The sequence below is a fragment of the Passer montanus genome, unplaced genomic scaffold (assembly GCF_014805655.1).
Source record: "Passer montanus isolate IOZ18808 unplaced genomic scaffold, ASM1480565v1 scaffold39, whole genome shotgun sequence".
Taxonomy (NCBI): Eukaryota; Metazoa; Chordata; class Aves; order Passeriformes; family Passeridae; genus Passer; species Passer montanus.
This window is the reverse complement of record NW_024368707.1, coordinates 1736701-1808789: the sequence shown is the minus strand read 5'-3', so window position 1 is coordinate 1808789 and position 72089 is coordinate 1736701. Positions and strand designations below refer to the sequence as shown.

The 72089-nt window shown below is 39.7% G+C and overlaps 1 protein-coding gene across 2 annotated transcripts; it reads left to right on the top strand.

Annotated features, from left to right (window-relative positions):
* Window positions 1-21581: 21581 nt before the first annotated feature.
* On the top strand, window positions 21582-40980 carry CD200R1 (CD200 receptor 1). Of its 2 annotated transcripts, XM_039718190.1 has the most exons (6): window positions 21582-21851; window positions 34569-34883; window positions 35555-35809; window positions 36588-36693; window positions 37625-37676; window positions 38918-40980. In XM_039718190.1, exons 1-6 carry the CDS (start codon window positions 21764-21766, stop codon window positions 39038-39040), a joined length of 939 nt encoding a protein of 312 aa, XP_039574124.1. In that variant the 5' UTR covers window positions 21582-21763; the 3' UTR covers window positions 39041-40980. The 2 variants fall into 2 exon arrangements, with proteins under 2 accessions (XP_039574124.1, XP_039574125.1); XM_039718191.1 differs by lacking the exon at window positions 36588-36693.
* The last annotated feature ends 31109 nt before the right edge of the window (window positions 40981-72089 follow it).

Sequence of the window (72089 nt, the reverse complement as noted above, 5' to 3'; positions counted from 1 at the left end):
CTAGAAAACAAAACTGTATTCCCACAACAGCCTTGTCTTCATGGTGTTGGTGCCTTGTTTCCTAGGACAATGTCAAAGTGGTGCAAACCGAGGCAGCTTCCACCTGCAGAGGTGTCTGGACTTGAGCAAAGATGAAAGAAAGTCGTGTTATATGTCAGTGATGTGGCCTGCTGCAAGAACTCAGCAGTACCGCAACTCTCAGAAGAGGGAAGCAAACATCTACAGTGCAGCCAGTGTAATTGTGCAGAAGCACAGCATGCAAGCTGGATCCTCCCCAATCCTGTCAGCTCTGTCTTCCATCCTCTCTCTAGTACAACTACAGGTGCTGTTATCACACATGCAAGTATCAGTCTTTCTGTATAAGGTCAAATCTAATATATATGCAATTGGAAATTAACTCATGTTATATTAAATTAGATCATTCCATTTCAGGTACCTTGCTTCCTAGTATTTAAGTAGTGTGTCTTCCAGAAAAAAAAAAAAATCAAGAAAAAATGTTTGTGTGTAGTAATTGAGTAGCAGCTTTCCCAGGATGACCACAAAAGACTGAAGATAAATTTGGGCAACTCTCATTTTTGCAATAAAAATTTTGAAGTGTTTCTCCACGAGCTACAAAAACAAAAGGAGAGAATCTTTTTGAGCTTCAGCAGTTATTTCTGTGCTACATGAGGCACAGAAATTATTCCATTCCTGAAATCTAAGGCTCATTCTAATTTATCCCTTTGCGTAATCCAGAGAGCTGTAGTCCACAGAATACAGGTCTTGAATGTTAATTTATTTAAACACATTGTACTGGTCCTGTCACAAGGGAACCCTTGAGTTTAATTGTTCATCTGATTACATACTGCCATTGCTAAACCTCTAAACCATGAAAGAATACTTGTCTAAGGCTGAGTTAGTTTGCATGACAAGTGCAAGGAGAAGAAGGCAGAGACCAGAGAAGTCTAAGCTGAAACACAACCTAGATCTTTGTTGTTCCTTCACTGCTTCTACACAGGCTGGACCCCATCTCTCAAGCTTTGTGAGCCTCATTTCACATGTGAAGCAGCTACTGAAGGAGTCAGGGCCAAACCCCTGATCATTTTTTGGTGATCAAAAAATCCTGCTTTTAGCCTCAGTAACCTATGCAGCAGTTATTCAGCTTTATATCTCAGAGGAAATGCTGTGTCACTGCACTCCCTCTCCTGTGCAGCTTTTCTACCACTGCCCTGCTGCCTCTCACCCTTTCCTGGTGCAGCCAATACACTGCTGTAAATCCCTGCCTGAGGAGGTTTCTGCAGGACATCAGCAGGATGCAGACAATGATTCTGCTGGCTCAGCACCATGAAACTCCTGCTTTCACATTTAGAGATCCAGCTCCATTCTGTCCATCTGTTAACACATGGAGCTGTTTGGTCACAATAGAGTCTGCATTCTGCAGAGCTGACACACAATGTGAATGCACCCAGAGATAAGACTTAGAAGAATAAACAATTCAGAGGCTAAAAAAAAAACAAACAAAAAGTAGTGCTGATTCTGTATGGTAACCTAACTACCTGGAGGCCAGCAAGCAGAAAACCACAGGGACTTTAGCTGGTACTTGTAGCTGTCCTGGTGTCTGAGTTTCCACAGTTCTCGTCAGCTGCCTGCCTGCAATTCGTGCTCAGCTCCATCTCCTCTGCAGCAGCTGAGCAGCTCTGAGCACCTGCCTCTGCAAACCTTGGTGCTCAGAGCTTTCTGCTTACAGGCTTGTTCTGGTGTGGGACCGTCCACAAAGCCACAGCTCTGCTTGGCTCTCACGGGGTTACAAAGGGACCACACAGAGGATCATCTCCCTTCCCTCTCTTTACAGGCTCCAGGGCAGGTCACAGTTTCAGAGATACACGTCAACAAAGACGTGACCTAGGTCAGCCACAGCCACCAGTGTCCATGGTATTCAGGACACGTTCTTTGTGAGCTCCACTTACTGTGTTTCTTTAGCTTTCTCCAAATTGGCCAGGCCTCCAGCCTGAAGGAAAAATAGCTCACAGCTTTTGTTACAGTTTCCATTCAAGTAGTTCAGGATCTCTCTTTCCTCCATGACAGTATACGAGATCAGATTGATGTACCAGAATCCACAGGGTTCTGTAACCACCTTACCCCTACTCCTTGTTCTATTTACTCTCAAAGCCATCCCAAATCCTTCTGCAGGAGGAAGCATACAACAGTCTGAACATTCTGGAGTCAGAATTTCAGCACAGGCTCCTGGGCAACTCCCAGAGCAGACAAGAGGATCTCTCCTTCCTCTCACTGAACACTGCCCATCTTGCTAGTGTGTTCAGTACGTGATGATGACAAATTTGGTTGGAATGTGCTAGATTGAGTTTATAGCCATTACTGCTGTTCAGCTGTTAATCAGCATGCAGCACACCCTGGGAGGCATTTGGCATTATGGCATTTACCTTCCCAAGCCACTGTTATGTCTGATGGATCCCTGCGTTCCTGGAGATGGCTCAGCAGTTGCCTGTTGATAGAAGGTAGTGAATGAATTCCTTGTTTTGCTTTTCTACACATGCAATGTTGTTTTACTATTAAACTGTCTTCTTCTCAACCCATAGATTTTCTCATTTTTACCCTTCCAATTCTCTGCTCAATACCTGGGGAAGTAGTTAATAAGCAAGTAGCTGTCGGGGGACTTAGTTGCTGGCCAGGGTTAAATCACAACAGCAGAAAAAGAGAAAAAATCATGCATTTTTTGGTGGTACTCGTCTTTTTTTTGTTGGTGGTGGTTTTTTTTTCACAAAAACCAGTATTAAACTATTGTCTTCCCCAAAAAAAGCCAAAACAAAATAGCATAAAAACAAACCCAAACCAAAAAATTGTCCAAAACTCCCTAATACCAACTAAAGCTGCTCAGCTGCTGCAGAGAGCATTCAACTATTGTCTTCCTCAAAAAAAGCCAAAACAAAATAAAACATAATAACAAACCCAAACAAAAAAACTATCCAAAACCCCCTAATACCATCTAAAGGAAATAGGTTCTAACAAATTTAGTGTTGTTGGCGAGAGTGATGTCCCCATCAATTCAATGAAGAATTGCTATTTCATCCATGGCCTAGTGGATTGACCTGTTTGGGAGCAAGGAGCTGTCAGAGCTGGAGGTCAGGGCAGTGCCCACCAATTGTTTCTTTGCATTGCTGTTGGACACTTGCATCAGAACCAGGCTGCTAATCAGCAGCTCAATGGAAAAATAAAAGAAGAATATTCCCTGCAGGAGCTACAGTTTAATGATATTGGGTTGTGTTCTCCAAGAATTGGTAGTCTTCCAGAAGGACAGGGCCAGTCAGAGGGTTGACTTCAGATTTCCTTGTCACAAGATCACACTGCAAATTCACAGCAAAGAAAGTATCACAATGACCTTTCTTCATCCGCTCTTGGAAGAAATGGGGGAACAGGAATGAATCGCATAAGAGTTTGTTTTTGGGGTGACAAGTGGCAGGGAACAGCTTAGGAAAATGTTCATCTTTTGTTAGGAGAAGAAGAAGAAGCCCCAAATCTAGAGGTTTCCAGCTACATATCCATGCATGCCAGTTGCTCTTATGTGACTTTTTGGCCTGATGTAAACTGATGATTTATCTGTGTTTGGGCACTCATAATGGAATTTTCCTCAAAACAAAAAATGGTAGGCAAAAGATTAATATTAAGAAAATCTCATAACTGAAACTGCTTAGAGCAATGTGCATCAAACTGTACTTTTTACTGACATGTAAAGTTGAGGACAGGAGGTTGTTCTGGAGCAGACTGCAAGATCCAAGTGGCTGCTTGGTGGCCCTGCCCAGTGAGACACAGACCAAGTTACATGCCTTCAACAAAGCATAACAGATTTAGGTATCATCCAGAAAAACAAAAGCATTTTCTGGGGAAGACAAGGAGCACATTTTAAGTGAGAGAAATTGTGCACTCCAGAAAATTAACTGAGTTTACTTCTGTGAGGGTTTTTTGGTGTTTCATGCTGTCACTGCAGCACTCTCACTAGTGATAACATAGGCTTCAGCAGTGACCGTGTAACCAAGGTAGGGACTGGACCTGCTCTGTGCAGCAGGGAGAGCAGGCAATGTTGTGTGCCTTGACCGAAAGACTTGGCATGATCTCCTACAACCTTCCTATGGACAAGCTGGAAAAGTAGGGGCAAGATAAGTGCACAGTGACATTGATGTACAACTGCAGAGCTGGAAATACCCTTATGATGAATGTTGAATTTCTGAATGCCTCAATTTGCTTCAACCAAAAATACCATAGAATTAAATATTCAGATTTAACATTTAGAGGAAGACCTTTGAGTCTTCCCTGAAGTCTACCAACAATAAAGAATGCACCAAAAAAAATCCCCCACAATTGATCAAGTGCTGTTTTGGCTCAGTTTAAACTCCCTGACTGTCTTTAAAGATAAGTGTCGTTATTTGCCTAACACATAAGATAGAGATTAAAGAATAGATAGCATATTTTAGAACTGTTACCTTGGTTTTACATGTAACAAACACATGAGAAAGAACATTGGCAAGACTATCTAGTCTCATGCACCAAGCTGTGAATAATCAGATAAAAAAATGTTGGTGGGCATATCAATAAATATATTCCCATGAAAATGTAAGAGAAATAGCATTTTCAGTCCACTTTTGAAGCAGAGAAAAGTTTGGAGGTGAAAAGAAGATAATTTCTCCCCCACATTCACCCAGATGCTTAACTGTTCTGCATGTCAATTCATGATGTAGCAGCAAAATATTGTACTTATGTAGAGCTTGGCATTATGCTGGTGGATGTAGTCCTGTGAATTACTCTATGGTACAGTCATTCCTAATAATGCTCTGAAGAACTGTACAGCCTCAGACTTGAGACAAATGAAATTGCCATGTAAATCTAGAATCTTGGAGTTTATTTTAATTGGATCTTTACTTTCATTTCTTCAAACCTAGCCTTTATCTCACTCTTATTTGCAGAAAATAAACATATTGTAGTAGCTCTGGTGATTGAGTTTCCATAGGAAAACAGACCTAGCACAATGGAAGGCACTCAACTGATTTGAATCGGTTGAGCTTTGCACACACTCTCAGGACACACCTCATTAACAATTGTACTTGTACTGAACATTTGATTCAACTTTGAGTCCAAGCAACTTGGTACAGCCAGGAGCCATCACTAGTCTGGGTCAAAATTTCCCAAGTGCCACAGAGAAGTTGCTCTGATCCTTCCCTGCTACGGCCTGTCAGGCTGGGATTGCAGCAGTAACATCATCACTGCAGATGGAGGTATCCAGCCAGAGCACGAGAGAAAAGAAAGCAGCAGCATCTATTTTAGCAGCTCCTTTCCACAAACCCAGCCACAGGTTTTGCTTCTCTTGGGGACGGCAAGGCTCAGCATCGCACCCTGGACACCACAGGACCACAAACAGACTTTGGAGCTTTGCCCATTTGCAGATAATACATTCTTGAACTCTCTTGGGGAAGGAAAGAGAGTGCACCTCAGACCAGGAGAAGATGCTACTCCAAGTTCTAGCATGGTATCTGTGTCAAGCAAGTGAAAGGCTATCACCACATCTTCTAATAAAGCTGTTTCCCCTGCAGTTTCTTTTCTCCTACAGACACTATTTGCCTCAGCTGCAGGTCATTCCAATGAAGGCCTGGCCACAGATGGTCAAAAACCAAAGTCCCTCATTCTTTCTGCACAGTCTTTCTCTGTGGTTTGTGTACACTACCACATTCTGACTAATTACTGACTGTAAAATAATGCACATACGCAATGCAATGTTTGGGCCTTTTCTTACTGCTTCTAACTGCCTAATTTTCAAATCTTTAATAATGTGCATTTAGCATATAATTTTCTTTGCTATTTTTTTCCTATCATCTTCTTGATGTAGTATGTAGTATGTTCACACTAATGGTGCAAAGTGAACAAAGAGTAGGCAGAGCTTCTTATGAGAAAACAAGACATTGCTTCTAACTTTCCATTACCAAAACAGAAATCACTAAGTTTCAAGTCTTCCCTTGCCACACATGCTTATTTGCAAGGGAGAAAATATGTGACCACAGTTTTTTTTAAGTTTTACTTAGTGTATCTGTCCATCAGACGATTATGAAAAATCCACCCCCATATTTTCAGTGTGTGAGCTCTCCAGAGAGCTCTGTTTTATGTATCCTAAGTTAGCAATACCTTGCTGGGTAAGCACCTCTTAATCTTCAGCATGTTTACTCACACAGTAGCACATCTAATATGCATAGGAGTATAGTTAAAAAATGACATGCAATTACCCGCTCAATAGAAAACAGGAAGTCTGAAATCTGGAACAAGACTGAATTTAGGTTAGGCTACAGAGTGTGGCATCTCAATCCAGGGACCCTTTTCTTTCATGCAGTGGGCCTCATGGAAGTCATAGCACTGGCTTCAGGACCTTTAGCTTAGTGAAATGTGTCAGTTTGGAAAGGGATTAGATTAAAAAGGAGAGGCTAAAAAACTTTAATCCAGAAAAGAATGCCCTGAAACATGAGTAGGAGAAAAAGCCTTTTAGTCTGGTAAAATTATACTATATTTTTTTCACAAGTAGGCTTTAGGCAAGTCCTGTGCGGAATCATGAGTGCGTGCTTGTAGATAGGATGGGTACAATCAACTCTTTAAGAGTGTGCAACAGTTCCCATTATAAAAGTCGGTTTTCCTCAGTTTATAATATTATCAAATATTGTGAGTTTGGGCTGGAATTTTCTGTGGTAAATATGTGCCTCAGCCTGATTTTTTTTTCATTTACTTTTTCATTTAGATTAATAATTCAGTAACATTTTTCTTATACTAGAAAATGTGGATAACCTTTCATCTGAAAATCTGAAGCAGTGACATATCTGAGATTTGGTGGTAAATGTTTTGTAGTGTTTGCCTTTCTCTTAGTGCTGAATCCCCATAAAGGCCTGGCCAGAATTAGTCTGGGGACAAAGACTTCATAACTGTACAGTTCATATATGCAGTGCACTATTCACTGAATCTTTCTTCCCAAAGAAGACAGTCCTGTATGTTCCTTTCTTTCCAAAGGAACATCCAGAAAATGAAAGCACAGGTATAGTCCAGTGCTGCTATAAGATTTTATACCCAGATATGTGAGTGTAGACCCAGCTCCTAGGAGTCTTGGGAAAAGCAATTATATAATTTTGAAACAGAAAGATTACTAACAACAGGAAGATAACTGTATAAATTGAAATTCAAGCCAATTCTAAGCATTTAAGTAGGAGCAAAATAAAAACAAAAGGCTAGGCCTGCCATTTCCAAAAAGGGAAATGGAGCAAGAGTGACACAGCCCTAGGTGAGTAACAGCAGAGAATAAGACCCATTGCATTTCCTAAGTCAGGGGGATTTAGGATTGCTAGATTTGTCATGAGCTTCTAGGGTCAGAGGAAAAGTCCCATAGGAGTATCTCAAGAAGAAACCTATAACCATGACCATCAAACCAAATAGTCTTGAAGAGCAGCAAGGAAACTGAGGAAGAGTGACAAACAAGTGTCACTCTTGTCACACCATTTAGTCCATATGTCCCACGCAGAATGAGCTTGCTTTACTTGCTTATAAAGTTTTTTCCTTGTAGATCACATAAGCCTGAAAGAGAAGTCTGTGTGCCAGAAAGATGACAAGGGTGAAGAGCTGTGAAAAAACAAAGTCTAACTTTACCTGCCCTGTGTGGGTCAGTAAGTGTCCTGAGAGCCTGTGGCACTGAGATCCTTGGCTTCCACTTTAACAAGGTATTCCACATAGAGACGCTTTTCTCAAAAAATGGGTCAAAACCAGCACAGCCAGTGGTTGAAGCAGAAAGTCATGAGCCAGCCTTTCTTTCTGCATTTTGCCTCTAGCTGTGTCAACACCATGACCGGTGGCAACTACTTCTAGCTGGCCCCTTCTAGCCATTGATGAGAAGGAGCACTGCACAGTTTCATTACTGGAATTACATGTGTGCTGCATTCACACTCTCTGAGAAAATCCCTTCACCCAGGATTTTTCTCCTGGGAAGCTAAGAAGCCTCAGAGAAAAAGGAAAACAATCTTACCTCATTTGCTTCTCCTGTGTTTTGCTCCTTTGGAATGTGTTTGGGGATTGTTAACCCAAAGGTGATTGCCTTATTGGATACTGGTGTGAGTTGTTTTGTCTCATTGGCCAATCAGTGCCAAGCTGTGTTGGGACTCTGGAGAGAGTCACGAGTTTTCATTATTATCTTTTTAGCATTCTGTAAGTATCCTTTCTGTATTCTTTAGTACAGTATAGTTTAGTATTCTTTAATATATTATAGTATAATAAAATAATAAATTAGCCTTCTGTGAACATGGAGTCAGATTCATCATTCCTCCCTGCCACGAGGATCCCTGCAAATACAATAACGTGTCCAAAGTCCATATGAAAACTTTCATTTCATTAAGTATTTTGTATCTCACTCACTTTCTGGGAAGCCTCGAATCTCCCAGTGAGCGTGCACCTCTAGAAGCACACATTGCAAGGATGCTTTTTCTACAGAGAAATTCTGTGGTTCTTCTTGCTTCTGGAATATAAATAAATCAAATTGTTCTTTGGAAACAAGCAGATGCTGTGGATAGGTTTATTTCCTTATTATTTTGTCCTGTATCACTGAGCCATATGAAGTTGCAACCAGCGCTGGGAATTTTTACAGAGGCCATAATATGTCTGCATTGGATAAAAACCTCTTTGTTTTGTTTTTCTTTTTGCATGCCTTGACATACCAAGCTCTTTTCTTATGACCAGAAGAATGACCACATCAATGACTAGATACAGCAAGAGACAGAGACAAACCTGTTACGGTCTGATTATGGAGGTTTTGACATTCCCTGTGCCCTGGACATTTCTTATGCTTTTTCCCCTCACAGCCACTCTGTTGTCAAGAGTACATCTGAAGAACACAGGCAAAAGTAAGATTTCCGCCTAATACAACTGGTAGGTTGACTGTTAGCTAAAAGAAGCTTCTGCACAGATCCATCCTTGTTTTATTAAGTATTTGAGAAATTATAAACATACTAAGAGGCACTACCTAGTCATGCAGGCTTATATGTGTGCCTGTGTAGGCACTAGAGTTTATAAGCAATGTAAACTCTGTTTTTTAAAAAAGTGGTTTTTTGAAAGTTTCTTGAAAAAAAAAAGACAGTGTGGTGTGTAAATCAGCCATCAGAGCAAAGAGAACATTTTCCTTTTGCATTGAGAAGCAGCACAGTAAGCACTTCACAAAACTAAATTGGGGTTGCTATTGGTTCTTCATGGTAATGCAACTGTGTGAATGAAAGCCACAAAGAATCCTGTAGCAGAAAGCTACACTGCCCTGAATATATTTTTTAAATTAACATGAAGATCAAGTCTGCAGTGAATGTGGTCTTGCTGCAGCAAAAAGATGCTTGATTATTATAAATAGGAGTGCTGATCATGTATCTAAGCAAGTAAGTCTCTACCACTGAGATAAGTCAGGTGATTGTTTTAGTATTTTAGAGACAGGGAGCAAAGAACAAACCTAGGATATCCTGTCAGGCCTGCTAATAACTGCCAGAAGTGGCAGGAGCAAATTACAATAATAGAGGGTTCTTTCCAGCACAGCTTCTCATGTAGGCAAGTATTCAATGGACAAATAGGCCTGACAAGTACTCCAAGCTCCCCCAGGCTATGTGATTTTGCTTCTGATGATGCTGAATTTTCCAGAGATAGACAGTATACACTAGAACAGACATATGGAAGAGGATTGGTACCAGTTGCCAAGCTTGAGGAGAATGTGCTAAGTATCCATGGCCTCTGCTCCATTCCTTATATTCTCTTGAAGTATCTGGGAGGCCTTAAGTTTCAGGACATTGGCTCAGAACTCCACTCTTGCTAATGCCTAAGCACCACTTCACTGCAAAATCATCAATACCACAAACTTAAGAAACTGTATATTACCATTTTGTAGAAGAACTGGGGAGAAGCACATTTTCAGTGCTAAAGAAAGAATATGTTTTTTCCACTAGCTCAGAATAAGAAAACTCTTTCTGATATGAAACACAGACAAGAAGAAACTCCTACCCCATTTGAGCTTTGCTGTGGCATTTATCAGCCACAAATCAGCCCCATAACAGAGGCAAGGCAAAGAAGGTACAGGAAGCCCAGCTCTACAAAATGACACCCGGTGGAAGCTGCCCAGCTTCAAGGACCTAATAACACCAGAACAATGGGGTGTCATGGAACAGAAGTGAAGAGAGAGCCATGACTCTAGTTGTTGAAGATGTACTGCACATCAGGAATCTGGCACAAGCCAGGCTGTATGGAAGACCTGTGTGAGACAGAGACAAGATCAGAGCTGAATATGGAGTGCAAAAGCTGCTTGTGCCTTGCGTGAGAGGAGCACAAGTGCAATGGGCAAGTCAGACGATTCTTTGGAACTGCTCTTCTAGATATAAACATGCTCCAGGATAATTGGATGATATGACAGAAAGAGCTGATTAGAGATCTAAGTTCTCTGGAATTTAACTGTCTTCATCTGGCATTAAGACAACAGACTTAAGGGAGGAGTAAAAACCTATGAGAACTCAGTATCAAACTTTAAAAACTTACAACATACTTAGGAACTAAATATTAAACTTCTGAAAACTAAATACCAAATAAATATCACCAAGGGCATGGAGTATATACACAGTTTTTCTGTAAGTGCTTAAAATGTAGTTCTAAGGACTGCATCCCTTTGTAATGCCTTTTTGGTTCAGTGCTGAAAATATGACAAGATTTTCTGAATAAGATACTTAAAAGGAAATGGTGTCACCACTCCTCAATGAGTTCTGCTCACAGCTCCATTTCATGGAAGCCTTGAAATCTCTTTCAGACACATAATTCTAAGAGCCAATGGAAACTTTTGTCCTAATCTTATCAGTGATTTAGACACTTTTTTTTTCTTTAGATGTTAAAAGAACTGCTGAAGAATAACATAACTAATAACATAAGAATGCAGCCACCACCCTTTACTGCATTATCAGTGAAGATTTTAGCTACCATTAAAAGGGTTTTTGTAGTCCCCAGCTTGGCAAAACAGTCATAAGGCTATGAGGTATCTATCAAGGTCTGCAGACACCCATATGTCTGCCTTCATCTGGATTTCTATCAGTAATGAGATTGCAAACACAGTAACACTACTGGAATCAGATTTAGCTCCTGTTTATAACAGAGTAAAAGGTCAGAATTTCAATGGGGAAATATTACAGGAATATCTGCTGTAAAAGGGAGCTAATAACAAATTTGAGTTAGTTTTTTTTAAAGTACAAATTGCTATTTGTAGGATCATAAAATGGGCTATGTGTCACTCATAGCTACCACTGAGCAGGACATCCTTGGTCCAGAGGGCTGCATTTAAAGTGCACCACAATGCTAGGGCTTCATATAGACTTTGTCAGCATCCATACTTTTATTCACAATCAAATTTGGATTTTGCTTCAGTTGGATTATTCTTTGGATAATAGTCAGCCTGGAGAGAGCCCTACTTACCTCTGTGCAAAAGGATTTAAAAATCTACAAGCTCTGGCCTGACAAAGAGTGCAAAATATCTGGCTGGGATGGTCTCAGAGATTTTTAACTTTCTGGTGTTAAATCCTCAGGATCAGATTGCAAATGCTCACAATGCACCTGGTGTAACAATACAAGCTGACAGTGCCTGCCTAATCTTCTCTTACTGCTATCTGTCTTTCAACAGCAGGCTTGTTGGCCCTTGGTTATTTTTACTGTAGCTGGTATTTCAACTCATGCATATGAAATTTTTCCTATTAAGTGATTTGGTTAATATCTTTGCATCAGGAGTTTATCTTACATTGAATCAAATAAAGTTTCTTCATTTCATGTGTTGCCTGATAATGTCATCTAAACACAACATGTTAAGAGACAGGGCAAGCACAAACAACCCTCTAAACCAGTGAGTCTCAGCCCATTACACCAGGAAAAATAGTGAATTATCAAACTCCTTCCTATATGTACCTTATCACAATAAAAAATGTGCCTGTGTTCTGGCCCATTTATTGAGAGGCAACTACACATTCAATGTTTTATTTGAAAAGAACTATTTAAATTACAGCTATCAAGTACATCAGAGAATTCAATTCTGCTTGTTTCAGATCTTATGCCATGGGCTTGAAGCATGAACTCTTACAATGCTTAAATTGTTAAGTCTTTAGATTTAATATGAAAAGAATTCTCATTAAATTATATTTTGTCACTTTTCTTATTCTCAAATGTACAGAAGAATAAATGTACTTAAAAAAGATGAATCTTCACAGGAGTCTAAATGGAGGTGATTGTCAGTATGGATTTTAAAAAATCTAATTAAAATTTTCAATTTAAATACTTTAAAACAAACCTGCATATAATGATATTACCAATTATTATGCCATACCTATTCAAGCAATTACATAAGGTAAAAATCATACGATGGTACATTCTTTCTCCTAAAGTTTCACAAAAAGTAGACCTTCAAAAATATTTTATCACCACACCACCTTCTTTGAACAAATAAAATTGTACTTCTTTGAACAAATAAGATTTTGGACTCTGGGCTGAATAAAGTATTTAATTTCAATTTCATTTCAATGTATATTTGAAATAGGACAGCATCATCTGGAATGACCACAAGGTGGTGATGAAAGGGTAAATGGGGTGGGTTTTTTAATCTGCTAAAATCAACCACAAGACAAATGTGTGTTATCCCAACTGCTTGGTCTTATGTACTGAACAATAAGGAAAAAAAGGATTACTAGACAACATAATGAAACAGCTGTGAAAGAGACATTTTGGATCTCAGTGAATTCTGGCAAAACCCAGGGGCTAGAATAGAGGAAAACGGCTAGTTTTCTCCTCTAGAAGAAACAAAAGACCCATCTCTCAGATCCTGCTGCTACAATAGCTGAAAAGTAGGATGGGATGGAAACAGATACAATGGGAGAGCTCTGCAACGTAGATGATTACTTTTAAAGTAATTTCTAATCTTTCAGTATTTCTGGTGAAACAGGAGCTTGTATTTCTGAGCAGATATATCAAGCACGGAGAAAAGGCAGATTGTAAATATACAGATTCTTTCTCATGGATTGTATGGGTGGTCAACTTCATCAGGTTAGAAGTCCAACACAACAAATATTAGTTATTTCAGCTGCCTGGGCCAGGTATTTTTAAGACAGTTGCATGATGTGAGTTCTCAGATAATTTTTTTTACTCAAGACAGTATCTGTAAAAAGATTTGATGCATCTGTAGGGTACAGAGTCTGGGCTGAACTCCCTGTTGGAAATGTTCTCCAGTGACTTTTGTTCTGTTTGTTCTGATCCTTCTGGACTTAAGTTTAGATCTTTGATCCTCAAAGAAATTAAATACTTATATGTGCCAAAAAACCTCTATGGTTTCAAGGCATTAACTATCTATGCCATTTCATACATACCATTCTAGATGATATTACTGAACCAAGTTTTGTCAGGGAAAAGTTGGGAAGCTGGAGCTGGTCTAGGTAATGAAGTCAATGTATGTATCCCAACATACCCTGAAAGCAAGCAGAATATTTAATCACAAATGATTTAATTCTCTGTTCAGACATTATTTGGATCGCAATAATACAGTGAAAAGGTGATCTGGGGAGAAAACAAAGCTGCCATGCTCTTGCTGACTACTCACTGAAAGCCATGCAAAACTCATTAGTAAGCTACTGTTGGTATTTATAACTTATCAGGGTAAACAGTTCATTTTGCAGGGCTCAAGTTGTAAGTTCCCATTATAATCAAAGGGCACAGAGTTCATAAAGGCAGCCCAAACTGGGAAGCTTAAAATGCTCTGCTCAGTACCACACTTGTCTCATCAAAATTCATGTTGCAGCATTTCCTGGATTTTAGTGCTGTTTCATTCTACTTTCAGCATTTTTTTAAATCTCAAAGAGTAGCTACAGCAGTTTCTAAAGAAAGAACAGAGCAGCATGAGGAAGAACATCCCCAAATTACAATTTTTGAGCTTCTGACTCACTGGCGTTTTCTTCTTGCTATTCAGACAAGCTTGCCAAGTGCTAGGGTGTTGAAAATGTCAAATGTCATCACCCATATTCACCAGTACCTAGTTTAAAAATTTGGACCCTATTAAAACAAAAACCCCAAATTTATTATCACTACCAGCATTGTACCATCATGTTCTTTTCTTCACCTGAAGTGTTGTCAGTATTGCCAGGTTCCCAAATTAAGTGGTATTTGGAGTTTTGCCCCAGATAGAGCCATTTGGCTCTGAGAGCTCATGTTTTAGCCATTGTTGTTACAGAGCAAAACCCAAGCCAATGCATTTCATTGGCAATTATATCAATAATGGACAGCAAGCTGAGAAATTATTTTCAGGGATATCCAGGCTCTATTTTCCAGATCATAGAAATTACATATACCACCAGTCTGTGCCAGATAGGCTTGTTTGTTCTGCTGGAGAAAGCAGGGCTGATTTCTTGTTATACGTTAGTATCAGAAAAATATAACTGCTGGGTTATGAAGTCTTCTTACATGGGAGAAGCCCATGGGTTCTCAATTTCCAGTTTATGCATCCCCATCATAGCACAGGCATTGTAGGTATGGAATACATGTAGCCTAGGGAGTGGAGCTTCTCTGAGACAGAAGCAATGTTTGCAATTCACAGTAAAAAGGAGAGGTGACAGAATGAGCCAGTAGAGAAACTGGAAGAGAGATCTTTATCTCTGGACTATCCTGAATCCCCCAAATCAAGTCTACTTTCCTTAGAAAGTATCAAGAACAGCACCATGAAATCAGGAAGTTCCATTCTGCACATTAAAATAATTGAGACTATCAAGAAAAATCAAGACTTGATAAACTGACCTTTTTGGATTTATACTAGAGATTTTTTTAGATTTGCACATCTTAATTAAAACAACATTTAATTAACTATTGAACACTGAACTATTTATGCCTAACACAGCTGTGATGGACTAGTCTCAACCCATCTCATACAAATTTAAAGCGGGAAAAGAAAGTAATTTTACATTAGCACATAAATGAGCTGTGTACATCCTTATCACCAGATACTGTTGAAATAAGAAAGAAATCAAGCTTGCATAAAACATAAATAATTAATTATGGTGAATATGAGAAATTAGAACGATGCTGAAAGAACAGTACTGAAAGAGATACTAAGCTTTATGTACTGTCATTTAAACCAATGCCTAACTCCTGAAGATTGGAAAGTGTCTTGCACCTTTGAATGGTCTGATGCTGGACTTGAATTTCTTCGATAGAAATAGAAATATCCATTCTACTAGAATCATCACCCTTACTTCAAAATCAGGCAGAAGAATGAATCTCCTGCTTCTGTTTACATGTGTAGCATCTGTTGCAGAAAATTAAATTAATACATCTAGACCCTGCAAACATCGCCATCCACCAGTTTCTTTCCACTAACTTCCATTGATTTATGTCAGAAAAAAAATCCCCACAGATTTCTCATGTTTTCTTAGTCTGGGTAGTTGAAATAATGGAGGATAGATCACATACAGCCTTAGTATTCTGTGCAGCCACAGTGGGGATAATAGACACAGCACAACACTGAGAGCAGTGCCAAGGTTGGTCCCAAACTTCCTGAGCTGGCAGACTTCTAGGCCACATCACTGGAGTGCTGCAAAGGGTTTTCAAATGCAAAACTTCCTGCTTCATATCCTTAGCTTGCCTGTCATGGGAGATTTCTAGGGAGCTTTTCCACTGGAAAAAAAATAGCCCCACTCTTTGTTGTCAAGTGAAGATATCCTGTCCATCTCTCAAGTCAAGTATCTAAGGAATCAGAAAAGTGAAACATCTTCTTGTTGTTCATGCAGAGGCTTAAAAATTCCTCATTTCTTTGCAGCCTCCTAACCAAAGAAAAGAGGGGCAGACTCCAGTGCTTTGGGCATTCAGAAGTGAGAGGAGTTAGGCTTCATCTGGACATTCCTGCCCCTCCCTTTCATGAAACGTGTCAGTTCATCCGGTCCTCTGAGCCACTTCCTCCTCACTTTTCAGTCATTTCCTCTCAGAGCACTTTTGCAAGCAAACCCAGTCTTCCTTGCACAGTCTGGAGCTGTGCTCAAGGGGAGCCTTGCTGGGATGTAGACTAGAACATAACCACAGTGTGTTACAAAAGAAAGCTCCTAGGCATTGTGACCTGCTCTGGAGCCTAGGTGGGTGAACATCTTAATGCTGATTTCAAAAGAGCTACAACATTTCACCCCAGCAGCAGCTGTGAGCTTTTGCTGTATGTCAGTGACCCAGAATTGGCTCCAAGAAAGCTGACAGGCCATTGCATTGCACTGGGTGGACTCTTTCCGTCCCACCAGGTAGCACAGGGTTGCACACACAGGTTTCTGTGCCCTGGCTGTGTGCAGTGCTGTGCTGACTTCACTGCACAGCTTCTGTGTCTGAAGCCAGCTCAAAGGCAGTCCAGGGAGCTCTGTTCTCTCAGCATCTGCACAGCACAGATGTGGCCTGCAGAAGCTGTTAGGACAGGACTCCCAGAAGTGATGGGAAGTGGAATTTCAGACTAGGCAGCAGGGAGGCCTTTAGTACTTTTATTACCTACACTCAACCCCAGCAGTACTTTGAAACATGACTAATATTTTATTTACCTACACATGTGTATAAAGGGTTCCCGACAGCTCTGAATTCAAAGTCAGGTCCCCTGGTTTCAGTCTTGTTATTTAATGTAAGATTCCCTGAAGGAAGTCCTTCCTGAGAAGGACTCTGGGAATGTGGGTTTCACTTCAGCCTTACCTACTCTCCAGTAGGAGTTGTGTAAAAGGAAATTTATTCTCATCAGGACTTTCAGGTGCGTGGGTGTTTCCAGGAATAAGCAACACCCAACCACAGAACAACCAGGAAGAAGCTTTATAAGCATATTGTGCCACTTTTGCTGCCACAAAGGTTATAAATTATATCTTCATAGTTAGCCTGCTGCATTATGCCATTCTGGTAGGGGACTTGCCATATGGTGGGATCCATGAGCCAGGAAATGACCACTGCACGCTGGCCTTCAAGGCATGGTGAACACAAAAGCTCAGATTACAGAATCTGCAATTGCAAACATCCAGGCAATCAAATCTGAGGCAGACCTGTCAATCATGTTCCAGGCAGACTGCATGAACTCTGTTAGAGTCAAGAAATGGAATAGCTGGAGGAACACCTTGATGTTCCTAAGCAGATAGAGAAGTTTTGCATCTGCCTGCACAAAAAAAATTGCTTTGGATACTTTCATTTTCTCTTTCACATACATCCATATGCAAAATTTAAGTATTTGTTAAAGAATATGCAAATAAAACTTCTGAAATTCTTTTTCCACAATTGTAACAAGATCTAGGTTCTAAGACAGGTCATCAAAAGGCAGGAAATTCACTGACAAGTGTGACAGACACTCCAGTCTCTGCAATAATTAAATTGGTTTTAATGCCCTATAGCTTGAACAAGGCTTTTGTATACGATAATCCAGGCTTAATTTTACCTTCTTGCCAAATTGCCAGTCAAAACCATTGCTGGGGTGAGCATTTTGTGTCTGAAACAGATCTGTCAGTACACAGATAATCATGATCCTTTCCCAGAACCATTTCCAGCTTCAGAGATTTACTAATTTATTTGCAGACTATCAAGCTATCTGAATATTTAGGATTCTCAGCTGACATAGAAAGAGACAACAGGGAGAATTCTCACATGGAGAAAGTTATGGAACCTTCATGAGAAGTCAACAAAACTGGGCCAGCTTAAGTTTGTACCAGATGGGGTTCCAGCACTCTGATATTCACATCATCATTGGAAACTCAGTTCCTGGAGCACATTTTATTTCTGTTTGCATTTGGTTAAAAGTTAAAAACCAGCTTTACAGTTCTTGCCCTTCTTGTTGAATTAGTTATTAACATGAAATCTGCTGTCAGCAAGGACTTTAAGCTGAGTAAAACCACTTCAAATACAGCAGATCACAGAGACTGCCAAATAATATCTGATGACATTTATGATAATTAACATAAAATGGCACTGCAATAACCCACACCGAAAACCACAGGCAGAGCCTAGATCTGTGCTTTAGAACTCAGAAGACAGGGAAAGTTTGGTTTCCAGCTAGGCTGTGAAGATTCTTCATAGCACCTTAAACAAATGATGCTTGAGTTTCTCTTCTGCTGTGTGGAAATGGGCACTTACTCGAAGCATATCTTTAGCTGTGCTTGTTGGCAATGGTAGTGACATGATAAGGGGGAATGGATTTAAACTGAAAGAGGGTAGGTTTAGGTCAATATGAGGAAGAGATTCTGTTCTATCAGGGTAGTGAGACACTGGAACAGGTTGCCCAGAGAAGCTGTGGATGCCCCATCCCCTGAAGTGTTCATGGTGTGGCTGGATGGGACTTTGAGCAACTTGATCTAGGAAAAGATGTCCCTGCCTATGACATGAGGGTTGGAAATAGAGGATCTTTAAGGTCCCTTCTAACCCAAATAAATCTAGGTTCCTATTAATTCTATGTCATGGGATGCTGGCTCTCAATATTTAACTGGAAGAAAAGTCTGCTATGATTACTCATCACTCCTTGTGGTAAACTTCTGTTTTCTGTCATGACCTGCTACAGACTTCTCATATCTCACTTCCCATATTTTGCTGCCCTCAACCAGAAAGTTGCTTCCAAAGTATCTTAATGACAATTTATTCTTCCCTACCTAAAGTATATAGCTGTCTAATTTCTGGTTGTGAATGAATTTCTATAGTAAAGATCTTCCATGATGATGACTTAAAGTTGGACTTTTCTTATTTAGAAGAGAGTTTGCTCTCTTCCAAAATCTCCTCTATCTCATTGCATCTCTTATTTTTTTGGTTTATACAGCAATCTTGTGTCCAGTACACTACAATCTGCACATTTTATACATCTTCATATCCTCTTGTCTTTGCATCAGATTTGAGCACCACTTATTTTATATTTGAGGCCTGACACTGCTTACATTTTGCCTATTTCTCTCTCCAGTCTTCTTATCTTTACTTATATAAACATATCTTCTTCCTCTCCATGCTCTTGTCTAAAACACAGCGATGCTATCTGTTCACATGCATTACTAATTCCACGGTCAATGGTAAATATTCAGAAAATAAACCAGTGTTACTGTGAATAGCACATTGAAAACTTCAGAACAGTCAAGAGGAGTGTCAAAATCCTATACTGAATGTTAAAAATCAAGTGGATAAAAATAGACAGAACACCCTCCCACAAAAAGCAGTAGTCAATGAGATGTTCCTGGGACCAAGATAATCCATCTGAATTTGTGTTTTGCATAATTTTCTTTATATGATCATTATTTACACTCCTCTGTTCCAGTGAACATCAATGCAGACCATTTTTGAACACCAGTCTGATCAAACAAAACCAGAACACCACACTGCAGTCATCAGAACAGTTTAAACACAGTGCACAGTTAAAGTGCCTGAGTTGTTCATTTCCTGCCAACTTTAATCTGTTTTCTGTCTTTTCCTCTTATGTCTCTGTCCTCACTGCTAATTATTCTGACTTGTAGCTTTAATAGCTGAGGCTTTTTCTCCACCACTGACCACAGAATTGTGCTGGGGAAATGCTGTAGCTTAAGAAAGGAAAGGGACACTGGAGTTTAAAATTATTGTATCAGTGAGGAAGTGGAGAAACTGATACAATATTATTTTAAAACAACCCACACAAGAGTATTCTGAAAAAAACAACCCCCAAACATATTTTTCAGTGAAAGATGTGGGTGACATTCAATTTCTGGTGACAAGTATTTAACACAGACTTGTCATTCTGAAACAGCTTCAGCCTTCCCCTCTGAACAAGAGCAAGTCTCTTCTTCATTCTGATTGTGAGACTAAGTATTACTTGTCCTTATCCACAATAGTTGTTTTTTCCATTTTTTTATTAATAAAAAAGGAAAAGAGAAAAGCAGTTTCAGACAAAGCTAAATGAAAATCATCACTTCTCTTTAAAATTCTGATTTAACCTCATATATTTTAGGTATCTTTTCCTCAAAAGGCACCCCAGTTTCTTGTTCAAGGACAATATTTTCCTGTGGAAATTTTCAGTAAAATTACTGTTGTCAGTAGCAGAGTGAACCACAGGATTTTGCACCTCTTAATTCAACCCATTCAGGACTAACATAATACATACACGTGCTTTACCTAAATCCTTCTCATCTACACAAAACTCCTGTCTGTCTTATTTGTGTTCCTACACTGCTCAGCATCTTCCCCACGGTACCAATATTTATGCTGCTTTATGCATCCCATCTTTTTACTCTCACCACACCCACGGGCTGGCTCCTCTCCTCCATGAAGCATCTCCATTTTTGCTGGTACAATAGTTATGGCACTTGGTGAAAAAGATGTAAAAGGAAGGAACCTTATTAAACTTTGAAAACAAGTCTCTGTGCCCAAAGAGTGCTTCATTTCTTTACAGCTTCTAGTACCCATAAAATTTCATCAGATATCAGCTGGTGAAATTTCAGCACACTAACTTCTCCACCCCTGCTCAATGGATAGCCCATCCTCTGGGATAACACATTTAAGCAGTGGGAGGCAATGGCCAAGCAACTTCACCTGGCAAAACGAGTGAGAATGTGTGAAAGGAACAGCCCTGCAGATACCAAGGTCAGAGAAGGAGGGGCAGGAGGTGTACCAGGTGCTGGAGCAGTGATTCCCCTGCAGTCCCGGGTGCAGAGATCCATCTGCAGCCCATGGAGCAGCCCCACGCTGGAGCAGTGGATATCTGAGAGGAGGCTGTGACCCTGCACTAGATTAAGGGCACATAATAGTGAATTGCTTTTGTCTTTGTTGTCCAGAGTAAAACGTAATTTCAGCTGTGCCGAAAAAAAAATAAAATTGCTCAATATTTCAGCTTCTGTACAGATTTCTGCTACCTTCAAATTAGATTAGTTTCTAAACAAAGGCATAATTTAGATGTGAAGTATCAGTGTTTCATTTTGGAAATATTTACTGTTTCCTTGTTTCAACCCTCCAGAATGAGGCATTCTGCAGTTTTCCTGAAAACTGTCCCATATTCACAATTTTTTTCAGATTCTGCAAAAAATGAGTTTTGGATGTGTAATATTTTAGCTGGCAGGGGTAGAGATGGAGTAAGGGTACACCTACAACTTATTTAAGAGTTCACAAGGTCTGAACTTAAAAGTTCACATGAGGCTGTGTATATATATATGGGAAGTGTAGAATTCCATGTGCTAAGAAGGTAGTTAAGAGAGAAATAATTGAAAGTGTCACTTACAGAGAATATTTAAGACTGCCTTTTTTTTTTTTTTTTTTTTTTTTTGAGGAAGACGTGCAGAAGAATTTTCTTGTAGATTGTGCCAAAGAAGTGAGAAACACTTCTAGTTTCCCAAGATTAAGATTTCTTTTTGGATATTAAACTCAGCATTGAATGATCTCCTCTGGTTTTACTCTCTCTGAACTCAGTTGCAGGGTTTATCTTCACTCATCAGCCTCCTGAGGAGAGCCAATGAACACAAGGCAGAATTGCTCAGCCTGTTTCCTCAGTGTTTGCCTGGGTTCTCAGCACAGGAAGCTCTGAAAAGTGCTCTGAAAAGTCAGAAGGAGGAACCTCTCCAGCTTTGAGGAGCCAGTCAGTCAGGAGCATGCCCAGCTAAAGGAGGGGCATGGAAAAGGGGGAGAGGAAACTGACACTGGCTGCTGAGGATGTACTGGCAGGCAAGAAATGCTCCCCATGACCACATTAAGCTGGTGGAGGGATGGATGGAATGACAGAGCTGCCTGAGCCATGAAAGCAGGAAACAACATGAAGATTGCTGGGAAGACCATGTATGTTTTTGTGCTGCTCACCATCACCATGGTCATGAGATTAGCAGGTGAGTCTAACTGGGACCAACTGGCCATTGGAACGTCAGAATGGGAAATATGCACAGCTCCTTTCTTTCTATAAAAGCTATAAATAGTTCTGTGGCTTTAATTAAATGCTAAAAATTATGAAGCACAATTAAGATGTGCTTTCCCAATACCCACTCCTGCTCACCTTTTCTTAGTTGTCACAAGGCTGCCAGGTATTTTCCCTATTTGTGACTTCCATGTAGGCAACTATGTAGTGACCCTTAGCTGGGAACATACAATTTGTCACAAATAGCCTTTTTACTCAGACCTCCAAATGCACATCATCTGAGAAAATTAGCTTTTTGACACCCTAAAAATATGCCTGGGAAAGTGTTTGGGAACTTGAAGCTTTTGGGCATGTAGTTTCTGCTGAAGAGAAGCTGCAGGCACTTTGAAATAGGGCAGGGATCTCTTGGACCTTTCAGAGTAGAAGTGGAAGGTCTCTGATGTGCTGATAGAGGGGAGCAGCTTCTGGAATTTCATTCTAAAGGGCATGACCAGGATCAAGATAGGAAAGGCTTTTGTACCAAGGACAATGGCAGTCCAAATTTTCTGTCTTTTAGTGTAGTTGACTTAATTTTAATACAGCTTAATTACAGCAGTTAATGTTTCCCACATACTGCTCATTTGTATTTTCAGAGCTTGTGCTCTTCCAGACACCATACAGCAATCCAGGGATTTGATAATGGAAATAAGGATTTGAGGAGCAGTTCCAGAAACTTAAACTGTTTCTGTATAGGAGGAGGAAGGCAGATAGGTCCATGAGATCCAAATTAAACTTCGGACATCTCTGAATAATATGTAACATGCATGTGTCCATTCCTATTATGGACATATAGAACTAAACTACATAGACATGAGTTACTTCATTCCTATTGGTCAGAAAATAAAAAGATCTCCTTTATGATATTTTAAAGCAAAACAGATGCAGTCATTGTTGGCAGTGATGGAAAACCCATCTAAGAATGTCTTTGGTGTGACAATGAGGGGTTCTAAATAGTTACTCCAGTGCTACCCACTGGGAAAAAACTTAAATACTTCATGAACATTATTAAACTTTGGATCATTAACCTCATAACAGGCACACTGGTGGTAAAAGATCTGTCCCTATTCTCTAGGTAAGAACTATCTCAAAAGAATATTGAGGAACCTGCTCAAGTTCATGCAGATTGATTATGGTAGCATCAAAGACAGTCTACATTTTTGAAGACAGTTGCTCAAAAAGTAAAGGAGTGTGAATACACCACAGAATATTGAAGAAAAAGTGGGGAGACAAAGGGGAATCCTACTTTAATTAAAAAATTATTTTTAAAAATTCACTTTGCTGAAAATATTTTTAAAATGTCCAGTGCCAAAAAGTGGGAGGTTTTCATCCTACGGTATATGAATTTTAACTTCTTGGTATCTTGGTTAACCAATTATATTGCCCTTCAAAGAATATAGAAAAAGATGTTCCATTGAAATCTAATTTCACACCTGAAATCTCTTTCCTCAGCCTGCTCCCAATAAAAAGCAGCCTGCATTTGATAGAAAGTTTTGAGCTAGGGCTGCTCCTAAACTTGTTTCCTTCAGTATGAAGGTGGCTCTTCTGAGCAAGACCTAGCAGCAAGGGGTTTTTTCCTTCAGAGATCACAGGCTAAATGTGTCAAGCTGATCTAATGTGCATATTCTGTCCAAATAATTTTAGTCTTCAGTGTTGCATGAAGCTCAGAAGGAACTATGTCCCCGTCCCTGTCACCCCCCCCACTTTTGAAGACTAGAGCAAGCTACTTTGAAAGAAATAAAGTCATGGAAAATTTGTTGTATGTAACCAGACTTTATCTCCATTCACATTTTCCTTAACATTTCCTCAGCGTGTTTTTTTTTTTGTGTGACTGGGTTAGTTTTTACCACAGCAGATGGGGCAGCTCAGAGAAAAGGCTGAGGTTGCTTCCTAATTGTCATACCTAGATCTGCCCTCAGGTAGAATTGGATAATAAGCTACTGAAGCTGCTGGGGCATGATCTCTACTAAAAATCCTTTTGTGACAATCCTCAGTAGCAGCAGTGAAAAAGACTCAACATTAAAATATTTTTGGTAATGCTCTGAAGATTTCGCTAGTTTAGTTAAGCACACGCAACATCTCAAGTGGTTGTGTATACTCCAAGGGAGAGTGGTAAGGACAGGCAAGATCTTCCATGAGAAGTCCATGCAGAGAAGTCCATGCAATAAATCTCTTTTTATTGAAATAACATTTGCAGCATTTGACTGTACTGCCTCTGTAGTTTACTCTGTGACAATGGATGTGTCTAAGTGCTTCACAGGAAGCTGCACGAAATCCATTATCAGTAATGAGATGTGATTCCCTATGGTTGTTCAGTTTTATCAATAGTGAAAAACTGAAGTCAGTGACATTGTGTTGGTATAATAGACTATGAGATGAATGAAAGTAAAGTTGATTTACACAGCAAACCAGCTACAGTTCAAGCTTGCCTGCATATATAACTTCCTTGAATGCTACTGCTTTCATTTATTGCATTAATTTCATTTAACAAAACCAGTATTTTCTTTTTCACTAGTGTACCAGTGTTTTCTTGCCTTTTGACTCTCTCTGCCCTAGTATGTTTCACTGGATCTGTCTCTGTTGACTTCTGTTCTAGTTTATGGTGAAATCTTGCTCCAGATGAAAAAAATCATAGCCTAAAAAAATCTATTATGGGAAACTTACATTTGTCTCCATTTCACTATTTCTTTGCTGCTCCTTTGGGACTGTGTGCAGGAATTATTCTGACTTCTTTTAGCCTAAAAGCATCTGAACCCAAACAGCCTGTTTTTCTCGTCCAAATTCTTTTAAAAGAATTCTGTACCATTAAATAAAGCAAAAATTTTCTTAGAAAACATCTAAACTGCCATAGTACAATCTTCCAAACACATCCTTATGATACCAACATTTCACTTTGCTGTGGTCCAAACACAGAGTGCGTTTGTGCCTGAACATGTTGGCTTTCAAAACCATGGAAAGAAGGAAGTTCAGTCTTCCAAACTGACCACATACTTCATGACTTACAAAGCAAGCAGGTTTTCTTTCACTGTGAGTGCACTTCTAGAGGCACATGCTACTTAAAACTCACAGTTGATATATTTTGTAGTTAGAGGTGTAATCATTCTTAAGAAAAAAGCATAGAGGATTTTCTTATGCTGCCTTATTTTTGTGTTGAATAAGACAATGCTGGAATGAAAACTGCAATGCTAAAGGTAAGCACTAAACAAGGTATGACTGTCATTTTAACCATATAAAAGTGAGGTCAGAAATATGTTTTTACAGCAGTTTGTTATCTGCTCTCTGCAAAGTATGAAAAAGAAGGCACACAACCTACAGTTTGCAGACAATGATCTATTTTTGTTTAGAATTGTAGGAAAATGCTGCTTTAAGCATTAAGTGAAGAGTACTTGATTTATTTTTCTTCTCACGTGGCCGAGAGTAAAAGGCCAAGTTCAGCACATAGAGCAAAATATAGAACAATCTGAGAACTGGAAGCATATTCAGACACGTGGTGTCACAGTGCTACTCTGAAAGCAATACTACCAAAGGCACTTTGACATCCAGTGCAAATGCCTTTTGCCCTCATCCATTCCATCTCACATTCTGCAAGGAGGAAGATTTACTTACTTTGCACAGTTCAGAAGTAGCAAAGTTCAAAGTTTACAGCCAGACTGGTATACCGTATGACAGGTTATTAAGTTCAGTGATGATTTATTATCAGCTGAGGATTTGGCCAACAGTGTTTGTTCTCTAAACTGCATGACTCTGACACATCATTTAAACACCAATTAATTTCTTCATTTAAGAAGTGTACCCATCCTTTTTTTTTTCTCTACAGTCATATTATATTGAGACATAACCTATTTACATGGGGATAAATCACTGAATCACCAGATCGAATTGCAGGCATTGTATTAGAAAACAGTTTTCATAAACAATTTGAGCACCAAAACAAGCACCCATTTTATTGAAGAGCTGGTTTTAATATTGATTAAGGCATGGTTCTGTATTCTACTTTCCAGTAAACATTTGTTGTACTACCCTTTTTTTTATTATTATGACATTTTTAGGTGATAAATTTCAGCACACATTTGACATTCTACTCATCAAGGTCAACTGGTTCTTCTTGTGTAACAGATCAATTCTTTACAATAATAACACTGTGTTCTTCCTGCTTTCAACAAATTTCCTCACACACTGGTGATACAGCCAATGCCATTAGTAAAAAACTTAAATGGAATTATGGCAAAATCAGCTGCTGAGAAACATTAGCAGCAAGCTACCTTAAAACTGGCACTGCCATTTAACTGTCTTTTCTTTCTCTCCTTAACCCAGTTCTTTATCCATCCCTTGGACAGTTGTAGTCCCTGTAGTTGTCCCTTTATTCTTTCAGCTTAATTTTTTTTCATGGGGACACTGTATCGAACACATCTTTACCTAATTGAGCTTTGGCATCTTTTCATTGCCTTTAAAATTAGCTGTCTTGAACAACTGCTTGAAAAGATACTGGAGAAAGCCCTTAAGAGAATTGAAAGATCATAGGAAAATTACACACTAGGAACTGTCAACTGCAAAGGTATATTCCACCTTTAGAGGGAAGACTGAAACCTTGAGATCACTATTGACTGCTTATCAGTGTCCTCAGCGCTCTGCAAAATAGTTGAAGTTTCCAATCTTAAAAAATCCAGCCATTCTATGAGCACTTCATGTTGTAAAACCAATGACAAAGAGTGTGAGATTACTGTCTCAGCCTGCATGAAACAGCAAAAAAGAGTGATAATACTTAATACTTTTCTTAGTGGCAAGAAAGGTACTGCAAGTGGCATGATAGTGGTGACAGAAAAGAAATGTGTTAAAAGAAGAACAAAATAACAATTTGAGTATGAGGAAAAAAATAATTTTGAAGATAAAGGAAAAGCCTAACTAGAATGAAATGAGACTAAGACATCTTTTAAAGGAATAATGGTAAGTATGGGTAAAAGAGTGTGAGTGTGATACTAGCAATAAAGTTATAAGTCTTTTAATATATCCTTTTAAAGATAATCTGTGCTGAAAAGGCTGTGATCTAGGTTTCAAGAGTCATATGAACTTAGGTCAGCTATTTGATGTGTTTCTATAATGAAATTTAAAGTACTCTAACTACTTGCTTCTCACCCGAAACACAAGGGTGGTTTTTAGCCTACACTCCATCCTGTGCTGTTGTGACTGTGTTTTCAAAGTCACAAAGCTACGCTATATAAGAATCTGTCAGTACATCAGCAATTTCTACCCTAGTACATAGCACTTTTATTTATCTTTCATTTCATTCCAGACAAACCGTGCTGGGTGTCATAGGAACTCTGTGGCAGTAGAAGGGGAAAACAGATGCAGAACACAGACTTGTATCTGAGCTATTACAAGTGTCCAGTGCTGCCTTTTTGATTATGACTTGCTGTGACTTATATACTACATTCATTCCAAGATACAGTTAGTCATTGGCTGTGGTATGATCATTGTTTCAGTTAATTATATCCCTAACTTTAATACCTACAGGGGGTGTAGGGGAAAGATGCATCAAAATTCTCTGCTATTGTTACTGTAAGAAATAAAGAATCAATAGGATGTCTGAGAAATATGTCTGAGAAAGTCTCTTTATAGTGCAAAAACTCTTTAACAGTTAAATTTTGCAAGAGGCTGTCATGGAAATTGAGGCAATAAAATTTATACTGTGGTTTAAAACCTGCTATGAAGAATAACAGAAGCTGGAAATCTTTCATGTTTGAAAGCAGCCAAAAGCACTTTCAGCCTGCTTAGCTGTCTCCGATTTTGCAGTGATTCCCCTCAAAAGCTTAGTGGCTTTACAATCAAATGTTCCTGTTTTTAAAACATTTCTTCTTTTACTGTGAGAAAGTCTCTGACAAATAGGAGAAATGACAAAATAAGTGATACTGAAAAGAAGCTGGTGCAACTAGTGATTCGTGAGAGCTGTCAAACACACTGCATAAACCACACTGAAAAAAAACAAAGTTTTTTCCCCAGTATTTTCAAATTACAGTAACCTTACAATGACAACAATAACCAGCACATTTTTGACACAAACCTGTGAACTCCTCAACCAAGTTTGTTTTTTCCATAAAAGTGGAGTCTGTCAGTGCACTGGAATGTGCACTCAGGGCACTGCAGAAGAGCTTGAGAACTGTCTCAGACATGGCTTGAAGTCTTCTACAACAGCCAAGGAGAGGCAATGAGAGAGGCATAATTAGATAATTAGATAGATTTCAGAGGCTGCAGTCAAACTGGAGAACCTCAGGCCTGCTACTATCAGATAAGCCTCCAAGGTGAAACCTGATCACAATGGATTTGCATTCACAACCAAAATAAAATGGTTCTGCCTGATGCTGTACAGAACTCCCAGAACCTGACTCCTCTGTTTTCCACATCAGTGTGACAGACAGCACATACTCCTGGTTTCCTGAGCTCTGCTCTTTCTGGCTAACAGAAAAAATGATTGCTGTTTTCCAGAATTGACTCAATTGTGAAGAACATTGGGTTCAGATGTTATTTACAATAAATCAGATGTTATTTACAATAAATATGTGACCCTTTATTTAATTTCTCTTGTGTGCAATGAAATAGTTAACAGTGCTGACATTTAATTACCAGCCCATAGTTAGCACTGCACCAAGATGAGCTTGATAGCTCACACCTCTTCAAATCTCTTGTTCTCTGCAGGCCTCTCTCAGAGGATGAGGCCTTGCTGCACTGATTATCTCCTTTTTCAGCCACAGCAAGCTGTCCGTTCAGTTCAGTTGTAAGATGAGATTTCACCTCAAGAGCTGTAGCTGTGCAATGTGCTGGTTTGTTTCTGAGCCTTTGAGCAGATAAATGCTGATGTGGGCGCCATATATCTGCCTTAATGCACTGGTCACAAACCAATTGGTTATCACAGAGGAAACAGCAGCAAATGACTTTTAGCCACTTTGCAGCATAAAAAGACCATTCCAGAAGATAGTGGTGTGGTGAGAGGTCTGAAGTAAAGCACTTTCAGCACTGAACTTTTTCTCTTTAACAGAAATTGAATACTGTGCTGGTTTTTGGCAGGAAGAGAACTAATTTTCTTCATAGTGGTTTCTATGGAGCTCAATTTGTGCTGGAAACTGTGTTGACCTTGCAGAGATATTTTGAGCAGTGCTTGCACAGAGCCTTTTCTGATACTCACACCACCACTAAGTGGACTGTGGTCCAAAAGAGCTGGGAGGGAACACAGCCACGACAGCTGACCCCAGCTGGCCACAGGGATATTCCAGACCATGCGGCATCATGCTCAGCACATAAGACTGGGGCAAGAACAAAGAAGGCATGCTTGGAGCTATGATGTTTGTCTTCCCAAGTCACTATGCATGATACAGTCCTGCTTTCCTGGAAATGGCTGAACACCTACCTGGCCTTGAGATGTTTTGTTTTTCTTGTGTGCATAGCTTTTGCTTTACCTATTAACCTCTGTGTTTTCTCACCTTTCTGATTCTCTCTCCCCCACTGTAGGGGGAGTCTGCAAAAGTGAGCTTGTGACTGTGTGGGGCTTTGTTGCCAGCTGGGATTAAACCACAAGAAACACTTCTGCTTGTTTAGTTCTCCTGCAGAGTAGACATACACTCTCTAGGTTTAGTGAAATTCCCAGAGGAAAGGGGAGACTGCACCTTCCCTCAGAGCTGCTGAGTTCATATCCAATAGCACAGGCTGGGGCAGGCAGCATAAGGAGGACAAAGAAAACAGATCAGGAGACCTTGGCAAAGGGCTTGATTGTAGCAGAACCACAAGAAGTCATGGAAGTGAGGGAAAAGGAGCTCAGTTGTGATCATGTTAAAAAAATGTGCAACCTGAAAGTCAGCAAAAGCATGTGGAATGGAAAAGAGGACTCAGGGAAAGAACCTGTTCTTTAGGGCCAGAGGGAGCAGAGGAGATTTATTTTCATGTCTTTTACTTTCATGAGTAAAGCCAGCAATTCTATGTCCCCTGCAGACCTGTCACTTTATGATGTCTTGATTTATGTTCTAATAAAATATACTTTTAGATACTTAGATGGCTTTTGGTACACTCATTGGAAGGAGAAAGCAGAATATGTCCAACTTTAGTCCAACGAGAGGTCTTACCAACATCTTCAAAGTGGAGGAAATGCTAAGGCTGAGCAGGAAGGATAGGATAGGGATGAGGATAATTTCTGTTTAAAGAACTGCCTTTGTGCTTTGGGATCCCATAGCTATTTACATATTAACTTCTGGGAATATACATTTTTGATTGCTTCTGAGTAAAGCTAACTCTGTAATAAGAACTAGCGAGTTTTAACATTTCCTGAGAATATATTTTAGTTTAAAATATAAACTTCATCAGAAACTTCCATGAAAATAGATGACATTATTCTTCTTGGTTTGGAAACTCCCCATCGAGTATTACCCTGACCCAGTCCTATTTTGCTTGTGAGTCACTTCAAAGTCACTTCAGAAACACAAATTAACCAAACTTTTAAGGATCTTTGGCAGACACATTCTTTAGTAAAATAAATCAAAAGATCATGTTTCTAGCAGCACGTACCAAAAAAAAGCAAATCAAGGAAGAAAATTCACAATTAATATTTACACTAATGCTGCTTACCTGCACTCTAACGATATAGGAGGGCAGTAAAGTGAAAACAGTTTAACCTTTTATATTAATAAGACCTCTTTGCAAAAGTATGAAGCTGTGTGGATAGGATAAGCAAGAAGATTTTTTTACTAATTAATGTGTCATCTGGGGAAAATTCTTGCCATACTTAAAGTCTTAAGAATCAATAACAAGATACAGGGAATTTCATAAGCCTTCTACATAATTTCTGTAAACCTAAAATTGTATGTAAGCTTGATTCAGCAGCTTTTAAGCTTTCTGATGTGTTTTTTTATTTGAAGTGAATGGTACCTGATTCATTCAAAGGAGAATATGGCAGAAAGGCCTAGCAAAAAGCACCACTTTCACTGCCTCCTTCTTTACAGCCTTGAAGCTTGAAAATCCATTGTGTTGGGGAACTTCTACATTGCAATGAGCTGCTTAGGAGATGCTGAGTTGAAAGACAAGTAAATTTCTGCTGCTTTAATATGTAAATGAAAGTGTACCTGGTTCAATATGTGCAACACTGTCACTCTTGCTCAACATTTGCAAACATTATCAAAAAAAAACCCCAGCTCCAACACACAGGGTGGTTTGAGTGCTTAAGTTTGCTTAGTCATTTTCAGATGGAGTCAACCATACTCTGCATGACTTGGAGCTCTGAGGATCTCAGCAACATTAAAGTGGGAGAGGAAACACTTTGTTGTCCAGTTCTCAGAGGCACTCCTTGAACTCATCCAGAAACTATCACAACACAAAAGACTTCTTTCAGTTCTGCTCCTGGTAAAATCATCTGAGTTTAAAACACACACCTCACATTTTCTTGGAATGCCATTAAGGAGAAAAATATTTGTCATTTAAAAATACCTCTGGAGTAATAATGCAGCACAAAACACTCTTAACAGCTGAAGTGTCTTCACCCAAAGGATACTTAATGCTCAAAATGAAAAGGCAAAAACCTTTGAAGGAATATATAAGAAGTTAAAATGCAGTGAAGTGTGTCCATTTTGCAGTCAGAAATAATTTCCCCAGAAAACAGTCAAATAAAACCAAAAGTACTTGAGCTGGAATGGTTCATTCACCTAGATTCACGAAGATAATGAGATTTCAGACAATATTAGTAAGGTAAAACCAACTGTAGTTTTCTCAAAGAGGCTAATAGTAATGATTTGACTAATTACTAAAGTTGATGCTCATTAAGACTGCTTCTTATAACATTGTGAATGTTTAAGAACTGGGCTTCACAATGTGCTGGACAGCAGAAGTTAATAGAATTCCAGATCTAGGTAGGGAGTAGCAAAACCAAACAAAGCTAGATCTTGTAACACAGAGGAAGACTGACAAGAGTTTCACTAATTCATGCAAAAATTTAAACTTCTAATTCTTTGCATAAACCAGATGAACTTTCAATTGCTGCTTTAGTGTATTTGCTTGTAAACTTTGGGGAGGGGGGTTAGTATTTTTGGAATAACTTCTGAAAAACTTATTTGTCAGTACCAATCAGATTGGTTAACTTGATCTGTCTGTCCAGATTCATGCAGGTTTTGAAAGTAGTACTCTGATTTTCTCCTCACAGACAGCTTTCATACTAAAACCATTATTCAGCCAAAGGAAAAAGCAACTTGTGTCTCACCAGTGACACAGAGAGCTGAGACATCAGTGGTTTACTGTCCCAAAGTTTAATGACCACCTACTAAAAGAGGAAATGAGTGAAGTGGTAAAGAGAGGTTTGTTTGGACTACAGCTATGGGTATTATTCTTATAAACCCATTAATTGCAAAGTTTCACTCACATGTGTTGTGAAATCTAGGGATTGCTTGCTTTTAACTTCAGCAGAAGCCTGAGGACACAAAAGCCCCATTCCCTCAGCTGCTCTTCACACTGGATTACACCCTGCGCCTCAGACTCTTTTCTTCTCTCAGTCTCACAAGTGCCTCATAAAAGAGGAGGCCTTTGTACATGTAGGCAATGCACATGTAAGAAAACCCTGAGACGTGAGACAAAATCCTTCCCTCCTACACATACCTGGTTCAATATGTGCAACACTGTCACTCTTGCTCAACATTTGCAAACATTATCAAAAAAAAACCCCAGCTCCAACACACAGGGTGGTTTGAGTGCTTAAGTTTGCTTAGTCATTTTCAGATGAAGTCAACCATACTCTGCATGACTTGGAGCTCTGAGGATCTCAGCAACATTAAAGTGGGAGAGGAAACACTTTGTTGTCCAGTTCTCAGAGGCACTCCTTGAACTCATCCAGAAACTATCACAACACAAAAGACTTCTTTCAGTTCTGCTCCTGGTAAAATCATCTGAGTTTAAAACACACACCTCACATTTTCTTGGAATGCCATTAAGGAGAACAATATTTGTCATTTAAAAATACCTCTGGAGTAATAATGCAGCACAAAACACTCTTAACAGCTGAAGTGTCTTCACCCAAAGGATACTTAATGCTCAAAATGAAAAGGCAAAAACCTTTGAAGGAATATATAAGAAGTTAAAATGCAGTGAAGTGTGTCCATTTTGCAGTCAGAAATAATTTCCCCAGAAAACAGTCAAATAAAACCAAAAGTACTTGAGCTGGAATGGTTCATTCACCTCGATTCACGAAGATAATGAGATTTCAGACAATATTAGTAAGGTAAAACCAACTGTAGTTTTCTCAAAGAGGCTAATAGTAATGATTTGACTAATTACTAAAGTTGATGCTCATTAAGACTGCTTCTTATAACATTGTGAATGTTTAAGAACTGGGCTTCACAATGTGCTGGACAGCAGAAGTTAATAGAATTCCAGATCTAGGTAGGGAGTAGCAAAACCAAACAAAGCTAGATCTTGTAACACAGAGGAAGACTGACAAGAGTTTCACTAATTCATGCAAAAATTTAAACTTCTAATTCTTTGCATAAACCAGATGAACTTTCAATTGCTGCTTTAGTGTATTTGCTTGTAAACTTTGGGGAGGGGGGTTAGTATTTTTGGAATAACTTCTGAAAAACTTATTTGTCAGTACCAATCAGATTGGTTAACTTGATCTGTCTGTCCAGATTCATGCAGGTTTTGAAAGTAGTACTCTGATTTTCTCCTCACAGACAGCTTTCATACTAAAACCATTATTCAGCCAAAGGAAAAAGCAACTTGTGTCTCACCAGTGACACAGAGAGCTGAGACATCAGTGGTTTACTGTCCCAAAGTTTAATGACCACCTACTAAAAGAGGAATTGAGTGAAGTGGTAAAGAGAGGTTTGTTTGGACTACAGCTTTGGGTATTATTCTTATAAACCCATTAATTGCAAAGTTTCACTCACATGTGTTGTGAAATCTAGGGATTGCTTACTTTTAACTTCAGCAGAAGCCTGAGGACACAAAAGCCCCATTCCCTCAGCTGCTCTTCACACTGGATTACACCCTGCGCCTCAGACTCTTTTCTTCTCTCAGTCTCACAAGTGCCTCATAAAAGAGGAGGCCTTTGTACATGTAGGCAACGCTAATGCACATGTAGGAAAACCCTGAGACGTGAGACAAAATCCTTCCCTCCTACACAAACTCCACCAGTGTTATGTGCACCTGTGTAATGCCTGAAAGATGTAGACAAGGCCTTTGCCCACAGTGTTGGATTTCAGATGAATGCAGAAGTAAAAGTTCTTTACTTTGTGGGCAGCAAACAGTTACAGAGACAAGCCACTGTCCTGTGGCCAGATGCAACAGTCATATTCCTGTAGTTTAGGTTCCGTGAGCAACCCACGGAATTTGCTCACACAAGCACAGTCTTTGGATGCGGAACTGCTGAAGACAATGGGCAGGAGTAGGGTCCTCCTCCAGTATCCAGTCTTATCCACTAAGATGATCCTGAGTGGGAAATTTGTATTGCAATGATTGGCTGTGATAATCCATAGCTGGCTCCATAATCCACAGCTGTAGTAAGAGACGACAGACAACGTGCAGATGAGCGCAGCCATGGCATCATGCTTGTTTGTAGCACTGCAGACATTTCCCTGTGAAGTCCAGACCACAACTCCTGGGCTCCCTCTCACACATTCTCCTTTTTTCTCCTCAGGGAACACCTCCTCAGGGTTAGTGATGACTGTAGGTGACAGCTCAGTTCTCACCTGCCCTCTCAAAGGAAATATGACTATGCTAACATGGAAAATAATGCCCAAGGCTGGAGGCCCGTGCACCTTGGTATACAGGGTTGATACGAACGTGACACACAGAACAACCTGCAGTGACAACATAAACTGGACATTCAGAGCAGGTCTGCCTCCTGCCCTTGAGATACGGCAAGTGGGAACAGCCCAGGAGGGAAATTACAGCTGTGAAGCGGCAACAACAGAAGGGAATTTCGTCACAAGGTACCACCTGACCGTGCTGGGTAAGGAACGTGCAAAAGTGGAGCTGTTTTTTTATTTTATTAGACTAATGAGGGTAGGGTTAGATTAGGTATTAGAAGGTATTCGGTATTGTGAGGATAGTGAGCCACTGGAACACTGGTTGTCCAGAGAAGCTGTAGACATCCCAGTGTTAGAGGCCAGGTTGGGTGAGACTTGAAGCAACCCAGTCTTGTGGAAGGTATCCCTTTGCATGGCAGGGTGGTTGGAACTAGAGGATCTTCAAGGTCCCTTCCAACCTAAGCCATTCTGTGATTCTGTGACTCTTGCTGAGACAAACTCATGCATTTCATTGCGAGTATCTCTGTGTCTCCTTTCTCCTTATTTCCCATAACTCTTCTCCCTTCTGCTGCTCCCTGTTTCCACTGTCTAGTTAGAAATGACAGGCATAAAGCAATTTCCCATGTACACACAGAAGATGTGAATGGCTGTGAAAAGGCTCATCTGGATGGGGGGGAGTTGGGCAAAAGGGAAAAAGAGAGCTGCTCTTTGTCTGGGATGGGATGGGATGGGATGGGATGGGATGATAGCCCCAACCTTGTTCTTCTCTTTTCACTGGGTTCAGTTCAGGTTCATTTTGGGTGGAGAACAAGAGCAGCCCAGCCCAGCTGTGCCAAACTAACTCCATACATGTCCCCTTGCTGGTGCTTTGCAGCCCCGCCGAGGCTGAGCCTGTCCTGTGATGAGCAGGGCAGCCCCGTGTGCGAGGCAGCGGCGGGGAAGCCGCCGGCTCAGCTCTCGTGGGTCCCAGAGGGCAGCTCCACTGCAGAGGAGAAGTGCCACGACAACGGGACAGTGACTGTTCTCAGCAAGTTCACAGCGTGTAGCACCAGTGTCACCAATGTGACCACCTGCATGGTGTCCCACCCAGCTGGGAACTGGAGCCAGACCATAGCCTGCTGTCCCTCTGGTGAGTTTCCCTTTGTATGCTCCGTGTTCAAAACCCTGTTCAGTTTTCTCAGCTCTTGTTCCTTCTAGGAAGGAAAGTCTCAAAAAGATACAGAAATCTTCAGTGAAGTCCTATAGAAACAAGAGTATCATCCCTGACTGCCTTTGCCCAGAAACATCACTGGCTTGTTTTGTGTTCTGAACACTATTTCCTAATGCTTTCTTCCCTAAGAGGGATATATATAAGGGTGGTAGTATTCTTTTGGTAGTGGAGATGCTTTTGGAAACAGAGAGAAGCAGTCAGTATCTTTGTATTGAAATAATCACTTGGAATGAGAATATTAGGATTTTTAAAATGCAAATTTTAATATCATTATAAATGAGACAGACAGCCAAGTATCAAGTGGCTAGCAGAAAAAAAATACATTCCTTCATTCAAATTGTGACTGTCTGATACCATATGACCCTTGGTTTCTGGTCTTTGGTTTTCTTGTTGCTTTTGAGAATATTTGCACCTACTGAGAAATGATGAGTCATTGAGAGGAACTCAGGTGGGCTTAATGAAAATATATTATGAGTGGCCACTGTGACATTAGTGGAATCTACTTTTGCCTCTGGCAGAGACTCTATTTGTGTTTCTCAGCAAAGTTTCGTTACTAAGTTTCCCTTCTGCTGAAGGACATTCTATTTGTTTTACAAGCATGCTGAAAATGCATGTATGTGCTAAAGCAGCTTTAATCTTCTACTGAAACAATACAGAAATTGAGAAGATATAACTGAGACTGTCTCTTTATGTTTAGAGAAAACCAACACCAACATTTTCCTGTATGCCTGCATCATTACTTGTGTTCTGATCATTATCACCTTGTTGGCTGTCATTTACTATTTCAGTCTCCACAGTGATAGGTATGTACGTACCCTAAGGTGCTAAGAAAAAATTGTCTAGTGCTAGAAGAAATTTTAAAGTTCTCTTTGTGTTATGAAATCATATGATTCTGTCAGTCTGTGCTGCTGTGATTAACCAAATTAACTACATCAAATATTTCTGTACTGCAGACACTGTGCACTGTGCATTGCACACATCTTCCCAGAAGAATCCCCTGAGTAAAATATAAATGGGAAGAAGTTGGCCAAGGCCCCCCGATTGCATTGCCTCCTAAAGGGGAACACTTTATGAACGCTTTATAAGAATCTGTGAGAGTAAATCTTCTTCAGATACTATCATTGTCTGCCAGTATCTCTCTTGGTTAGATGAGGGCATTGATTCTGCTGCCTAATAAGTTCCACTAAATGCCAGAGGACTGAGCAATGCCAGCCTGCCATATGAACAGAAGGGACAGCAGATTCTATCTGTATTTATTAAAAAAATTCCTTGAGCGAATCTGGGCTCTAGTCCCTTTAGGCTTTCCTATGAAGAAAAAAAGTAGTTCTGAGGAATACCTACAGAAATAATTTGTGGAGTGGAAGGCTGAATTAGCACCTGTACTGAAAATCTCAGCTAAGTTCCTCATTTGCCTGTTACAAACTGTTTTACTCTCCGTCCTCTTCCCTCAGAGGTGAAGAATTAGTTCCATACCATTTCACTAACTGCAAAATGTATATCCTTATAGAGGACTTTGATTCTAATTTGCTTCCATTTTATGTATAAGCACCCACAAACAAAAGACCTCTTAAGAAAGGTAGGGTGCTATAATTTCAGAATCAAAATTCAAGGAGAGAGAGAGAGATGAGAAGGTTTTACTCTTGAAGACAAGAAAAAGAAATGTTTCATAACTTTTTCATCAAAGAAACCAAGCTGTGATCCAGCAAACTTGTTTTAATACTTTTCTTTTCACAGACCATGCCACAAAACCAAACCTCCTGAAATTGCTCCTGTACATTCCCAACAGGTAAGGAGAATTATGCAACTTAGACAATCACCAAATTATGGTGATTCTGGTAGCCCTGGAAACATGATCAGTGAAAGGAAAACATTAGACTTTTACTCTCAGATTTCAGCAAGTACTACTGTGTCTGATATATTTACTCTTAACACTTTATAGAACAAAACAAAGCTTATCTTCACCGTAACTTTGACTTGGAGCAAACAGTAGAGGTGTGTTCCAACAGCAAACACTCAGCTACTGCCATCCTTTAATTTTAACGAGGAGTCAGTCCGACCACATTTCCCTTGTCATATCAGATACTCTGACCACAACTGCTCTCCAAATAATAGTCAGGAAGGGAGAAAATAGCATGGGTTGGGGGATATTAAGAAAACTATTAGTGAACAAGAAGATTAAGCAATAATATTAACAGACACCAAGAGTAAAACAATATCCCTTTTGGTGTCCAGAATGGTAATGTATGAGTTTTGAAGGCCACTCTTTATCTTGCATGGTCAATCCACAATCAAACTGGGAGACATTTTTGGATATCCTATGTTGTTAGAAGCTTCCTGTGTAACTGAGCAATTCACTTGTGAGCTCTGTCTCTGTTCTCTGCTGCCAAATCCAAACAGCATCTCTATGCAGACAAGATGTGTTGCAATTATATTTTATCTGTGCAACTACAGTATATGCTAGACTCAAATTCTATCAACTTAAAAATATGCTTCAGTTTCTAAAGAGACTTAGTCAATTCTAGTTACTAGTATTCCTGCTGTTCTGCTGCCCTCCATCCCAGTTGCTGCTGACAGACACAGCTGCATTAATGTAAATTAATGGTTTAAGTACTAATGTTCTTGCTGTCATGTCACGGGACTTTCATTAGCATGTCTGTAGACTGAAATGCAGACTAATTAGGAATGAATCAAGGTCAAGATTCCAACATATTATTTACTCTTTCTAGAAAATCAGACCCTAATAAATTTTTTTTCAGGCCAACAAAAGGGGAGTAGAAGGGAAGATAAAGGAGGCAAGTGAAACAACACCTCAACTTCACCCTCCAAATCTTCGATAAAAACAGCAATCCATGTTCCTTGGTAGAAAAAGAAATACAGGGTTGTTTGGGTTTTTTTTTTTAGTTGAAGAGGAGTAAATATGAGAGCACTATTTCCCAATTATTTTCTTCAGTCCAGATGAAAGATTTGTAGCATTTTGCCAAGCTAAACTCGTCCTTGTATTCACAGTTTTTGGTTTTGTTTTGCTAGGATGACACAATGGAGGTGGAACCTTATACTACTTATGTGCAGAAGGAAAATGTAATTTACAACTCAGTGTCTGATCTGACAGTCGGGCAGAATCTTCCACAAGACCAGTGTCCAGGAACATGAATGATTCAACAACACCAGAAAAGGAAAGAGATTCTTTATAGGAGAATGGTTATAGAAAGAAACTTAGAGGATTTATTCAGATTTTGGGGCAGCATAGATCACTAGGTCTGTTCAAGCATCTCTGCTTGCTGATGAGTCCATAGTTCTTTTTTTCTCCCTGTTTTGCTTTCTTCCTTGGGAAAATGTGTTATTCCTTGGAAAGATGTGACTGACCACACACCATAGTTTTTCCTGGAAAAGAAGTTGTGACCAGTCTTGCCTTTGCTGTTGTGCTGTGGGATCCTAGTTCTGTCAGTCACTTGTAGTTGTTAATTTGATGCACTTGACACTATGATGTACACATTTGGGAGACCAGAGAAAGGTTCCGTCTGAACTGAAACAAAACACTCTTCCACCAACAGCCACTTTTTTCTAATACATATGTTAGTAACACATGACCTGATGACCTACTGATAATCACTGAATACCTCAAATAGCAGAAAATAATGGTAGGGAAGGCTTAGTTCTGAAAATGGAAATAAGGGATACATTTAGAAGGTCATCCACTAAGGAGACTGCACTAGCATGACTAATTCACTTCTTAGGTTCATATCCAGTATTTCAAGATGCCATTATGGGGTGTCATCCAGAAGAATCTGGACAAGGTTGATATGTAGGCCAGTGGGAATCTCATGAGATTTAACAAGACCAAATGCAAGGTGCTGCACCTGGGTTGGGACAATTCCTGGTATCAACACTGACTGGGGCATGAACAGATTGAGAGCAGCCCTGCTGAGAAGGACTTGGGGTGAATGAGAGGCTGGCCATGACCCAGCAAAGTGCACTTGCATCCCAGAAAACCTAACGTGTCCTGGGCTGCATCCAGAGCAGCATGGCCAGCAGGGGAAGGAAGGGATTCTGCTTCTCTACTCTGCTCTGGGGTCCCCTGCACAAGAAGGACATGGACCTGCTGGAGCAGATCCAAAGGAGACCATCAAGATGATTAGAGGGATAGAACACCTCTCCTGTGAGGAAAGGCTGAGAGAGTTGGGATTGTTCAGCCTGGAAAAGAGAAGGCTTTGGGGTTACCGAATTGTGGCTTTCCTGTACCTGAAGAGAACCTGCAAGAAAGACAGAAATGGACTTTTACAAGAACATGGAGAGACAGGGCAGTGGGGAACAGATTCACACTGAAAGAGAGTAGGTTTAGATAAGATATTAGGAGGAAATTATTTTCGTTGAGGGTGGTGAGACACTGGAGTAGTTTGCCAGAGAACCTGTGGATGCCCCACCCCTTAAGGTGTTCAAGAATAGGTTGGATGGAGCTCTGAGCAACCTAGTCTAGTGAAAGGTGACCCTGCCAGTGCCAGGGGGGGTGCACCTTGATGATCTTTAAGGTCCTTTCCAACCCAAATCACTCTGTGATTTTGTGATTTCCACTAAAGATGTTCATTCTGTGCTTCAGATCACTGGTATGATTATTTTTCTATAAGATTCCATGAAGATATGGCATTCCTCTCTTTCTTAAGAGTATAAGCATTAATATACTGTAAAATACTTATGTTACTCAAAACCCATAGGCTACTTTAACCAAAAACAAACATAAAATATTTCACAAAACAAGTACAAATATATCTTCTATAAATGTGCAATAATGTACAAAAAAGATAAAATGCTTGCTAATTGTAGTAATATTTATTTTTACTGCCAAAACTGAAGATTTGTTTCATTTACATATCTAGATGTTTTACTGATATTCTTTTCAATATACTTGCAAGTTCACTTTTTTGTATGCAAATTAGCTTATGTATCTTATTGTCTCATTTTGAGGTGACTTATTCTCACCTTCACAAAATATCCCTTGGAAATAGGTAAAATAAATTGTCCTGTATATAGTAGCAACTCTCAAATTTTTTTGATTGATGCCTTTCTAGCAAAAGTATGAACTGACTTAAGTAAGAATAAAGAAACATGTTTACAAACCTCTGTTCACTACTTCTTATTTCAGTATTTTAGAAGACTGACTGGGTACTTGGTCTGATTGCAGCATCAGAAGAACTGGATTTTTCCTTTAGATTTAGAAATATTTTTTGACACACATCATTAGAGCTTTCTTTTGAGCTAAGCTCCCAAGGACTGTGACACAGTGCTTGGAAAACAGACTTCTAAACGGATTGCAGTTCCTAAATGTAATACTCATGTAAACTGATATATTTGGTTATTTACTCTCACTCTAGCAGCTATCAAACAGCCACTCTTTTCCAGGTGCTTTTTGCAAGCAAGTATTGCTTTTCTCCATTTTTGTATGTCATTTTAGAGTGGAAGGGATCAAAGCTGAATATCAAGCAGCTACAAACAGCTTTTAAAGGAACTTCAGTTTCCAGTGAATGACCAAGGAAGAGAGCCAGTCAACACAGGCATAATCATCTGAAAATCCTCACTTAAAATAGGTGTTATACTGACCAGTGATATTTTTTCCCACTCAAAAATAGAGTGCCATCACTTCTTAAGAATATTTTTCTGTGGACTGGAAAGTGTTTTACATTGTTCAGTGTTCATAAATGGGGTTCATCAGCTCTTGAAGGTAGAATGTTGCCAGTTTATAAACAATATGTATTATATTTACAGAAGAGTATTACCTGCTAACCAACTATCCAGCAGTAGGGTTTTATCATCCTTCACAGGCCTATCACACTGGACTAAATCACATAAGTTCCAGATATGCACATTGTTAAGTTGCTAATTGGTTGATTATTTTCGTTGTCCTTTACTTTGTTCCACATTCAGACTGCTATGAGCAGAAAACCAAAATTTTAGTTTGTGACTGTGATAAATAATATTGAGTTAAGAGTCTTATGTATACACAAATGCACAGGTATGCTCTTGGTCCCCAGCAGCATGGAATTCAAAAGCAGAGTTCCTTTGTGCACTCCTCTCTCTCCCTCAGGGTGCTTGCTGCTCCTCTGTGCACCGTGCTGCTGTTGTGGTGCAGACATCCTCCACACGAAAGTGCTGTGTTGGCTGACTCTTTGCAGTCAGGCCAGCCTTTCCTCTGAACTCCCCAGGATTTTGCAAAGTCACAGGAAGAAAGTCAGCAGCTTTTCAGCTCATCACGTACAGAATGATTTTGGCTTTCACCACATTTGCCAATGCTCTATCTCGTGCCACAACATTTAATTTTGGTAAATTTGCATCTCTTACTGCTGTATTTTGTCTTCACACGCATCTTTCAGTCTCCTGACAGGTTATAACTGCCTTTCCTGCTCTAAACAAGCAGTTATTGCTCTCAGTTATCTTATGACTGTGGAGAGTCTTGAGCACCCAGCTCACACGCACAGCATAGCAACTGATTCTCTGCTGCTGTGCATCCACAGAGCAGCTGCTCACCTATTCTTTAGGATGGCAGTGAAATACTAAAAAAATGGATGCTCCACAAATCCTGAGGCTGAACATAGCTTCTGTACATGCATCTGTACATGCATCAATTTCTGTGTGTCCCCAACAGGAAATTGTTTCATGGGAACGAGGTCAAGCCCTTCATCACTGTAACAAAAACACATAAGGTTTGGTAACATTGCAAATATCAGCAGAAAGGTAATTATATGCGCATTTACCTGTGTCAAACAGCTTTCCTAATAACAGAGTCCAGTAAAAGGGGTGTTTCAGACATTATCCACTCCCTCAATCCCAACGACTGGCAGGATTTACAGCTATATTCTCCTGCCAGTATCACCTACTCATATTTGATGTTTTACTACTTACAGCCTAGTTTGTAACCCTGCTGTCCATTGTAACCCTTCGGTTCAGTGTGTGACTGCTGAAGTACTGTTCAGCTTACTTTCCGTTATGAATTAAAATAACCTGAGAATCTTCTCTGTTTATCATCTTGGCTACAGAAATGTAAGTTTTCCTGTTAGAGCTGGGTGACTCACATGAGCATTCTCCCTCTAGATGTAGCAGGGGTTTCTTCATACAAATCTAAAGAATAAGTGTACTTACACAAATCTTGAGAATGAGTGGATTGGTAAGGAATTCTAAATAATTTTTTTCAAAATCCCCAATTTATTAAAATGAAATTTTAAAAAATCTAATATCTCTAGCAGAATAAAAACGGATTCAAATTTAATTGGTAAGGAAATAAAACTACAGTGCATTTAGTCATAACTAGAAAGAAAGATAAAAAAATACATTTGCACAGAAGTTATGCAGTCAGATGAAAACCTATTCACACAAAATATTAAGCAAAGAATATTCACTACTACATATATTTCATAATGAATATATAAGAAAGGCTTCCACATCCTAACTTTTTCTCCCTTGCATTCATCATTCAGAAATCTTTTCTCTCTGATGGACTAAGGACAGCTATTTTTGACCATGTGTTAAGTTTGAAAATAATCCACCTCATGCTGTTTGTCATTTACCTCAGATTGCACTGTCCTTAGTCAGGAAACTGTGTAAACATCCAGAAGGTACCTCATTGTTTTTATTCAATATTTTTGCTAAACCTCTTCAATGACATCTGCTTAATAGCAATTACATTCTTAAGCATGTGGACACACTGAAATTATTTTTAACTACATAAAGACTGTCTTGTAATTTCCTTGTGGTCCCCATCATCTGCCTCTGTCAGCATTGCCCTTCAATATGTGTTTAAAACTTTAAGCATTATCAGGCAGATGACATCTTGAAGTTCTGAGTTTGCAAAGCACCTTGAATAAAGGGGAAAAAAACAAACCTAGGGATTCACAACCTTTTGAAAATACAAATTATAAACAGAATCTGGAAACCAAACTGGACAGGTAGCTTGTTTGCTAAGTATTATGATTTATACTAGCCAATTCACTCCAGGAGATACTGTTTGCATAAAAGCTTCCTCACTCATGACTACAGATGAATTTCTCCATTAAAAAAAATCGAAGAATTTTTTTAAAACAGAACACCTGCTTCTGTCCACAGTATCACTACATGCAACTCTAATGCTATTGAGTAATATTCCAGCCTAAGTCATCAAACTCATAACACTGCATTTTGCTCTGCCAATTTTCCTCTTTTGTAAGAGCATATTCTTATTACAGCATGTCCAATTCCTGCTGTTCTTCACATTTATTCACTGAACTCCAGTAGTTATTATGTAGGTGTCAGCATTACCTTTACCAATCAGCAGCTGCAAAACACTGGTACACAAAGAAGCTCAAAGAGAGGAGATGCACAGTCAGCTTTATTCTGTTAGCATCAACATGCTTGTTGCAGAGTAATTGAGACTGACCTGTAAAATGACTGTAGCAGGATAACTATTGAGAGGTTATTTTGATGGCCTATTTTAGCTTCAGTTATCTTGATCTTTAGCCTTTCCGCAGCTGTTCAGTAAAGCAGAAAGTGATATGTCACTGTGGTAAATTGTAGGAGAAAGAGGAAAAAGGGCCTTCACAGCTTTGATGCACCAAGTTATAAATTTGGTTATGAAAGATTCTAAGGTTTTTCACTTTACCTCAAAGTCTTTCTGACACTTTTTATTCCCCCTAGCTCAATATTTTCTGGTATACTTCAGTTTATTTCATCCTGGGTATAAGAAATATTCTGGCTATATCCAAACAAAAACAGTAACTCAGGAACAGATTATGACCACTAGATGACAGTTTTACCTCACGCTATGAAAAACTGCCACAGAGAAGCATTAGTTCTCTTCATACTTTCTTATTACATTTGGCATAGTAACTAATTTTCATACATTTCCTACATTTTCCTACATAGAGCTTAATTTGTAGCAGAACGTTCTCACAAAAAAGAAAAAAAAAGTAATTTTCTTGTGTATAACAACATTGAGAAATAAGGCATTTCAAAGGAAAAACAACAGAAATAACATACTGTACACCAAGAAACTAATTCAGAAATCATTGGAGATTTCTCCATGATAAACACAACACTCAAATCCTCAATGGTAAGTAGGTTCTGAGGGTACAGAGAAAAGAGTAGGGAAAATTCAGTGGGATCACTAGGGCTGGCATTGTAAAAGTCAAATGAGGGAGTGATTAGTGAGACCTCAAAGGACTGCAGATATCAGAAGGAAGGATTTCCCTTCCTTTTTCAGCACTCCAGCTTTGCAGTGCAAAGGCTCATTCTCCTCTTTATTCTATTTTGACTCTTCCCCTGCACCCTTACGGTTCTTTCACAGTGAGAACCAGGGGCCAAATACTATTAAAAGTTTGCATCCCATCACAGTCACACACCTTAATTCCCTTCACATTTCTAGTGAGTGACCACTTCATATCCTCTGTTCAACCCACCCATCTCAGCACTCAGACCTCTCAGTACGGAAATGCTGATAAAAATGTTGAATGCTGCCAACAAGAGGCTCCTGTATCACCACATTCCAGACACAGTGTGGGTGTCTGATGACATGCACACTGGGCTATATAATGTGAGAAGCTTTTTTTCCAAATAGAAAGCAAACAGATGTCTGGGTATGGACTTGTGTGATCCATCATGCTCCTTGGCATGCTGTTTCGGGAAAGGGAAGTGGGTGGGTCCCAGTGTGAGGTCCCAGCAAAGAACAGGGGCATCTGGGTCAGCTAGTCCTGTTGAAAGGTGGGACCAGCATAGATCTGCAGGAGAAACTTAGGGGAGGTTATATGGAGGTGGTTTATAGAGGAATGACTTAGTACCATGCTTTTTAGAAGTATTTACTACTGGCTGGGTGCAGTGCAGCTGCCTTTTTAGAGCTCCAGAACCTCTATTTGAAGAAAGCAACTCAGCACATTACAAATCTACTATCAAGGTGAAATCTGATTGAGAAAATATCCAAACCAAGGTGCTGCTGTAAATGTAGGAACTACCACAGCAGAGCAGCACGGGAGGTGATAAAAAAGTGATTTCTTAAAAAACATAATTTCCTTTACGTTGCTAATCTGATAAGGCTCATGTAAGTAGACAGTCATGGCTCTCTGAGTTTTGTATCTTTAGTACTTCAAGAGCAGTCCAGAATATTGTAGCAGACAAATAATATTGCCTTGCCTGTCATTAAAAACTTCTGAGCCAAAGGACTTCCAGCACTTCATTACTTCTAAATGTAACTTTATTAATCTGCTTTGAATGATCATCCATATTTTAAATTAAAACCAAAATATCATCACTATTTTCAATAGACAAAGGAAAGAAGGATTCAGTGATTTGCATGCAATCACCAAGAACCACATTTTGCCTACTGTAAACTCAGGACAGATTGACCACAAGAGTAAACAAAAAATAAAAATAATAATTAGGATGCTCTAATCTTCCTTTAATAAAAGTTTTATATGTAATACTTTATATGTAATATGAAGTGCTTTATATGTAAAATAAAGTACTTTATAGGTAATATAAAGTATTTACATATAAATACTTTATATGTAATATAAACCTTAATAATCAAAACCCAATTTCTTCAACTCTAAAAGCCTTGTTTTTCCCTCAGGTAAAGGGGTAATGGTGCAGATCTATTTTGTGAAGTACATTGTCTCCTACTTTTGACACACATTGTGTAAAAATAAGGTATTACTTTTATTATCAAAGCACAACCACCTCTGAACATAAACACAGAAAACTGAGAAAACTATAAAACTACAAATTTATTTAAGAGTCACAGAATAGAAAGTGAAAATTGTATCATCAAACTGAAACTGGCAAGTCAAGTTTAGATGTGCAAGCTGTTCTTCAGTCCCTAACATTTGCACCATGTCATAGAAGTGTGTATAATACCCTTACAGAGGGTAATACTGAGCCTTTAAGAGAAAGAGTTTTAATGTCTTTTAGTATTTGATTTAAGATGTCACTTAGCAGCAAATAAATCACTGTCTTTTGTCTGTTTGTCAGGCAATGCTTTCCACAGGACACTGTCTTTTGTTTGCTTGTTCATTTTCCCATGGTTTCTTCACTCCAGGCTGACCAGTGCCCAGCAGTGGTTTAGCTGCACAAGCTGAGGACCTCCTGCCCTGGAGTGGAAAGGTTACACAAGACTCAGCTGCTAACACTCCCAAGGCTCAAAACCTACAAACACTGCCACGTGTATGTGGGGGTGGGAGTGTGGATTTCAAAAGAACTAGGAAAAAACCCTGCAAAACCAATGTACAGTACTGAGACTTTGCTTGTTCATCATCTGTTTTCACTTACTATTTCAGGCTCTAGCTGAAAGTAAACAATTATTTTTTCCTTTTTCTATCTGTAAGCATACAACAGGACACAGAAAATCACTTAGATGGCCACATGACAGTGAAAGAGAGACTTAGGGAACTAAAATACAGCAGAACAACCTTGAAGAATTTTAGGTATTATTCCAGGTAGATATATGCTGTCCTTGGTTTACTCCTCTCACACTATCAGAAGGAAAAGTAATTCTAGAAGTGAAAACGTTCCTTTTGGGGGGTAAAGAGGAGGGAAAGTTCATAAAAATTTCCATAGTGATTTTTCAGCTTATAACCAGATTCCATGAAGCTTATTCATCCCATAAAGGAGGCAAATTTCAAGTCACATACAGTCCAACAGATGATCACTTAAATACTTTTAATGAAGGAGGATTGTATTTCCCATGTTCTGGCTAAAGATTAAAAGAAAATGACTAGGGCTGGAAGTGGACACCAAAACTTTTTTTAATGCCAGCTCTTTTTTCAGAATTTCATCCAAAACATACTTTATTTGGCAGCCTACAGAGGGCTGTGAAGTCATAAAGAGCCACTGTCCAGTTCTTACCTCGGTAGGACAGTGGACCAGATCTAATCCTTGCAAATTGCAACTGTTTTGATCAAAATTTTTTTACCAAACTAAACATTCTTTTTTTTTTTCCCCTTGCTTTTCTGTTTTTGTGTTGTTGTCTGGACTGAGAGGGGCTCAGCTTACAAATTTTTTCCATGAACATCTGAGATTATTCTCTTACCTTTTTTTTAGCCACATAAACTAAAAATAAGAGGTGGGGATTGCTGGGAAGGAGGAGGTGGAAATGTCTTGTGCTGAATGAATGAATGGCACAAGGGATTATGAGACCTTGCTTTTATGCTTCTGGTTCAAATCTGATGTGACTGATGATTCCTTACTGCTTTGTTTATTATTGTAATGACTAGGGAGTAATCAAGATTGACAAAGATTTAGTAATTACTGTATAAACAAGGAGCTGTAGACAGTCCTTGACCTAAGGAACTTACAAGTTAAATAGACACACCAACATGACAGAACAGGATGTTATCAGTGATGTTGGAAAGCATGTGCAATTCTGACAGCATGTTTCATACTTTAATGCCCAGTCACACCTTCCTGGACCAAAGAGAAAATTTTCCAAATGGGTGTGAGATAGGCAAATGCATAGAGGAAGCTCACCTTAAATTACTGACTCTGTGAGCTAGTGAAGAGATAAACTCTTCACTGGGAGTTTCCATTTCCCTTGCAGCCTCCTGTAGAAAAAAATGCTGCATCTTCTGGCATTAAAGTCAATAGGGCATTTTCCATTTAAAAGCTCAAAGCAAAAATAACAAACTACATTGTTATGATTACTTTTATCAGGCAGGCATCAAGGCAGATAAGTCAAAGGCATGTAAGCCTCTGTGTATCCCTGTTGAGGACTGGGGAAAGTAGACAGCAGATAAAATTTAAAGCATGACAATAATTTGGAATTAGAATGGTAGGCTAGAATTCAGAGTCTTTCCCGTAATCTTGAACAAGACTGATCAATAGACTGTGTATTGTCAGAAACCTGATAATTGCACATACACTGAGACAGAGCAGAATTCATATGTAAATTTAAATAGAATAATTCCTGCACTAATAATACCCTGATCTTTGAATGCATGAAATTCTCCCTTTGAAATTGTGTTGCAGTACTGGCAGTGATTTAGCATAGAGGAGACTGTGCAGAAGTTACTCACATGAAGATAACAAGTGAATTTCAGCTCCAGGGAGATTTACGGCACTTTTTCTAGCATCATATTCAAATTTAATGCCTTATGAAGTCAAATTCTAGTCACTATTGTCTTCTAGGTGTTAAAAGACAATGTTGTAATGCATGTATGAATTGTATTCCCCTTTGATCTGCAATTAAAAAACCCCTATGCGTCAGTAATGTGAGAATTTGATCTCACAAGAGAATTGAAGGGCAGATAAGCTAAAATCTAAAACAAGTAAATAATGTTCTTTGGGGAATAATATCTGGCAGTTTACTAAGGAAATTCAAAAGTATAAATATTTACAATAGGAGGTACACAGATTTCTCATAATATTATACCTGATTCCAATTTGGAATACGTGCTGTTTTGCTTAAGTTTATTCCATTTGCTTTTGAAATCTGATCCATACTCTACATATAAACTTTATTATTTGCTCATCCTTTTTGTCCCAGTGCCTCCTCTATTACTTTTCTGGAGTTCGACTTTTATTGGAAATTTCATGTGGTTTTACATTTAACCAAAAGATTGCCTTGATAAAAAGCTCTGAATAAAAAAGCAGAATCCTAAATTTATATTTACAAAACAGATTTGTGTTGCATATATACTATATATATTTATAGATATATGTATGTAACACTATTATTATTTAATGTTGTTTATGTATTACTGGTATATTTAGAGATTCTAGTGAAAACCATGGGTAGTAAACCATGTGAATAGTCCAAACAGGTACAGCGTGGAAGAAAATAATTTCAACTCTTCACGACACATGTATACTTTTAATCTATTTTACCTCATGCCTTTCATTCAGCTCATAAGGAACTCAAATTAAACAACAGTGAGTTTTATACCCATAATTAAAAAGAAAAGAAACAAAACAAACAATACAAATAAAGCAGGACCTGAAAAATGAAGCCATTGTCACCACAGAATGACACCAGCTGCATGAGGAGCCTGCAACAGCCCTGCCACCCATGCAAGGAAGATCACAGTTAAAGTAAGCTGCGAGGCTCTAGCTGGGTCTGGGCAGACCTCAGACTACGCAGAGATTTCCAACAGCTTTTAAATGTGCAGATGCTGCCTAGGCCTTCTCTAAATGAGCCCCAGAAGTGGGGCTCGGAAGTGACACTCCGAAGTGTCACAGAGCCTTCAGCCACAAGTGTAGGTACATTCCAGGGTCACAGTTGGGTCAGTCTGCTACACTTAATACACCTACCAAGAGCTGTATAGGCAGCTCTGCCTTGAAAGTTCAGCCCTCAGAGATTTGAATCAGGCCTAGATCTGAAGGCCAAACATCATTAAGGTAGCAATAGTTGACTTAGGCTTTAAGAAACCAGAAATGTATCCTTGGTCCTGGCCTCTTTTATTTGAACTAATATAACTGTTTAATTGGACAGATCCCTAGATTGTTGCCAAAGGATTAAAATAAGAACATGTTATCCACTGAAGCCTCAGAGATACGGGAATATAAGGAAAACTTGTAATTCTCTTACAGATAGGGGATGGCTTTTCTTTCAACAATCTCCATCCAGGCCAGGCAGATTCTGCTCCACAGGGACCATCTAAGAGGCCAGCACAACCAGGCAACAGAATCCCAAGGATTTAGTCTTGTGGGGATACAAAATGATCAGCAGTCAAGTAGCTCGCTCCAAGGTAAGAATTTTAGGTATAGAGCAAGGATCTGACAGCCCTTATCCAGCTTTGCTGGGAAGGGGAGTGTGTATGATAATTCCACTTTGTGGTTCACTACTTATGAGCGAAGCATCTCCCAGTATTGCAGTTTTCATATGTGACTGAGCCAGAAGGCATTTGACCTACAGTGACAGCAGCCAGTGTAACAGTCCTACTTGGAAATTACATTCTCAGCCACTGTCTCTAGCGTGCCTCATCCAGCTGGCTTTCTGGTTTGAGAGCATTCACAGCAGTTTGGAGTGAATGTGGACACAGGACATAGCATACTGCTGCCATCGTGTCTCTGGCCTTTTGCTTTGTTTCTGCAGAAGTAATTCATGGGCTGTTTACAGCACCAGTGGTTAAGGAATGACCTCAGCAGCAAGCTTAGGAATGACCCCTCTCCTGTGGCAAGAGAAAGCTGCTGTACTGTCATACCACTGACTAATTAAAGCTAATTAAAGCAAATGGAAACCCTCATCTGACTGGAAAATAAAAACAAATGGAGAGTCAGGAACATGCAACACATGAAATGATGTCCAGGAATGATGAAAACCATGAAATGATGAAACCATGAACAATGGTTTTGAGAGGAAGAGAAACATCTATATGTTAAAATGCCTCTTGGAAGCCAAATCAGAACATGGCTCCAAATTCTCTATCTAGGCTGAGCCAAGTCCAATACAGACCTTTTTATTCTAGCTGTTTTTATTCTTTGGTGTTTTCAATACACAGAGTATAAAAGGGGGAACAAACTAGTTGTCTCTCTTCACCAGGGATTTTCAACTGTTGGATATTTTTTCTGTGGCCAGTTTTATCCAATGCCAGTGGTTGGCCAAAGACTAGAGGAAGCCAAGAACAGGGAAGCTGTAAAGGATGGTTTAAAACTACCCATAGCTGTGTGTACAAGACAGACCCCTTTAGACTTCTGCCAGGTACAGTCCAGGCAATCTGGGCCAAGCTGTACAATGCAGGCCTATGGTGGTTTAAGACCTGAGGCACATGAATACTCTGAGGTTCAAGGGGTGGCAGGGAGAAAAAACCATACAGAGTACAATGCAGTGTTTTTCTGTAGCTGTGAGTTCTAGACCCACAAGTTACTGCCTTGTCTCAAGCTATAACCTGGAGGCATAATCAGCTCTGATCTGTTTTCATCTACTCCTGGGAGCCATTATACGACATTAACAAAATAAATCAATTTTAAATAACTGATTGTGTAAGCTTACAACAGCACGGTTGTTCCTGGCATACCTCGGGGACATGCACACTCCACCACCATCATGAATGAATGAATTAATGGGCCTTAGCTCTACTGCAATAGAGTAATTTGTTTTAATAATGTCTGAATATGCACTGAAGTAATATTTGTGCAATCCCTAATAGAGTTCTGGGGTAGAAACTTACATATTAAGAGAACGGTGTTTATTTACATTTAAAGAGCAGTTACAGACAGAAAAGAGGTTTTAAAAATGACACCAGGAGGATCGTATTTACTCTCCCCCTGTGGTTTCACCAGGAGGATCATATTTACTTTCTCCCTGTGGTTTCAGTTCAGGCTTGCCTGCTGCACAAGTCAAAGGTGTTTTCTTTTAAATGACAGTTATAGAAACTTCAGGGGATTTGGAAAACATCTGCTTTTTATCCCCATATGCACACAGTGGAGAGTCTGCAACTGTATTTAGCTGAAAAGCTGGCAGCACGGAGAGATACCAAATGCCCAGAATCGCTTAGTCCTTTCCAAGAGTCAGTCTTTCTTCTCTTAGAAAAGGAACATTTTTGTTGGTGGTAAGTGAAATCCATACACAGACTAGAAGCACCACAGGAAAAGCACTGTTTTCAAGTTGGGAGTGGGGTTTTTTTACTGTTTCCTAAAGTTAATAACTTCTCCCATTAAAAAAATGGCAAGATGCTTGAGAAGGGAAGATCATACCAAGATTTTCAGGAAAGCCTTCTTGGGGAAGACTGGATAGAGACATATTAGTACCTTAAATAAAGAGCAAATATTGCAAGTCTGTCACTTTTGATTCTCCACAAGTATCCCAATGGGTATCTCTTGCTCAGTCCAATGCAAAATGTTTTGAAGGCATTTCCTATGTGACTTTTTCTGCAAAGATTCTACATGTTTCTTTTTAATTTATGGTAGGTCCTCAGAATGTTTAGTTCTTACTCCAAGAAAAACTGTTTTTCAAAACATAGATGAAATAGCATTCCCAACACACAAAAATAAATTGCCGTAGGCAATCTGAAGTCACAAATTCTCTGTTAATAGCCAACCATTCACACTCATTTGAGAAAGGCTGACCTGTATTTAATTCTGGCAGAACATCTTGTTTGACCACACAAATCAAAAACTCTGAATCAAATTTACAAAAAAAGGTTGCTGAGTTTTATGCAGTACATTTACATTTTTTGGAAGGAACACTGATGACTGCTTTCTGTTTTCTGGACTACCTGCTTGCTAGACTGCTTGTTTCTCAGTGTAGGGACTCACCACAATTTTGGTTGGAGCAGTTTGTTGCATCATGAATGTGGGTCTGCTGATCCTGGACTGCTGCTTCAGCAGTGGTGGAGCTCATGAGAGCACTGCAGAAGCATGATGCTGAAGATAAGGTTGAGATGGAATTTCCAGGCTCAGCATGGCAATCAGTTATAGCTGTCTCTCTCCTTCCAAACAACAATATCCCTTCTGGGCAGCAGCTGTTCATGTTTGGCTGTGACTCAAAAGCAAATATTTGCAAGCTTTGGAAAGTTTGAATGTAATCATTTGGCTGCCTTGCAGTTATCTCAAGTGAACAAAAATGTTTTTCATCTGTTGGGAACTACATTCAGCTCAAGGCAGCTGAGGAATCATTCCACCACTCCACAAACCTGTGTGCTTATCCCTTCAGCATTTTGTTTTGTCAGATTCAGGATGTAGACTCCATAGAAACTGCTTATGAAGTGAACAAAACTCAAATGCCAGATACTGCTGTGGAACTCAATTGCTTAGAGGGTGACAGCCCTGTATTTCATTTGCACCTGGCACACTCTGGTAAAGCCACCAGTGACAAATAAACATTCTTCTTGAGGAAGGAATGCAAGGAACATGAGTAAAACCCTTTGCAGTTTGTCATTTAGAGGCAGAGGTAAATTGTTCAACTTATACCTGTAACAGAAGCTCCATGAAAATCTACGTGACAATCTCTGTGATAGAGCAGTTTCATTAATCCACACTGACAGGAAAACAAAGGCCAAAAGAGGGGTTTTGAAAAGAATATTCACTATATAAAAATACAGAAGAATGTAAACCAAGTTTGCTCCTTCTAAAAGAAACCTTGGCAATCATTCCTAGGTTACTGCATTAAATTTACAGTAAGCATTCTTTACTTCATGAAAGTTACAATGCAATAATAGGAATTCTTATCACAAAACTGTGAGCCTGATTTACAACAAGGTTGTTTACTTTTACATCTTCATTTAGGAGTATTTTAATATGCTTACAGTTGATCAGAAGCATCAAGCACATTTCTGAATTGGAATTAGATCTCAGTATGTATTTCCTCTTGTTTTAGAAGAGATGATTGGAGGAGTTATGTTATAAAAGTGGACATAAATGGCTTTTGAGTAGTTTCAATTGTTTTTCATTTCCTTATATATGTGCATGGAGAGGACAGCAGTATTTTCATGAAGTAGAGTAGCATACAGAGTCCTGATTTTAAGTTAGGATTCCTACATTCCTGCTGAAACCTGTTGCTAAATTTACTTTTGTGGAGGCAGTGAAACAGAACCATTTTCATGAAAGACAGGATTACCAAAATTGCTAGAGAGCTCCTGAAATACCCCAGTTATTTTCTATCAAAGAGCCAATCAAGACCCATGACAACAACCCTGCCCTGGTATCACTTACCCATTATGCTTTACACTAAATATCTTTAAAATTGCTCTCTGATCCAAATTATTTTCATTAGAGGTTCTCTAAGGAAATGTGGGTTGTTGTATCTTAAGGAAGTTGTCTAGTGATGTGCAGAGAAAGTGCCTGAAAACCAATTTAGGGGTGAAATTATAGATCAGAGATATTTTTTCTAATGAAGAGCATAGAAGTAGTGAGCAGTGCCAGTCCAAAAGGGATAATGCTAATTTGATGGAGCTTTTCGACCCATGACAACAACCCTGCCCTGGTATCACTTACCCATTATGCTTTACACTAAATATCTTTAAAATTGCTCTCTGATCCAAATTATTTTCATTAGAAGTAGTGAGCAGTGCCAGTCCAAAGGGGATAATGCTAATTTGATGGAGCTTTTTAGTACACGTTGGTCAAAAGTGTATGTACAAGATCCTATTAATACAGCAAATCTGAGTATGAGAACATTGTGAGAGTCAAAAAAATTCCTCCCTTTTACACAACATTATTTATGTCAGGTACTCTTTGACCGCAGTTAATTCAGGCTAGGCTTGGCTTAAGGATGTGTGTGTCATCTTCTAAGAGGAAAGTTAGGAAAAGTAAATATACAACTTTCAGCTGTTTTTCAGAAAACTCAAGCAGTGTTTATTGGTGTGACATTAGTAAATCAACATTCAGAATCTGAGCCAAACAGCTCTAAAGTAAATCGGAGGCTTTTTGGCTGACTTCAAGGGGCAAATGAGTTACCATGTACTGAGGAGATTTTGTTAGTATTGCAGGCATAAGACATAAAGACCTGCCTATGAGCTGCATAAGCACTTTCAAGAGGCTCTTCCAAGAAGATCAGTGATTCAGAATAATAGAAAGTGCAATTGGAAACCATCAAGAGAGAAAATAACACCCTTTAGCAGTTATTATTGTGTGTGAAGAGAAAATGTTGTTTCATCCATTGATGACAGAAAGCAGAGCTACATCAGGCTGCACTCTAAACAAAACTGATTTGAGAGACAATCTGCTCTTTCCCCCCTTCCAAAACTACATACAAATCTAGTCTGCTTCACTGGAAGAACAGAGTAATAGAACTCTTGGTTCACTGCAATCAGTTAGAACATGCCTTTTAAGTTTTTTCAAAGTCAATCTAAAGCATTTTCCACTTTTTGTCCTAAATTACAAACCCTGGAATGGGTTGTTAGGTTTTGATTTTTGTTTGTTTGTTTGTTTGATTTTCTCTAAAACAAGCTTTGTGGTTTATTTGTTGTTGGCTTTCACAGTTTGCTCTGCTCTGAAGAGATTAATCATGGACATTCTCCAGATTATTTTTCACAGACCATGCATTGTTTTAAACAATTCACAGGACAAAAGATTTCAGTCTAATGCCGTTTGTGAAATGGCAGTGGGCTGACTTTTCCTATCCTTTCTTCCTCCCTGTTGCTTTATGTTGAAGCACATTTCCCTTGGCAGTAAGCAGGAAATGAGTCACTGTCAGCATCTGAATCCTAAGGTACTAATCAGGTCCTAGCAATAATCAGCAATTAAATTGCTACAGATCAGCCTGAACTACAGAATTCACACATGGATTCAAAATTTCACCATTGCTTAGGTTCACAGGAAATTGAGATTTTGCTTCAAGCCCAACTTGATTCACATGTTGCAAAACCACACTGCATTTCATGACAATATTTTATGCAACTGGGGCTTGTTTGTGTGTTAGACAATGAAATATAAGGAGTTTGTTGGCTCCAAAGATCAGCAGCCATGTGCACCAAAGCCAGGGCAGTCTTGGAAACAATTGGTTATACTTGGTGCTATAGCAGAGAATACTTTCATCCCATTCCATTTGGTCTTCTCCCTAAATAAATTTGAAGACAATACTGACAAGATACATCTACAGAAACACCAAGAGACTTCAGTAAATGATGATGAAAATGTACGAAAGCAAAACTCAGTGACAACAAGCCCTACAAAGAAAATAAACAATGAGAAGTACTGCTTTGTATTAAAAATTAACAAAATGCCTGTTCGTAGCAGAAGTTAACAATAATATAATAATAATAATAATAATAATAATAATAATAATAATAATAATAATAATAATAATTCTTCAAGGCACATGTCATTGGCCAAACTGGAGACATCCATGTATAATACTAAAGTATAGTGGGAAAACCACAGAACCAAAATATTAATGTTGGATTGTAGGAGATGAAAGGACAAAGAACACAGGATGAGCACAGAGTCTTGTGTTAGGAAACACTACTCTGAATATACAAACTTTGGGAGAGGAAATAAAATCTTACTTAACACATGTTTATTTGTAGAAAAGCAACAAAGTAAACTGACATGGGTTTGTCCTTGTGAAGGGTCCAAAGTGCCACATAGCTCTCTCCCGTTCTTTGTATAAGAACAGTTTTCACTCCACATGGGCCAGGATTGTGAACTGCTCTGTTTCGTGCTAAGCAAGGTTACACACCCAACCACCCTGCCACACATCCAGCCTCAGCCACAGTGAGGTGGGGTACAGTCTGCAACAGCCACTGCTCCTGTAGCTATTGTCTCACTTTCAACAGGGTATTTCCTTGTGGTAATGTATGGGAAGGGATAGAAAAAGTCTGCCTGGGTTTTCAGAGGGATAAGCATTTGCCTCATTAATTTGCGTATCTGGATTTGAAAAAGAGTGAAATTAGTGGAGCTCCTAAAACCGGCCTTAAAGCTCAAATGAGTTCTTTGGACAAAGACAATAAACATAAAGTCTTTAGAGAACAGCTTATCAAAGTCTGATAACTAACAATATGAGCACAGGTACTTTAACCACCCAAAGCACCAGCAAACAAAAAGCAATTTAGAAACCTAAAACATATCAGCAGAATAGCTTCATTAGGTACATATTTATATCACAAGGGCATACTTGTTCTTCTGTCTATTAGAGCAGGAGACAGAGTTACTTAAGTGAGAGCAAAGAAAAGAAACAAAATTCAACACTGAAGTAGTGAACATTTCACCATGTTGTCTCTGAAAAGTGAAGAACTGAAAACAGCTCGACTCCGCTCGACTCCTACATTGTTTGGGGGAATGTGTTCCTGGTTTTGCATGCTTTGTAAATAGACAAGATGAGATCCAAGGTTTATAATCTGTGTTTGTATCATTAAGCAGGATAACGATCTCTTCAGAAACAATGGTGTTTTGACATTCAAATCTTACTCATCTAAGTTCCATGCAGAAAACCGGATGTTGTGATATCCCCCTTTCAGGGTTCCACTGAAGGGTTCTTGTAGGTTTCAAACAACACGATGCATTAAAACTCTTAGTTCTTGGCAGAGTTTGGGTACTCAGCAAGAGCTGCAGCTCTGCTGGGTTCCACCCTATGGAACATGGAATTTGTGCAAGACTAAAGCTGCAAAGCAGGTCCAGCAGGCTCCATTCAAGACTGTATTCAAGAGTATTCAGAGATTTAAGACCTAAAGCTATATCCTTAGCTCTTAGGCAAAATTCATCATCATCATCATCTCTACTGTCCATTTCCATGGAGCTTTCCCAACACAATTGCAGCTCCAGCTGGGGCTCATGGTGTCACAGCTGCTGCTGAACTGGACCATGAAAGTCAGGATTCCTAGACCACAATCTGACATGAACAGAGGTGAGTGAACACAACATAGCAAAAATCTTGTTTGCTGAACTCTCAGCTAGAGAGTTGAGTCAGCTGTTGGGTATGGTAATAGAGCAGTTCCATGGACACACATCTCTAAATTTGCAGAAACTGATGTCTGCACCTGTATTCTCACAGATTTTGCCATTCACTGCTGGCATACCTTCACACTTTGCACATCAGAAACCTCTAAAGAGCAAAATCAGCTTTTTAATATTCATTCTTTGCTCAGGTTCAATGCAAAGAGTGGATTGTTAAAATTTTTGTTATTATAGATACATAAAACAAAGAACCTTATTCTCAGATAAACACTTTACTTTTCAGATTGCTTCATAATGAACCACTTTTAAGCAAGCTAAGGTGTAAAGAACCACAAAAGGATTTAGGAAGCTTGCTGGGATTCTAATGCGTATATACAGACATTGCCCTGCAAGGGAAAAATAGTAATTATTTTCAGTGTTGCCTTACTTCTGCTACAGTCTGCTCTCAATGCATTACCGAGCAAATTGGCTGAACAAATGATTCCACCATCTATCCTGCAACAGATTTAAAAGAATCAAGATGTTATGCAGAGACATGTTCTTCTGTCTGTGGCTTTAAGAGGTGGAGGATTTATTCAAGCCCAGGATAAACAAACATGTCAGTGAGTCAGATGAGAGACCCCAGAGTCTTTGCTAAAGAAGAAATAACAAAAATAATCTCCTTGTGCTTAGAAGGGAAGCCAGGGGCCCACACTTTACAACCAGCTCACTACAGACTTTTGGAAGAAATGGGCTTTCCAGTAAAGGAATGAATCAGTTTCCAGACAAGCTCACCTTCCTCAGTGTCTGGGGATTGACAATACATCTGTATTAACAGTGCTGGGAACTGCAAGTGTGATGTGAAAGGAAATATTTATGATGTTATTGCAAGCGCTACATACTTATAAACTGCAAATTCCTGTTCACTGGCAAGCCTGTTCTCCACATAGTACAGGCTCACAAAGCCTTCACGCTTCCAGGGCGACAGCTGAAGCTCCAGAAAAGCAGCTTTCTGGCCTGGTGACAGACAAAAGTATTTGTAAGATAATGTCAATTTTTTTTTCTTATGAACTTAGTGTTCTTGAGAGTTCTAAAAATGAAGTTCCTATCAGGAAAATATAGCCTGTCTCATTATGTCCTCTTTTTCAGCCCTTGCTTGACATACAGAAATTTTAGTAAGGGGATAACACACTAAGAGACAGCAACTGTCTAAGTCCACAAACCTCTGCTGGGAAACAGGAATTGGTGATTTCTTTAGCATCACAATGACTATTCTCTAGGCACTTCATTGAAATTGATTCCTGCCATCCACAGAACCTTGGCAACAATCCATGCTATATGTTGATAAGAATAAACAAAGCTGAAGTTTGTTTATTGTTTATTTTAAAATCTTTAGGACAAAGTTTAAGGTTATGCAATGAGGCTCCCTCTTCCAATTATATCAGGATATGCAGAACAGAGTCAGCTTCTGTAACATGAAAATAAATCACGGAAAAGAATGGTCAGATTCTCTGGCTGAAATGGTTCTCAGTAAAAAACAGCACTTCTAAAAATTGTGGGTCAGAGCAAGTGAAATTTTTCTCAGTGAGCCACAGTGATCTCTATCTCCCTCTCAAGTTCCTTTCCTTCAAGTTGATATTCATTTATATCCATTTTTTCCTTATTACAGTTGAGTCAGAGTCAACCAATTCAGATTACCAGTGAATTTCAAGCTTTTCCTCTAAACTCTGGGATGTGAAGACATGCATTCAATATATTTCTAATCAAAAGCAACAAAGCCAAGCCTTGGAGATCACTGGGAAGGCACTCAGAATCCTGACATATTTCTGCAGTGCATCTACCAAAGGCATTGAGTAGAGCTGCCCCAACCTCATTGCTGTGCCCGAATGCTTGGTGGCCCTAAGCCACTGCTGGTTCCTCTAGAGGTGGCCCATGCCAGTAGGAATGCCCCACTCACACCTATTAGGCTCAGCTGGTTACAGAGGAAGAGCCAGGGTATAAACTTGCAAATTCACCTCCCAGTTCTGAACCTATTTCAGAGCCCTAAAAATCTTGGAATAGTTTGTGGAATCATTTGTTTCTCTCATGGCTCACAGTGCGACGGCCTCTTAAAAGCCAGCCCAGAGCAGCAGAAGAAAGGATTGGAGCTGTGCAGCAAGAGTTGAGATCCCAACAAACCCCTGAGTTCAAGGCATGTGGAAAGCCTGCCTGGCACTCAAAATTCTGGAATTCAACATGGGCATTTGGAATCTAATTGATGATCTCCTGGGGCAGGAATCTGCCTTATTTTTATTCTGTACAGTACAACACATTTTTATACATTGACACATGCATTTTACTATGCCAGTAAAGTCTTCAGACTCTGCTGTTAAGACTGAGATTTTCATAGAGGATGGACAAATGAAATTAGTGTCTGCAGAGTTCCTGCACTAAACATCCATGGCAAAATGCATCCCAACATCTCACACCCATGAAACCCAATAAACTGAATTTCCTCAGCACCTGCCTCTAATCCTTCATATCACAATGTCCACAACATCTCCTCCTCCAGTTAGATCATTTGGAGTGCCTACATTTGTTTTCCATAGGAACAACTGGGTTTTTTTTCCACCAGCAGCTACAAAGGACTTACCTCATTAGTAAAGAGCTGTTGGAATGACAGCTTTCTAATAGATTTGTTTGAGTTCCAGTGAAGCCAGGCTCTTACCTGGCCTGAGTTGTAAGCAGAGCAGTGCATATAGAAAAGTACAGAAGAGAACAGGTAAGTCTGGTAGGTATGTTGGTGTGCAGTCATGACTCATGTGCTCATAGATAAATGTCCTGGGAGACCACAGACACATTATTTTCCAGAGCTCATTGCAGTCACCAGCACCTGACTCTTTCAAGAGCATTCAGCAGTACGATCATTTTAGTCCTCCTATTCACTCACCACAACTAAAGATAGATGAACTTTCAAAATACATCACTGTAGCATGATATTTTATGAAAAATCCCTTCCTAGGATTTTCCCTCCTGAGAGCTGAGGGCCTCAGGAAAGAAATGTAAACAATAACTATCTGCTGCTGTGGAATGCAACAGGTGCATCTTCCATTGGTCCATGTGGACTGTTTTCAATTGATGACCAATCACAGCCACCTGTGCCAAGGCTGTGAGCAGTCACAGGATTTTGTTATGCATTCTATTCTATTCTTGTTCTTTGTAGCCTTCTGATTGTTCTTCTCTCTCTGTTCTTTTAGTATAGTTTTAATGTAGTATTTTAGTATCATATATAACATAATAAATCAGCCTTCTGAGAATGGAGTCAAGCCTCGTGTCCCCACACATGGAGCATCCACCACAACATATCACTGCTTAAAACATAATTACCCTGAAGATGTTTTTTTACCGTCAATTCAACACAATGGGTTTCCTTGTGTCAGGTAAAAGCCGAAGCATTTTTTTATGGACTCTTAATCTCTGGGTAACAAGCAGCCACTTTGCTACTGAGGCTCACACTGCTCTCTGGAGATAAGGAAAGGTCACTTCTGCCCAGTCATATCAAGAGACCTAAGAAGAGAGGCAACACCAGGAGCTGCTCCTGAAAACTGAACATCCACCCAAATATGTGCTGACTGTAAGATCTAAGACCTCAAAAAGCATCCTAAAGTCTAACCTTTGCCAGTAAGGAAATTTATTTCCAACCATAACAATGGATTCTTTTAGTAATGTGCTTCATCAAATGCCAGGCAGCAGGTGGAAATAGGTCAGGGCTCAGAGGAAAAGTTCTCAGAAAACTACCAAAATACTTTTAAGTGAAAAAGTCCACAGAGGTTTGTTTTTTCTCTCTCCTCTCCCCCAGTCCTGTTTGTCATGGTTTGGGCTCACAGGCTCATCTCCCAGGAAAGACTTGACAAAACCTTTAATCAAAATCTCTTTTCAAATCAAGTGAATTGTCTCAACATAATGTCTGGGTTTTTTTTTTTTTTCATTTCTGGCTAAACAAAAAGAATTTCAGAACTGGAGGGCAGTTTGCTTTATTTCTACATAGCTGAGAAGTTGAGATTTATTTGATTTGATCTCCAAGTGAAGTGTAGAGGGAAAACAGGATACTGTATCTGGCAGCAAATACATGGCAATCACACAAAGTAAACTCTTGATATATCTGTAATCCCTTCATTGGCTTATCCTGATTCAGTTTAAGGCTCTGGAAAAAGCTACCAAACCTCTTCATGTGAAGTGTGAGATGGAACTTATTAGTCATGGCAATTTGCTTCTTATGGGATGCTGGCAGTCAGAGAGCACAGTGTACTGAAAAAAACAAACCTAGAATCCTGAGTCTCTTAGTCCTCCTTGGAGTTACCAGAGAGAAGAGAGTTCAAGGTTAGTTTAACACACAGAAGTTAGACATATGAAGGAAAGCATGAGGAGAAGTCGAATGTACAAAGCTTTAGGGTTTGGCTTATGACAATCTTTTTGGGTTTTGACAATCTTTTTGGGTTTTTTTATCTTCAACCCATAGTACACAATTATGTTTGCCATAAACCTATTAAATCTGAGGGATGAAAAAGCTGGTTCCAGATTGTAAAGGGGATGTAATTTTAAAAGGGTACATCTAGAAAACCAGAGGTACTTCCAATGTCTCCTCCAGGCATCATTTTTCTTGCACATTTTTCTTGTTACATTTTAGTTCCCTGGTGACAAAACACTATTCACTGAGAAAAATATACTCATCTATGGCTATTTATATTTTCAAAAGTCAGACAATGTCCTCCCTGTTCCTTTGATCTCATTCTAGACAGATGAAAAAAATCTTCTTATTTCAGGCAGACAGAACATATACATAGGTGTCCCACATACTTACATATCCCATAATTCTTTGGCAAAAGTGACAGATTTCAGGGTATTTGTCAGACACCTAAAAACACTACCAAGGTATATGGGGCTTCAAAGAAGCAGCAGGATGAACCAGGAGTTCCGTCCTCAGCCAAACAGCCGGAGCCTTCCCTGTATCCTACAGGAGGTGTCCATATTGCCTGGCTGTAGGGCAGCTTGGCCACCACGTGTTAGTTTGGGCCTCTCTCCTTGCTTCAGGAGAGCTCAAGGGAACCATGGCCATCAGCTCTTACATCAGTAAAGGCTGCAGGGAGTCTAGTCCCCTTCTTTGCTCCTCAGGAACAGCTCCCCAAGTCTGTGCCTGTGCCTCGCAGCTGTTCCCCATGCCCTGCCCATGGAGTGCCCTCCCTTCCTCTCTCCTCCCCTCACACCTGTGGGGCCAGAATATCTTCTGTCCAAATACCATGACATAACCTGCATATCCACATGGGCTGAAACCTCGTGCAGAGACAGTGTTGCCTTGGGGTAGGACAGAACGGCCTTTTTCGCAGGGCAGGAGGGTCAGGGCAGGGTTAGTGCCATGTGAAGTGGTGGTTTGGCAACTCAAGAGTATTTGAAACCAGCTCTGTTTCCCTCCCTGCCCAGCTCAGTGCAGTCCATGCCAGCTCCGGTATCTGGTGCACTGCTAGCAGATCCACCCTACCCAGGCTGACAAAAATAACCAGAGTCATGTTTTCCTTCTTTTTTAATTGCTTTTTGTTTCAAATGTGGGGTGAAACACCTGGTATGACAGGGTGTCCTTTGCAGGGCGAAGTAAGGTAAAATTGTGAGCCATCAGGCTGAGCTGGGCCAGCTTAGCAAGAAGCTGCTTCAGACCCACCAGTGGGACCTTCACCTCGAGCCTGTTTCTCACAGTAAGATTTCATCCATCTTACTGCACATCCATATATTTTAGGGTGAAAAAAGGGCAAAACCAAACTTCAGAGAGATTTGGTTTTCCTCAGTTTCAAGTTAATTAGTAAAAATGAAAAAAACTTGAAAGTTTTAATTTGGCTTTGTTGACCATTCTTTTTAGTTTCCTGCCTTTTTTCTCTATTTTCCTTTAAAGGATAGGCAAATATTTTTTGAAACAGCTCACTTAGCTGGAAAGTAAAGGAAGAGGCAGTGGGAAATTGTAAGTTAAATGGAAAAAATATTTTTTGCAATAAATTCTAAGTGCTGATCACTCTTTAAAGTGAATTCCTTTAGCTAATTACTTTAATTCTTTTCCTGAGTTATGAAACAAGCTGCAGAAACAGAAGGAAAAGGATTGTACTTACCTGTATCTATCATTTCTCTGTAAATTCTCAGCCCTCAGTTCCTGCATCTCCTTCCTTTTCCTCGATTAAAATGATGCTGAAGGGGATAGCAGACTAAATTGACAGCTCTGCTGAGAAAGTGACCACAGCCTACACAGGAATAAGTATGGTGCATAACCAGGGACTCTCTTATGTCGTTCTTAGCTCAGAAAAGATGAAGCAGGTTAGACCTAGGAAAGAGACTCTGTAGAAATGTTAGTCCCCACACACTTCAGAGTAGCCTATGAAGAGATGTGTAAACTTGCTCCAACCTGGAGCAGCCCCTTGGATATGCTTATATTGAGGGACACATTTTGCAGTTTTCTAGGAAGCAGAGCACAGCGCCAGAATCAGCACCCCTAAATTCCAAAATGACTGTAGAGATATTCCAGTACCTCAGGATGCTCTATGCTCCGTAGCATCCCAAGAAACAACAAATAAATGCTACCAAGGCCTAGTGCAGGCTCACTCCAGACATCTTTTTTCAAGGAAGAAATTTAAGAAGGCAGAATTCTCTTGTATGACTTTCCTTGTCTCCCAGTTGTCTCAACACATTTTTGTTCTTCCTGACAGAAAAAAATCACTGACCCATCTGTCAATGCCATCTCTGCTCCAGTGAGCTGCTTCATGTATTTGTTCACAGAGGGCTGAATAATGGACCAGCGCCAAAGTCCTAATCAAGAGAAAAGCTACCAGTAGTTACAGCTCCTCAGCATTATACATGTTTCTGAGTGTGACTGATTAAGACTGTTGTTTAGAACAGGGTAACTGTGTCAGAGGTGCCATATCCCATAAATTAGTTTAAGATGAGGTAATGTATGTGCCAACATACAGCAATAAGTCTGCTAGCTCAACAAGTTCGACAAGCAAATATCTGGGAAAACAAGACCATTTTCAGGCACTTAATCCAACTAAGACAGAGTGGCACAACTAAGGGGATGCTTACAGGAAAAAACTTTCTATTTTATTTATTTTTAAGGGGAAAGAAAATATCTGAGAAAAAATTTTTGTGTCCAGACTCCGTTAAGTTAGACAGGAAGAACGGTCTAGTTCTCAAAGCAAGGCATTTGCCACTAGGGACTCCTGAGTTTTAATCCTCCCCTCTGCAACCTCTGTAGGGCTCTACAGAAAAGTCATTTAATTCTAGTCCAGACAGTGAACTTTGTATGATGCTGAGCAGATTAGTCATACAAGTGTGTTCCTTTCTGTGGGACTACTCATGTGAGGAAGTTGTCAATGGGGAGAGGGGGAGCAAATCTGGCCCTCTGTATGGAGTCACACAGAGGGAGAAAAAGCTACCACAAGTTTTAATTGGTCTGACCTCCTCAGAGGAAAAACTATCTATAGTAATGCTGGAAGAAATTGTAAGAAAATTAAGAGACCTTTCTGATAGGAAGATCTGTTAATTAGAACATCAGTCTTTTAAGTAACAGAAGCTTTATTGGCTGTTTCAAATATGATTAACTGGACTGAGGAATTGCAAATGCGAGGAATCAAATAAACACATTTTACTAGAAACATTGAGCAAATGAGTGAGTACGACTTTTGTGTTTGTAGCACCCATCACTTTTTACAGCAGGTGACTAATGTTATGAATAAAAAAGTTATCAATTTTTTTTAAGGTTGCAAAGTTAAAAAAAAAAAAAGTTGAACCAACTGCTGTTAAATTCAAGGTCACCTGCATGTTGCAGCCACCTATTAAGAGTTCTTCTTCAACTACCTGTTAATGGTTGGTGATTAGCCATTGTCCCCTCTAATGCTTACCAGGGATGATACTAGACCCCACAGGCAGCAGGGGAAGGGGAGTGACATCAGAGCTAGTATGCAGATGAGAGAATGCATTTCACCTGTAAGTTTCAGGAAAAAACCCCTAAAGACAACAAGCCAACATGGAATTAAGAGACCTAAGTGACGTCTAAGGATGAGAAACTTAATCCAGTATCTGCTAAGATCCTTTTACTTCTCACCCTAACCAGAAAAGGTCTTAACTAGAAAGAGGATCTGGAATGTTAGACCGAAAAAGTGGGAATTTCCTACTCTCCCGTGAGGACGGAATCCCCAGCTCTGCCTGCAGACCAGCAGACAGAGCTGCATCATCCTCCTTCTCCGTGCCACTCCTGGGAGCAATGGTGGCGTGGGCACGACCCATCGATTTCTCCCCACCTGAGCTGATTCTTTTTAATAAAGGCATTAAAAAGGAGAAAGATCTCCTGCCCTATTCATTTCAACTAAGACACCATACTTGCTGGCAATGCAGCAGAGGAATGAACCCAACCAAAAGCCACCTAGAAATGTAATTTTTCTTTCCAACCAGAATTGTAGTGTAGTTTTGGAGGCTTGTGGTACCTCAACTGGAGCTAGACCCTGTCAAAATTTACTTTAGTTTTGTGGCAAGGGGAGGTAATATCTTCTGTGCCTGAAGCTCCGTTCCACTGAATCTTTTCCAGCAAATGACTGTTGTGAGTCAGGTGTGAGAGGTTAACAAATTATTAGTGATCTGAACTGAAACTGAACAGGAACAATTTCAGTTCCAGATTAACCTGAAGTGGAAAGGAGGTTAAAAATGCAACTTTCTTGACCTCCTGATGTGACAACATCCTTGCTGGTGCTATGATTTCCTAATCACATTGATATACCTGAGGGGAAATCTGATGTGAAGCACTCATAGGAAACCATGTTTTACTCAGCATTTATAACCTTTTTGTTGCTGTCAGTAGATTATCAGTGTCTTCTCTACTTGTCTTTCTTGCAGAAGATCCCAAAATTTGACATTTTGAGTCCAGGGAGGTAGTGGTTCATTCTTCTGTGAGAAAAGTAAGATGCCATACAGAGAATCCAAAGCAGGTTGGGAAGCTGGATGTGGGAATCCTAGTGTCAAATGAAATAAATGGGCAGGAGGTCTTTCTCCTTTTTAATGCCTTTATTAAGAATCAGCTCAGGTGGGGAGAAATCGACGGGTCGCGCCCATGCCGCCACTGCTCCCAGGTGTGGCACGGAGAAGGAGGGTGATGCAGCTTTGTCCACTGGTCTGCAGACAGAACTGGGGCTTCCTTCCTCACGGGAGATTAGCAGATTCCAGCTTTTTGGTCCAACACCCCGGGTCGTCTCCTTAATCAACATCCGTTCAGGCTAGGGTGAGAAGCAAAAAGGATCCAAGCAGGTATGGGAATACGTTCCCATCCTTAGACGTTACTTAGGTCACTTAGTTCTATGTTGGCTCATAATTCTTAGGGGTTTTCCTGGAAAACTGCAAAATTTGGGGTGCAATGCATTTCTCATCTGCATACTGGCTCTGATGCCACTCCCATTCTCTTCGTACCTGGAGGGTTCCTCCCGGTGTCCCTCCCTGGCAAGCATCAGGGGGACAATGATTAATCACCAACCATTAACAGGTAATTGAAGAAGAACTCTTAACAATGAAACTAACTTAACAGCAACTGGTCTGACTTTTTTTTAACTCTGCAACCTAAAAAAAAATAGATAACTTTTTATTCATAACATCAAACTAATTTGCTGCCCTACCCTACCTGTGCAATTCAGTAAAATGCTGGTGTTCTAGGTACTTATAAAAGACCAGCTTTTCTCCTTAAGGCAAAGCACAACAGGCAGGTCCTGAGTAAATCAGCCCTCAAGAACACTGTTTTCAAGAACACATCTTCCTCAGCCAGGCGATACTCAGCTGAATTTTGTGCCAATGACCATACAGAGGTAGAGGTTCAATTCTTCCTTCTACCCTGACCCCTCAGATTAGGAATATTACATAGATTTTCAGGATTGTGATTTTTCGGTAGTCTAGACCTGAGCTGGGCTGCAAAAATGTGTTTTGCCAGGACAGGAAAGTGTATGAATGAAACACTACATGGCTCTGCATCCCAGTTATCCCTTGTATAAGACTGATGCTACTGTGGTATTACCAGGCCTTGATTATGACACCTGGATGACTCACAACCAGAATATTCTCATAGAGAAGTTGTGGAGAAGAACATGTGAACATTCATTGATCAATGAATTCATTGTTTTGTGCTGTGGACAATGTTAGGGATATAGTTACTAATTCGTGCCGATAAAATATAGACTTCTATAAAGTATATGAATCAAACTGGCTGTACAGAGAGGAGCTAGGGATTTTATTCTCAGGATGGCGAAACCGTGGCAGACTGGCAAGGGAATGCCATGACATTTACATATGAAGGAAACCTCGGCTGCACAGGAGATGGTCGTTCACGGTGGCACGTATAGGAGGGTGATGCAGCTTTGTCCACTGGTCTGCAGACAGAACTGGGGCTTCCTTCCTCACGGGAGATTAGCAGATTCCAGCTTTTTGGTCCAACACCCCGGGTCGTCTCCTTAATCAACATCCGTTCAGGCTAGGGTGAGAAGCAAAAAGGATCCAAGCAGGTATGGGAATACGTTCCCATCCTTAGACGTTACTTAGGTCACTTAGTTCTATGTTGGCTCATAATTCTTAGGGGTTTTCCTGGAAAACTGCAAAATTTGGGGTGCAATGCATTTCTCATCTGCATACTGGCTCTGATGCCACTCCCATTCTCTTCGTACCTGGAGGGTTCCTCCCGGTGTCCCTCCCTGGCAAGCATCAGGGGGACAATGATTAATCACCAACCATTAACAGGTAATTGAAGAAGAACTCTTAACAATGAAACTAACTTAACAGCAACTGGTCTGACTTTTTTTTAACTCTGCAACCTAAAAAAAAATAGATAACTTTTTATTCATAACATCAAACTAATTTGCTGCCCTACCCTACCTGTGCAATTCAGTAAAATGCTGGTGTTCTAGGTACTTATAAAAGACCAGCTTTTCTCCTTAAGGCAAAGCACAACAGGCAGGTCCTGAGTAAATCAGCCCTCAAGAACACTGTTTTCAAGAACACATCTTCCTCAGCCAGGCGATACTCAGCTGAATTTTGTGCCAATGACCATACAGAGGTAGAGGTTCAATTCTTCCTTCTACCCTGACCCCTCAGATTAGGAATATTACATAGATTTTCAGGATTGTGATTTTTCGGTAGTCTAGACCTGAGCTGGGCTGCAAAAATGTGTTTTGCCAGGACAGGAAAGTGTATGAATGAAACACTACATGGCTCTGCATCCCAGTTATCCCTTGTATAAGACTGATGCTACTGTGGTATTACCAGGCCTTGATTATGACACCTGGATGACTCACAACCAGAATATTCTCATAGAGAAGTTGTGGAGAAGAACATGTGAACATTCATTGATCAATGAATTCATTGTTTTGTGCTGTGGACAATGTTAGGGATATAGTTACTAATTCGTGCCGATAAAATATAGACTTCTATAAAGTATATGAATCAAACTGGCTGTACAGAGAGGAGCTAGGGATTTTATTCTCAGGATGGCGAAACCGTGGCAGACTGGCAAGGGAATGCCATGACATTTACATATGAAGGAAACCTCGGCTGCACAGGAGATGGTCGTTCACGGTGGCACGTATCCAGAGAGCTGATGGCCCACAAAGATACCCATCTATGATAACAAGGGCCATGGACACCTGCCACCTGAATACAGGATTCCGGGAATCAGGGGAGAAGCATTAATCTATTCCTGGACGAGGCTTTGTGCAGTTCAGACTGAAGAAAAGAACCAACTTGAATATGAAGAACTCTGAAAGGAAACAAAGGGACTCCCTGCCACGGGCAAAATAAAGAGTATAAAAGCTGTCCCCTCGGAACAGCCAGTGTGGACGAGGGGGATTTGGTGCGATAGAGGCCAAATCCACGTTCACCCAGCCTATCTCCCGGGGGTTTTGCGCTGTCAGTTTGATTGTTGGCCGTTGGGACTGTAACACGGTCGCGAATAAATTTTTATTTTTATTTTTATTAGAATTGGGCCTATTTCATTTTTACCTATAACAGACAATAAAAGCTGTTAGCTCACGTGGAATTTACTGAAGTTACAGTGTACTGGAGGACATGAATCATAGTTTATTCATTCTTTCCATACCAGAGAGGCCTCTCTCTGAGCAGAGTGTAGTCCATTTTCCATCTAGAAATATTCCCCTTTTAGAAGCCCATGACGTGGGAGGGTGGTTGTTCTCATTTTGGGAGAAAGGAAAGAAAACCTCCATGAATTCCAAGGGCTTAGTGTCACTGATTGTGTTGCATTATCCAGAATCAAAGAGCTTAATGACCATTTACACTAAAGCCTTTAGCACTGCTCAGGCAGAAAATTGTACTGTCTCTTGCTTTCATGTTCCTGCAGTCTTACTTTGTCAAGAGCTTTAAAGTGCCTGGGAGAGGCACAAGGGTACAGATGAGGCTTGCAGTTTTTAAAAGCCTGTGTACAAAGGACAGCAGAGAAATCCACAGCCTAGCTTCAGGTCTTGCCCCTAGAGAGTTATGTCGGCACTGTTCAGGTACCAAAATTACTTCAGAAACAGTTTAATGTGGAAATCTAGTTGCGCTAATTGACCAAGCTGAGAAGATGAGACACTTTCATATATGGGACTCACATTTCTCTGCAAAATACTATTCTTGAAGGCATGCTTGTGCATCATGTGGCAGAAATTATATTGGGTTATTCAGTCAAAACTCAGATGGGGCACAAGGGACCTCATACCCTGTAATTATTAAGTCACAGAAAGACCATACATCCATCCAGCATATTCAGATATGCAGCATGTAATTAACACATTACAGGAGACTGAGACTTAAAACTGGAAAGGCAATTGCTGAACAGCCTGAAGAAAAGGACTCTGCTTAGCAGTCAGAAGTGTTAGGCCTGCTTGGAATTTGTAAAGGAAAACGAGCTAAAGCAGAGGGCAACAACTGTGTGTTTTGTGCAGCACTTGGCTGTGCTTCCAGTGAAAAGAAAAACAGACTCAAGTTCATAAGCACTTCATGATCCCTCGCTTTGTTTTCCCTTCCCTCACCCTAACACCTTTCAAACTACCTTATTAACGGAAACCACTCATTCATTACACAGAGGTTTAGTATTTGCAGGAGTTTTAGGGAGGAGTAATAGTTACACAATGGCATCTGCAGCTGTTTTACATTTATTTATCCAACAGTGTTTTCAAGTCTCTTGCCCAAAATCCAAACAGACACCCTCTCAAGGAATGCAGCGTCTAAAGAATGCACACATGCAAGGCAGTCTGAAATTTTAATTGCAGAAAGATCAGGAAGTTCAGACTGAAGGTTCGCAGAGCAGCTCTAACCCCTTCTCCCTGGGTGTATCATCTTGTTACAATAGGGTCTTTCATTACATAATCATGCAGAATGGGCAACTCAGCTTGTGTTTGACACGTAGAACCATCTCACACACTGCAAAGGGCATCAACTCCTTTTCTGTCACCTCAAAATAACTTCTTTTTTATCTCTAATACTTTTTTTACTACCTTTTGGAATCATTAGGAGTGCTAGTAAGGTTCTGAAAAAACCCTACAGAACTAGTTACAAGGGAGCCTGCATGTCTAAAGTAAGGACATAAATTCAACAATGTGCTAAGTACATTCATATCTTGAAGAACAGTGGTGGATTCACTGATTAATGCACTCATTTCAGTTTAGGTACATCTTTTAACAGTGCCCAGGTGAGAAACAAGACCCCACATATGAAGGAGGGGTCTGATTCCAAGTTGTCCTAATGGTTGCAGTGCTGTACAGAAGTCAGTAAAGTAGGTTGTCATGAATCACTTTTAGAGCTGACAAAATAATGTAAACAACTGTTTTAAGATGAGTTTGATGAGTTCACAAAGAGTGAAAAACTAGGGGATAACATTAAAAACCCACAGATTTAGAGAGTCTGCAAATCTTAC

Coding starts and splice junctions, on each gene's coding strand:
- CD200R1 (XM_039718190.1), top strand. CDS start 21,764: ATGAAAGCAGGAAACAACATGAAGATTGCTGGGAAGACCATGTATGTT. Junction 21,852..34,568: donor CATGGTCATGAGATTAGCAG/GTGAGTCTAACT, acceptor TTTTCTCCTCAG/GGAACACCTCCTCAGGGTTA. Junction 35,810..36,587: donor CATAGCCTGCTGTCCCTCTG/GTGAGTTTCCCT, acceptor CTTTATGTTTAG/AGAAAACCAACACCAACATT.